Source organism: Acomys minous (genome assembly GCF_964271855.1).
Source record: "Acomys minous genome assembly, chromosome: 9".
In the NCBI taxonomy this organism is placed as follows: domain Eukaryota; kingdom Metazoa; phylum Chordata; class Mammalia; order Rodentia; family Muridae; genus Acomys; species Acomys minous.
The window spans coordinates 74,722,192-74,794,280 of record NC_140490.1 but is presented as its reverse complement, the minus strand read 5'-3'; the positions used below and the strand labels follow the sequence as shown (position 1 = coordinate 74,794,280).

Genomic DNA, 72,089 nt, shown 5'->3' with positions numbered 1-72,089 from the left:
GATCACTAGTTTTTAAAGGTTATCATTATTTTATTAAGTATAATACTCACTAAAATATTTAATATATGTACCCTTAATATCATTACATAGGTAGAGAAACTAAATTTAAAATTCCATTCTCTATGATGTGTCTCTAGAGCACACAATTATAGTAACAAAGAAAATATTTCATAATATTTTCATGTGACATATGAACATCAAAGTATTTTTCATATTTTCCATAAGACACTTCTTAAACACGCTATTTGAAACTGATGGCCTTTCTGATTTTATTTTAAAGCTGCGTTAGCAGAAATAAATGTATTTGTCAATTCTAAACAGAAGTATAAAATATCAGGATGAGAAGAATGTCATTTCATACGCCTGTCTCAGGGCTTGCCCCCAATGAGCTGAAAGGAAGTGATCCTTGCAGCATACCATGGTTAATACTTTATCAATGCAGTTGTAATAGCACTATCAACAGGACACTGCTTTCAGAGTTCCAGTTCCTTATGCAAGAAGTCACAGTACTTGCATAGAATCTGTAGAGCCTGTATAATGCCTTCAGAGAAGTTAAATCATGTCTGCCTATGATACCTGACAAAATATTAATATTACATAAAGCAATACTTTATTGTTTAGTAAATAATTGTAAGAAAGAAGCTTTACATATTCAGTACATATACATCTTTCCACAATTTTTTGATCTGAAGTTGGCAGAGTCCAAAGGAACAAAAACTGTAGATCAAGATAGTCCTTGTGATTGCTGTCACTCAGTGGGCCACTGTCACTGTGACAACTATGGCTCAAGTGGGGCACTGTCAGTGTAAAAAAAATACTGTGACTCACATGAGGACCTGGTCACTGTGGCAACTGTCTCACATGGGACACTGTCACTGCAACAACCATAGCTCACATGGGGCACTGTAACTATGACAACCATAGCTCATATGGGGCACTGTCACTGTGATAACCATAGCTCACATGGGGCACTGTCACTGTGACAACCATAGCTCACATGGGGCACTGTCACTGTGACAACCATAGCTCACATGAGGCATTGTCACTGTGACAACCATAGCTCACATGGGGCACTGTCACTGTAACAACCATAGCTCACATGGGGCACTGTCACTGTGACAACCATAGCTCACATGGGACACTGCTACTGTAAAAAAAAGCTGTGACTCACATGAGGCCCTGGTCACTGTGACAACTGTGTCTCAGATGGGACACTCACTGTAACAACCACAGCTAGTATGGGGCACTGCCACTATGACAATCATGGTTCATATGGGGTCCTGGACATTGTAACAACTGTAGCTCACGTGGGGCACTGTCAGTGTAAAAAATAACTGTGACTCACATGAGGCCCTTGTCACTGTGACAACTGTGTCTCACATGGGACATTATCACTGTGACAACCATAACTCACATGGGGCACTGTCACTGTGACAACCATAGCTCACATGGGGCACTGCCACTGTGACAACCATAGCTCATATGGGGCACTATCACTGTGACAACTGTAGCTCACATGGGGCACTGTAACTCTGACAACCATAGCTCACATGGGGCACTGTAACTGTGACGACCATTGCACACATGGGCACTGCCACTGTGGCAACCGTGGTTCATATGGGGCCCTGGTCACTGTGACAACTGTGACTCAGATAATTGAAGATTGCATCTTGACATTAATTGCTTTCAACATCAACCTAGCTGTGTGTTTAGTGAGATTCCATTGATGAAGGAATCCATTTCTCTGTCATACAGTTACACAGCAGTAGGCACATATTTTCTTAGTGTGGGAAAGAGCCTTCTCATCATCTTTATGTTGTTGTATTTGCTGTGTTGAAACCTAAAAGAATTGTTTAATGACTTAATCTAAAAACCTAAGGAAAATTGGTGGGAAAAATTCCTTAAACACAGTATTATGTATCTAGCTTAGTAACACATTGTATGGGGAAAATAAACCTCATATCCTTCATATATTATTTGTTGTTTTTTATAGGAGTAAAGGTTATCTGAAATAACCACCTTCTGGGTATATGTAAACATATGCCACCAAAAAGTGATATTATGCCAATTTGCAAAGAATTAAAACAATTCAATTATTCTTTATCTTTATAGTCACACTTTCCTTATGGGAATGAGATACCAATTGGCCTTTGTATTATTACTTTTTATTGTTATAATAAAACACCACGAGCAAGGAAACTTAAATGAGAAAGGATTTCTTTGAGCTTACAGTTCCAGAGAAAGAGTCAGTACTGGTGGGACAGACATGACCATGACTTTGCGGAACCAGGGCAGAAAGCTGAAGGATCACATATTTAAATATCTGAAGGCAGAAATGAAACTGAAAATGGGGAAAAGATGCAACATCTTCAAGTCCACCCATAGTGACATACTGCCTCCAGTTAACCTGTGCCTCTAAAGTTCCACAGTCTCCCAAAGAGTGCCAACACTTGGGGACCAAGTTCGCAAATACTTGCGCTAATGAGTGATACTCTTAATTAAACCACTACAGGCTTTAAAGCTTTTTCTTACTGAGTATATTTCCTTTTAAATGATTATACTCTTGGGGTTGTAAGATGCTTCACTTACTACCAAGCTTGTCAACCTGAATTTGATGACTGGGATCCATGTGGTAGAAGGGGAGAGCTGAGATATAGGAGCAATCATCCTCTGACCTCCAGACATGGATGCCAAACACACAGACACATACATATATACACACAGAAGCACAGGAGCATAGCTCACATAAGTGCCACATACATACATTCATATACACATGCACATACACACACATCAACGAATGTTCATAAAAAAATGAAATTATTATATTCTCATCCTCAAAAGATTATAAAGTGCAAAAAAGAAATACAAGTTGAGGCTTCATAAACAAAAACATTAACTTAAAATTTTGTTGAGTTATCTCAAATTAAATATCAGATTGCTTCAGTAGAAATGAAAGAATTCAGAAAATAAGAGAGAAGGTAAAGATTTATTTGTCTGGATGTATGGAGAATGCAAATAAGAAACGGACTTGAAACAAATTTGCATTTCTTATGGAAGTCAAGGACTAGGATTGTGATAGGCATATGATACCTCAGTTTTGTAGAAAGTAGATTTCTGCTCTCAGCAGTCACAGCACTCGTGGCGGACAGAGTAGGTCACACCTAATGTATGTTTTGGGTTGTCTTCTTTGATATAGTTAGTACAATGGCATTCACAAACTCATTTACCTTATTGCATCCTCACAGCAATAGTGTGAAATGGAACTCTGCATTCTATTCATTTTAGAGAAGTTATAAAGCCAGGCCTTCTAACCCTGGGGCTGGAGAGTACATGGGCTCCCTCACACTAGTGCTGAGGACAACAATCACGACGAAGCTAATGCACTGAATTCTTACTATATGGACAGGACACCATTCTGGGCACATTAACTTATTTAAAAATGTGATGTAATCCCCAGTACTGTCATTCAGTTTATAAATATGTAGCTCCCATTGGCATTGTGTGATTATCACCTTCACGGCTCTGGAATCCAGAGAATTTATGCTAGATTGTGAGAATGCTAGACACAAGCACGAAGAAGCAGATGGCCACCCTCAGGCTTAGAAAAGAGAAAATGGATTCCGACTCAGGAGAAAAATAACTATAATTTCAAGTAATAAAATGGCAAATATTTTTCCCTGACTTAAAACATTCCAAACAAAGTAAACCTAAAATTTCTTTAATCTTTTACAATTTGGTGCTAATGAAAAGTACACGTGTCTTTTTAGCTTTGATCTACCACATGCTCTTGTCATATTGTCTCACCTTAAACTATTGGGCTCAAGTGACCATGCATCAAACCTTTAAGAAAGTATGAGGCAAACCATCACCAAAGAATTCTCATTATAAAAGCTGATTCTGAGTATTTAGGGATTTGTTACAGCAAGGGAAAAATGACTTAAACAGTGTCGATCAAAATGGAATTCTGGGCTGGGATGTTTTCATTTATTACTTTGAAAGTCTTGAAAATACATATAAAAGTGATTCAAGGCAGTCAATAATAATTCCAAAATATAGTAGCACTTCAAGACATTTTTTATTGCTCTTAGGCCGACTCCACTGGAAATCAGACTGAAGTCTTAACTCTAAGAGCAACAGAGCAGAAAGGGAATTCAGCGTCCCTCCATAGTGTGTCACCTATACTCCACAAAGCTCGAGGAAGAAAGGGTGACACTGTAAGATGTAGCACGAAGCTCAGTGATTGGGGGAGCCTGGAAAGGTGGAAATGAATCCTACTGGAAGCACGAGGGTTGCAGAAGCAGCTGCCTTCTCCCCGCCAGAGAAGAAATGCTTGCTTCGTCCTCTACAAGGACCTTGGTGGGGAAGCTTCTTGTTATCCTCACAGCCACCTCCTGGTTCTTCCTGGTCCTCACGGGCTATCGCAAAGCTCTAACTGTACATGCACCCACGTGACTTTACAATCCAGCCCAGGCTCAGCAGCAGGGGACCTGTTGTAATGTTCCCGTCCCTGTTTATTTTTCTGTTCATCTCCATTTCTGTGGCATGAAGTAGTAGGTTCTTACTATAAACAACGAGATCTTGTTCTTCTAGATCTTAGATCTGTAGGCACCTTAATAAGAAGATAAATATGATGAAAGGAATATTATCTATGCTAAATCTAAACTTATTTCTAACCCTAATATCAATAGGAACCAGAATCAATTTGTTGAAAGAGTTCTGAATATTCCAAATTATCTTTGAAATGTACTGAAATTATAAATATCAACCCAGTAATCTTTATAAAAAGAGGCCTCAAAATACATGTGTATAAGTTTGTGTAAATACAGTATATACCATATATACCCATTGTACATTCTGTCTTTGTTTGGGTTCATATTGCTGTGATAAAACACTGACCAATCTGTGGAGGAAAGTGCTTGTTTCAACCTACAGATAAACATCACAGTCCATAACTGAGGGATGTCGAGGTAAAAAAATTAAACAGGGACCTGGAGGCAGAAACTAATTTTTTTTTAAATAGGCCATGGAGGAAAGCTGTTCATTGGGTCATTGCACATGTTCTACTCAGCCTGTTTTTTTATGTACCCCAGGACTATCTACAGTGGCCTGGGCCATCGAACATCATTCATTAAATCCCACAGATTTTTCACTTAGGCCAATCAGATTCAGATATATTCTCAATAGAGGTCTCCTCTTCCCAAGTGACTCTAACCTGTGTCAAATGGACAAAAAACTAGACAGTAATTTTATCCGTTGTTGACTTGATACACACTTATATCACTGTTAAACCATAACCTTATCTTTTCTCTTTATCCTCAAGATGCCATATTATATTAACTTTGCAACATAAATAATCAAATTTTTTTAAGTCCCACAGTTATTCGGGAGACAGAGGCAGTCAAATCACTGTGAGTTTGAGGCCAACCTGGTCTACAAAGTGAGTCCAAGGCAACCAAGATAACACAGAGAAACTCTATCTTGAAAGACTAAATAAAAAAATTAAAACACTGTAAGTTCAATCTCTTTCATTATTCAGAGTCTTTCAAAGTTCAAAGCATCTCTAAAATATCCAAAGTCTCTCCAAGGTCCTGAAATCTCTTTAAATTTCAAAGTTTCTTAATTTGTGCTCCTGTAAAATAACATATATATATATATATATATATATATATATATATATATATATTTGCATATATATATGTAATAAAATACTATGAGCCAAAGCAAGTCCGGAAGAAAAAGGTTTCCACCTACAGCTCTTCACCACAGGCCGTAAATCAGGACAGTAATTCATTCATTCAGGTTAGGAACCAGAGGCCATGGAGGAATGACGCTTACTGGCTCCATCTGCATGATTTGTTCAGCCTGCTTTCTTTTACACTTCCAGGATACCTACCCTGGTGGGGCAGTGCCCATGAAGGCCCGGGTTCTCCTACACCAACCACTAATCAAAACATGCCCCCCAGAGACTTGCCCAAGAGCCAAACTGGTGGGGGCGTTTTCTAAATCAATGCTCAATATCGTAAGGATGTGGCCTCCTTCTAGGAGTTACGCAATCAGCCTCTGTGGCGCTCAGTCCTGTGAACCACTCAGTACTCTCCATCCTTGGACTTCTCAGCACCCGTAATCACATCAGCCAATCCCCACGGCAGATGCTTTCATCACGTATTCATACACATTCTAATGGCTCATTTTCTCCAAAGAACTTTAAAACATATTCTCTAATTTAGTTTACTAAGAAAACTGTGAGCAGGATAGCTATTTGCCCAGTACAAATCCTCATCGTAGAGTAACCGTTAAGAGCTCAGCGTTACACTTCTGTAAGATTCCTGTTCTAATCAATTATTGATTACTCAACTGAGAACAATCTAAACAAAGACCGCTGAAGACTGCTTATTCCTCCTGCCCATCAATTGAGTCAATACAATTCTTAAGGCTAGGATTTTTTTTTTCACTTGTAAAAGAGAATCAGGAAAAAAATGCATATCAGAGGGTGATAAGAACTCCATACGTTGATTAATAGGCTAATGAAAGTAGTGTTTTATAAGGTAAAATAAATTGTTATTTCAGTCACATTGGGATGCTTTCTTGATTTAAAACAGCCGTAAGGGGAACGCCTCTACTCCCCCTAGCATGGCCACCGCCCAGTCCCACCAGTCCTCCCAGTGAATTCATGCTAGACCACCTCTGTGGCTCCTCGGACAGATCTCGCCTTCAACATGCCACTTTTGAAAGAAACTTCCATCATTGCCCACTAATTTAAAACTGAATTTTGAAAATAGCTTATGGTTAGAATTCACAGGAAGTCACATCCGTCACTCCGGGATTGCCAAGAAGAGTGCTGGAACTTTTCCTAATCTGTCTTCTGTTCCTCTGTGAGTGGGTGTTCACACTCGCATAGCCCGCATCGTGGCCGGGAAGGTTTACCTCTGGAGGGGAGGTTAGCCGGGAACGCAATGAAGCCATAGCTGGGAGCAGATGCCAGCGTGGAGGTGGCGTGATGGTCCTGCAGCATCACAGCTCCTGCTGACAGGGAGATGGCAGCGAGGGGGATGCTTTAATTGTCTCCAACACTGTAGTGCTCGTGGAGAACAGAAAACTATTATTTAAACAGATGGCAGGCCTGCCCATCCATAACCAGGCATTTAATGAGATAAAGCAGAACAAGCACGGTTGTAGGTGTGTGAGTCCGGGCCGTTTTGGAAGACGTCAACTTAATTGCATTTCTATTTTTGTGAAATCTGTTCCCAGATGCCCACCTTGCCCTCTATTCTGCTTTCCTTCTTTCCCTTTATTTTGGTCTGTCCCGTTTTTCTTGTTTGGGAGGTCATAACCAGGTGGACATTTTCTTCCGGGGTCTCAGTGCTATTTCCTCAAACGAGAAGAGAACTGGGGAAACAATGCCGTGGGAAGCTAAAACCAGAGGGGTTGAGGGGAAAATCTCTGTTAGCTCTCAGTGCACCTTTCTCCTTCCAGAAATTTGGAATTTCAGACTCTGTCATCACACTTTTTTTTTTTTTTTTGAAGTTTGGAAAATATAATGTATAAAAAAGACAAAGTCAAGCATAGAGTCTAACTCTGGTAGGTATTTCTTATGCCTTGGATCAGAAGTGTCTGCAAGTGTTCTCCAAGTGCCTGTTCCCTGGCTGCTAGTGCTATTGGGAAAGCCATGCAACCTTTCGCACTTGCAAACAAGAGGAAGTTCATCTCTGTAGTTGGACATCTGGTTGTTTTATCATGACTCGGGCCCTGCTGGTATTCCCTGCCTCCTGTCCCATACCGTGTAAACAAGCTGATCTCCACAATGCATTGTTTGCCATCATGGACTGAAATTCTAAAGTCTTGAGCTGAATTAAAGCTTGTCCACCTGAAGATTTTCTTCCAGGTGCCTTGACAACACAAACAGAAAGTCTCAAATACAGTCCTCCTCGATAATAGGATACAAACAAACAAACAAAAAGGCTGCTGTTTTACTATACTCAATGCTATTTACTTATTAGAGTTTTGAGGATTGATTAACAGCCTCCGAAATTCTAGGTCAGTGCTATACCATCAAGCTACTGTGCTGTTTTGAATGAGAATGGCAACCATAGGCTCCTATATTTGACTGTTTGGCTCTTCCTTGGTGAAACTGTTTGGGAAGGATTAGGAGGTGTAACTCTGGGAGAAGGTGTGTCACTGGGGGTGGGCTTGGAGCTTTCAAAAGTCCACACTATTCCTAGTACACCCTTCCTCTCCCCCCACTCCCACCCTCAACAATGCCTCATGGTTTTAGATCAGATGTAAGCTCTCAGCTACTGCTCCTGTGCCACGCCTGCCTGCCTGCTCCCTGCTTGCCTGCTGCCTGCTGCCTGCTGCCTGCCTGCCTCCCTGCCCTGCCCTGCCCTGCCCTGCCCTGCCCTGCCCTGCCCTGCCCTATCTGTCTACCTGCCTGCCTGCCTGCTGCCCTACTGCTTGCCTGCTCCCTGCCTGCTCCCCTCTTGCCTGCTGCCTGCCTGCCTGCCTCCCTGACCTGTCTGCCTGCATGCCTGCTGCCTGCTTGTTCCCTGCCTGCTGCCTGCCTATCTGCTGCCCTCCTGCCTGCCTGTTGCCTGCCTGCCTGTTGCCTGCCTGCCTCCCTGACCTGTCTGCCTGAATGCCTGCCTGCTGCTCTCCTGCTTGCCTGCTGCCTGCCTGTCTGCCTCCCTGACTTGTCTGCTCCCTGCCTGCCTGCCTGCTGCCATCCTCCCCACCATGAGGGCCAAGGACTCATCCTCTGAAATCGTAAGTCCCCATTCAAATGCTATCTTCTATAATGGTCCTGGTATCTCTTCACAGCAACAGAACAGTAGTTAAGACAGTTACATTTAAAATTTTTAACTTTTAAAAATCTCTAAGATAAGGTTTTGTTAAATTTTCCATGCTGGACTTTAACTCATTCTGTAGGCCCAAGTATGCCTTGATATTCTGATCTTATTGCCTCAACCTCTCATGTAGCTGGGATACAGGGCCATGCCATCACACCTAGCCCAGTTACTCTTAAATGCCAATTTTAGTATACCCTGTGTCATTCTTCTCAATTCATTGCAGGCTTTTGGTATACTGAATAGTTGAGGTTATTGCATAAGTTAATTGGATAATAGTCATACAATTGAGCAATGTCCATTGAGACATCTGAATTTCTGCTGCCATAAATAAAACCAATACCTCTATACCGCCACTAGCTGGTTCTTACTGATGAGTAAGTTCTGCTTGTTCAAATCAACACAATTAGGCTCAGTTCTATGATCACACATGCATGGAAGTAGCGTGCTACAGGTGTTGCGAGCAAAGCAGATGTTTTGGCACATTTCTGTTAGCACTACAGGGTTTTAACAGTGTGCTGCCATAGGCTCTGACAGGTGTGCCCTTGACGGTCTTTATTAGATGCTACTCACAAGAGGCATCCAGTCTAGAAAAGGCATATCCACTCATACATGCAACCTCTCATGTGAGATGGCTCGTGTGCTCTCTTTATCTAGCAAATCATAACACGTAGTGTCTGAATTGGAGATGATTTCATTTTGGCAACAGTGGGCACCACAGATGAAATCCTAAAGCACATGTTTATGGTTTATTGTTTTGTTTGTTTGCAGACATTCCAAGTATGGAACTCAGGTGTGCCAAACCTTCACTTCTCCTGCAAAATTTCTTCTCCTGGTTAGTTTCCTGTCATCTTGATGTAAGTTAGATTCACCTTTGAAAAAAGGCCCTTAATTGAGAAACTTTCCTCTGCCAGATTGGCCTATATGGAAACCCAGGGGTTATTTCCTTATTTAATGATTGGTATAGGAGACAATGCCACTGGGGATGCTGCTGCCCCTGGACAGGTGGTCCTGAGATACATCAGGAAGCAGACTGAGCAAGTCATAAGGAACAAGCCAGTAAGCAGTATTCCCCAAGGGCCCCTGCTTCAGTTCCTGCCCTGTCTTCCCTCAGTGATGGAATGTGACTTGGAAGTTGTAAGCTGACATAATTCCTTTCTTCCACAAGTTGCTTTTGATCATGATGTTTTATCATAGTGGTAAAAAAAGACCGTAATTAAGACACCTCCTAAGCACTGGGATTATAAGTGCCAACAACTATGCATGGCTAATTTACTCGGAGCTTAAAAATTCAAAGAACTACAGTTTTTAGCCTTTATATTTCTCCTTCGTATATTTGATGGCAAGGAAGACTTGTGTATGTATGTTCTTTTTCTAAATTCCAATCTAAACTATGTCACAAAAATTCTTTACTTTAATTAGCTGTATTTTAATCATAATATTTCTGAATTAATTTTGTGTTCTCTAAGAAATGTCATAGCTTTTGGGATAAAAGTAACTTGTAGGGTACCAAACTGCAAAGCAAATGACTTCAGGAACCAGACAGCAGCATAAATGCAGAGGTCGAGGCCTCAGGCATGGGCAGAGTTGATAGCTAAGCAGGGGCTTGCCAGCATCACCTTCTAAATGAGGTTCCTTTAGGTTTTATTTTTTTAATTTTTGAGATTATAATTACAACATTTCTTCCTTCACTTCCCTCCTTGAAAACCCTTCAATTTCCCTTTTCTTGCTCTCTTTCAAATTCATGGCCTTTAAAAAAAAATCAGTTGTCACTCCATGCATATATGTTTATACATATATATTCCTAAAGGCAAATTGCTCAGCCCACATAATGTTGCTAGTATGTACACTCTAAGACCCGACCATTTAGTACTAGATAACAAAGCAGTGTGCCCTTCCCTAGGGAAGATTATTTCTCCTGCCCCCAGCATTTCTCAGTTGTGTGTAGTTGTTTGTGGAGGGTTGAGTCCTCATAGGATTTTTTTTCCTGTTCAGTGTGGCATGTTCATTGGTGTACTCATTTAACATACTTTTGGGCAGCCATGTTTGTGAGACTTCATGGATGTAGCTTCTGACATTACTAGGAGACACAATCTCACAGCAAACTCCTAGATACTCTGGCTTTTACACTTTGCCCCCTCTTCTGCAATGGTCTGTGAGCCTTAGGTGTGGAACTGTTTTGTAGATATATCCATTGGTACTGAGCTCCACAACCCTGCATTTTCATTGGTTGTATTTTTCTGTAGTGGTCTGTGTCTATTGAAAAGAAAACTTTCTTTGATGAGGAGTGACAACTAGCATTAGCTATGGGTATAAGAACAAATGTTTAGATTGTTGTTTGGGATTATGTTTCTTTAATTAAGTAGTGATTATAGTATCTGTGACTTCACCATCACCACGTAGTTAGCTAGGTTTCCAATATGAACATTTTCCCCTCTAGTTAAGCAAGATTTTAAGTCCAATTAAAGAACTGTTGGTTATCACCAAGATATGTAGGCCACTAATACATCCTTAGGGTTGTGGTGCCATGTAGTAGATATACACATGTTTTTGTTTTGATCCCAAGTGTGGGATAGGGAACAGACTTGTGAGAGAACGGGTGATGTTTATCCATAGAAGACGAACCACCTCATGCAGGGGCTTGGTTTTTGCCAGCTGAATCACATCTTAGTACAGACTCGGGGAGGAGATACATATGTGAGCCCAAAACAGGAGGAAGGGGCTTTTTTGGTCTTGGTGTTGTTTGGATGTTCATCACTCCACTTCAAGATGCTCCTAGAGAGAACCGTTCCAGAGAACACTTCAGGGCTCCAGATTCCGGCTGTTGTTCTGGGTTGCAGTAGCAACTTTGGTTGAGTTGCTGGTCTGCTGAAATCCTGCCAACTACACCAGGGGAATGGCTTCCAGGAACTGAATCCAAAAAGGTCTACTTCTGCTCCCTTTAACCTCTTTTCTCTCCTATCTAGGGTAGGTGGGATGGAAGGCAGGTATAAGCATTAAAGAACCTCAAACAAAGCAGGTTTGGAAAAGGTCAAAGCCTACAGTGCTGTGCTGGTCATTGGGGTGATTCATAGGTTTCATAGTTAGGTTGACTGCCTCCCTACTTTGAAAACTTGCATATTGTCTCCTTAGGGAAGAGACTTTCTGGTCAGCTCCATCACTGTGGCTTCTGGACTATCTTTCTGAAATACACATAGTCTTCACCAATAAGGACTTACCTAACACCTCCAGCAGCTAACCAAGGGCAAAAATACGCTGTATATTTCGGGAAAAACCACTCCTGCCATCTGAGTTTTGTCTAAGGCTTTCATTTGCAAACCTTCCTCAAATAACTTAATCTAATACTATGGTCTCAATTTTTATTTCAAGTTAAGTTTTGTTTATAAAACACAGCTACTGGTTCCTTTACAAAGGTCTTACTTTGGTAATTTCTTCTGAATGTTCTTGAATTTGGTTACAATTTATTGAGTGGAGGCACTGTGTGCTTAGAAACATGTCATTGGTTATTAATGTTTGAATATTTGAAACTTATCTAGGAATGTGCAATACCAACATAGTAGTGACTGAACTCATTCATTACTTACCTGTATCTCTTTATTCACTGAACATTATTAACATGTCCATGTGGCGCCCACAGGATATGACCCTTAACTGGCTCTTAGTTTAAGTAGTACAGCATCATAAGGTCTATAGAGGAGATAACATTTGGGGTCTATAAAGGAGATATCATTTGGTATGATTAAGTGGTATTTTATCTGGCATTATTGAGAGAGACTGAATACTATGGATGACATAAAAGCCACTCTAAGAGAAAGACGTGTTTGCCAGGCTGGCAAGAGGGAAGAAAATGTATCCTGGGCATGTGCAAACATTAGCGCATTCCGGAATGTTAAAATAGGAAAGTTAAACTATGTGATGATTAATCTACATTGGAAACTTGAGTGGATTTAGAATTACCCAGAAAACACATCCCTTAGTATCCTTGAAGGCATCTTCAGAGGCTTAACTAAGGTGAAGACCTGCCATGACTGTGTGTGGCACCATCACAGGCTGAGATTCTAGACTGATTTAACCGTTTTGTTGGTGTGAGTGAGAATGGCCCCCAGAGGCTCCCATTCTAGAATACTTGGTGTTTGGGAGTGATTTGGAGCCTTTGCTGGAAAAAGTGTGTCACTTGGAGTGGCCTTTGGGGTTTTAAAAGGCTTCTACCATTCCCAGTGTTTCCTGTCTCTGCTTTGTGCTTGTAGATTGAGCTGTGAGCTCTAACTGTTGCTTCCACTATGTCCTTACCCTACCATCATGGACTGTAACCCTCTGAAACCATAAGTGCAATTAAACACTTTTATTTTATAAGTTGACTTGGCTATGGCATTTTGTCACAACAGTAGAAAGTTAACTAATATCAAGGGAAAAGCCAAAAGCAAGGGAGCACCAGAATTTATCACTCTTTTCTTCCCGACTTCAGACACATTCCACTCACTAAGCGTCCTGACCATGATGGAATGCAGCCCTCTGAATTATAATTCAAAGTAAATCTTTCCCTCTACCAGTTGAATTTGTCAGGACTCTTGTTATACTAATTAAGACAGAAATTAACATAATTTGCTCTTGGTTTCCACTGTCAGATTTGCACAAGTATATACTCTTATGCATAGGCAAGCCTTTAGAAGCTGAACCAGAAATATGGCCTCCATGTCCTCTGTTTCCCCTTGGCTCAATCATCAAGAGTTCTCAGGAGCATAACCTCTTAATAACAGCTTGGTTAGTAGTTTCCAAGATAGGATAGATTTGCTTAAAACAATTGGGACTTCTTTTGGAATGATAAGGCAACCTTCCAAACTTGGTACCCAGAACAGCAACTAACACATGGTCATAGTCAATAAATGTTTGCTAAATGCCTGGATGGATGGATTGTTGAAGGTTCCATGAAAGTATTGAAGTGAGGGGATCTGTCCTTTATTTTACACATAGAAGACTTAGGAACTGCACTAGACACATATCACAGCTTCTGATAAACTTGGCTCTGGTACATCAGAAGGGTTGGTATTATGTTTGTCACTGCACCTGATAACAGCTATAAATGCATAAAGTTTCAGAATGCTGCTGCTGTTTCTGTTGTGTGAATGATGGCAGCTTCAGTCATGAGCAATGATGGTGATGCTGTTTCATTCGTGTAGAACACTGTACCTGTTTCAGTGAGATGGGAGGAGAGAGCTGTTTTCACTTCCACGGAATAGTCATCATTTCCGCTGTGTACCGGTATTTGTTATTAGATTTATAATATGCAGATTTTAAAATGTATCGATCTCTCTGCCCCTCCCTATGTTTTTCATCCTTCCCTTCTCTTCTTTCCTGACTTCCTCTCTCCGTCCCTAATTCTCCTTCCTTTCCTTTGGTGAGGAGGTTTTTATTCTTCTATGGTACTGCCTATTTGGCCTGGAGTCCTGCACATGATAGGCATGTTCTCTACCACTTAGGTATATTTCCAGCCCAACTTCTTTTTTTTTTTAATGCATCTTTGATCACCAATACTAAACTCATAGTAGTAGTAGCAGCAATACAGGCATGTGGTAATAATCAAGTGCATTTGAAGCTTACACATACACAGTTGTGGAAGCTGGAGTTTCCGGAGTTACGTCAACTTCCAAGCAGCTTTCTCAAGCCCTCACCTTTTATTAATCCAGACACATCCTTGTTAATGATCTTTTTCATTTAGATATGACCCAGAGACCAAAGGTCAGAATTCTGTGCTCACCATGATGGCATTAATACTGAGACTTTTAAGAGGTTAAGACCAATGATACTGGATATACTGGCTTCTAAGGGACTAATTGGTTCCATGGTATCTGTGTTAGCTTTTGAGGACTATAAGAGACCGAGACCAGCCTTCTCTTAGGCTTCTTGTTTCATCATATGATTTCTCCACCCCATATGTGTTCTTGCCTTTGTTCTAGAATTTGTCATAAGACCCTCTCCAGAACTAAGATGAAATTTCTACATTTTTCATTCAACTAAATCTCTTTTCTTTTTAAACTGCCTAGCTTCAATTACTTTATTATAGGCAACGAATTAGCTGACTGCTATTACAGGCACGTCAAAGATAAAATACATTATGAGCAAGGAAGGTACCTCACCACAAATGTTTGGCAAGAGTAGAAGTTGTGTAGATCTTTGCAATTGGTTTGTGTTCTGGTTTTAATCCTGAAATCATGATGGCTATACTTTACTAGGAAGTAGCTTATCAAACACACTTATAGTTATGTAAAAAGTATGGGATAAAATAGAATTTAAGATTAGAAAAACCAAATGATCACCCAGTCCTCCCCTGGTGTTTACACTCACTCCTTCTGTCAGTTTTCTCCATTCAAAAGGCTTTCCTACTTTCACACCTGTTGATCCTTCTGGCTGAAGGCTGTTCCCTAAATAATCACAATCTTTCTCATCCAAATTAAGTCATTTTCTTACTTTTCCTTGGTGACTTGTTCCTTTTTTTTTTTTCTTGTACGGCATCTTCTATAGTGTTTTGTGTATTGAGTTTGTGTTTATTTGATTACTTTTATGCCTCTCGCAGAAGCATGAGCTACATCTGTTCACGATTTCTTCAGCTGGAGTTTCTTTAACAGAATATTACAGACTGAATGGCTCAGACAGCACACATTTATTGCTATGCTTTGAAATCTAGAGTGTCCAAGTTTATAGTACCAACATGGTAGGACTCTGGCTTTTCTCCCTACATTGTCATATGGCATAGAGAAATTTAACATGGTAAATAAATAATCTCACACAAGAAAAATCAAAAGAAGGGAAACATACACACACACACACACACAGACACACACACACACACACACACACACACACACACACACACACTCACATACCACCACCACCAATAACAAAATAAAATCGGACTCAACAATTCTTGGTCATTGATATATCTCAATATCTATGGTACCAATTCCCTAATAAAAAAGACATAGAATAACAGAATGCATGCACACACAAAAAGGATCCATCCTTCTGCTACATCCAAGAAACACACATCAACCTCAGGTATAGACATTACATCAGGCTTAAGGGTTAGAAAAATATATTCCAAGCAAATAGACCTAAGAAACAAACTGATTTAGTCATTTTAATTTCTAACAAAATAGACTTTAAACCAAAACTAATCAAAGGAGATAAGAAAAGACACTATATATTTGTCATTCACCATCTGCCTGGTGGTGGTGGTGGCATGTGGTCCACTTCCAGAGCACTGGTCCTGGTACTGCTCGCTTCTGGATGAGAACAGATGAACCTCAAGGTCAAATATCCTGTTTCTCACTCCAAGGGTGGCTTACTGCTCAGGGTGAGACCCATGCACTTGGCCAGGGTATGGACAGAGTTTCCCATGGAATGTTACACTTTAGTTCTTTTATAATGAAATTGGCAGTATCAGAAGGCAGCAGAAACTGAGGCATTACAAAGGCCTGTGATGATACCTCAATGATACTGAAGTTTTACATCTCTTTGGTTAAACTGCTGTGCTAAGTATGGCAGAGGATATGGGCAGATGCTCCAGAAAGCTAGTCTGGCGAGACACATTTGGCAGTGATTCTTCAGGACCCCTTCCTTCTCAGGAACAAATGATGAACCCCAGATTCATGGTGGAGTAAGAGAGCGAGCCATGGGCAATGGGGAGAGGTTTGAGAATGAGCGTGTCTGATTAGCTAGGGCTAGAGGTGCCAGGATACTTGATTTACATGCAGTGGTACAGTGCCTTGTTTACATGCAGTAACATGGGGCCCTATCACAAGAAGGAGAAAACAGTACAGGTTCAATCAGGAAAGGATGGGGCCTATAATCTTCCCTGCTGGCTGTGTGATACTCCTCAGAGTGTCTAGAGGTCAGAGACGGGACCCTGCTGAGAGAGCAAGTGCCATTGCTGTATGCTGAGCGCAGAGGCTATCTGGAAGTGGCAGACTTCAACCTCTCCAGCAGAGCGCCACACATATTCATCAAAGGGGAAATCCACCAAGATGGCATTTCAGTTCTTAACTTCTATACCTCAAATTCAAGGACACCCAAGTTTGTAAAAAAATAAATAAATAAAAGAGAGTAATATGGCTTAAATCACATGTTGATCCTCTCACACCGATAGGGGGACATTTTAATACTCTACTCTTACCAATGGACATGTTACCTAGACAAAAGCTGAACAGAGAAAATTCTGGTCTTAATAAACATCATAAATCAAACAGACCTAACATATATTTACAGACCATTTCACCCAAAGACAAAAGAATAACCTCTCTGCACCTCATGGAACTTTCTCTAAAACTGACCACATTTTTAGACATGAAGCAAGTCTCAGAATATACAATAAAATTGGAATAACTCCCTAGATCATATCAAGTGACATGGATTTAAGTTGGATATCAACAACAGAAAGCTTACAAATTTATTAAAACGGAACAACTCACTACTGAACAGAAAATGTGTCAAGACAAAAATAAAGAAAAAATTCAATGAAAATGAATACATAGCACATTCAAATTTATGGGATATAATAAGAGAGGTGCTAAGAGGAAAGTTCACAGTACTAAATGCCTTTTAAAAAATCAAACGATCTCATATCAGTAACCAAACAGCACATCTGAAAGCTCTAAAACAAAACAAGTCACATCCAAGAGGTATAGACAGCAAGAATATTTAAACTGAGGACTAAAGTAAACAAAATAGAAACAAATCTAACAATACAAAGATTACTGAGACAAGGAGTTGATTCTTTGAGCAAATCAACAAAATAGACAAACCCTTGTTCAAATTAATTAAAAGGCAGAGAAAGAATATCGAAGTTAACAAAATCAGAAAGAAAATGTGAGACATACCAACAGACACCAAGGAAATCCAGAAAATCATATGGACATACTTAAAAAACATATGCTTCATCAAATTGGAAAATCTGAAACAAATAGATAATTTTCTCAATAGGTATCACATATGAAAGTTAAAATAAAATTAGAAAAACCATTTAAATATATTTATAACTACTAGTAAAATAGAAACAGTCATTAAAAGTCTCCCAGCAAACAAAAGAAAACAAGATAACAACAAAAACCCAGGGTAAGATGCTTTTAGAACAGAATTCTAACAGAATTTCAATGAAAAGTTAACTCCAATACTCCTCAAATTATTCCAGAAAATAGAAATAGAAAAAATACTAACAAATTCATTTTGGGAAGCCAGCTACCCTCATAACCACACAAATACTCAACAAAGAAAGAGAATTACAGACCAATTTCCCTTATGAACATAGATGCAAAAACACTCAATAAGGTCTTGCAAACTCAATCTAAAAGCACAGCAAAAAATAATTCACTATTATCAAGTGAGCTTCATCCCAGAGAGAATGGATTGTAGTACAGAGCTATAGTAATAAAATTTGCATGGCATTACCATAAAAGCAGACACATTGATCAGTGGAATTCAATAGAAGACACAGACATAAATCTACAAACCAAAGAAACCAGAAATACACATTGGAAAAAAGAAAGCATCTTCAACAAATGGTCCTGGTCAAACTAGATGTCTGCATTCAGAGGAATGTAAGCAGATCCATATTCATCATCCTACGCAAAACTCAAGTCAAGTGGATCTAATACTCAACATAAAACCAGATGCACTCAACATAATAGAAGAAAAGTGCTGAAGAGCCTTGGACTCATTGTCAGACTTCCTGCACAGAACATTGATAGCACAAGCACTAAGATCAACAAATAATAACTGTGACCTCATAAAACTGAAAAGCTTCAGTAATGCAAAGGACCCAGCCAATTACACAAAGTGGCAGCCTACAAAATGGGAAAATATATTTTTAATCAACCCCACATCAGATATTGGACTAATATCCAAATATATATAAAAAGCTCAAGAAATTAGGTATCAAAAGACCAAATAATCCAATTAAAATGGGGTACAGATCTAAACAGAGATATCTTGATAGAGAAAATTCAAATGCCTGAGAAACAGAGAAATGCTCACCATCCTTAGCCATCAGGAAGATGCAAAGCAAAACTGCTTTGAGATTTCATCTACATCTATCACATTGGTTGAGATAGTAACACAAGTGGCAGCTCATGTTGACGGGGACATGGAGCAAGGATGATACTCTTTGGTGTTGTCTTATGAAGACATCCTGTCATGAGAAACCCAAGCTCATTATCGCATTTAAATCTATTCACTTCCGAGAGTCTCTTTTCCAAATCCATTATTGGAAGAAATGGTTTAGAGTAGAAGTTTTGGAGGGAACTAAGTATATTAAGAAAGGATAGCACAGATGAGTTCCTGATGGTTTTCGCTGCCTTATTTCAGGTTGAACAGAAAGTGTGCTTCCTTCCTGGGACAGTAAGAAACTCCACTCAGTCCTACACTCAATATATTTAGCTTTGTTCTAAGTTTGTGACAAAGTAATGTATCATAGATCCATTAGAGTTTTACATCCAAAGATCTCCTGAACGTGTAGCAAATGGGCAATAAGAAACTCTTCTGTGTGCTCCACTGTCCTCGTTAAAGTTATTTAAAAGCCAGAAGACAAGGCTTCATGAAAATCTAAAAACAAGACAATTCATCTTCTCCAGGCTTATCCAATAGGTTGCCCAGCCCCAGGTGGTTGGATTTGAACATATACACATACTGACAACACTAAAGGGATTCAAAAGTTGGTAGTTATAAATTATGTGCATCTATATATTAACAATAATTTAAAAATAAAAAGTTATGAATTTGAGAGCAAGGGAGCACACAGGAGGAGTTGGTAGGAAGGAGTGAGACATGATGAAAATGTAATACTTAGATATAAAAGTCTCAAAAAATAAAATAAACATATAAAACACACACGCGCACGTGCGCGCGCGTGCACACACACACACACACACACACACACACACACACACACACACCAAAAAGCACAAGTATAAAAGAAACAAAACACCAGAGGACCAAAGGTGAGACTGGCTGATGTGGGGAGGAGGAACAAAGGACAGATGGGGACCTGAAGTGGGGAGACCCCGCACTAACCTTTTTGCATGTTTTCCCTGTTTTTTCTTCCTTGTCTATTTCCCTATTGTCCTTGTGCGCTTCAGCGGAGTAGGGAAGCATTTTACACATCTCACACGATACACACTGTTGATAGGCAGCTTCACTGACTGCTGGAGCTGCCTTTGTTCCAATTTACTAGCTGAAGTCATGATGCAGTCGTGGCCATGGTGGAAAAGGCCAGTCCCTGAGAAAATGTACTGCTTCCTGTGACGCATGTACAAACCCACTTCCTTTGGAGTCCGTCATAGTCACTTGCATGTTTAAACTGGTGTTTGCAAATGCCACACGAATAAAGGCCTTCAATAAACTGTAGGATTAGCAGGCATCAAAACTGTCTTATGGGAACAACAACAGTGTACATAATTATTGATTCTAAATATAGAAGTATAATATGTTGAAAATATGCGATTTAAAAATTACTTGTACTCTAAATAATCATCATTGATAAGTGCTTCTCAACACACGCTAATACTTGTTTCACATCTATGAATATTAACAACCGCTCCATTTGTACAAATGTTATATAAGCAGAAATAGCATCATTATTTAAACATTATACTAAGACAGACTTCCCAAAAATTGAATTATACTATACTTTACATCCCATAAAAATGTAAGGTAGCATGTGCATGCTTGTTAAAGGTTCTTATAATAAGAAAGGCTGGGAAAAGTGGAGTCATATCTTATCAAAACAATCTAAGAAATCTTAAGAATGCTGCTTTTCTAGTAATACATAAATATACAAGAACATGAGCAAGAATCCAAGTAAAGACACAGTTCTTATTCATAGGATTGACAGTTTTATTATTACACCAGCCTGAAATAACATATAATGGTGTGTGAGTGTGCACTGAAGTTTCTAAAAGCAGCTTTTAAGATAGGCTTAATGTGAGAAGGGTTCAACTTGCTTCTTTGAATTCTGGAGGATGGGGTCTCCTGGGGACAAAGGGGAAAGGGGGAGATAAACTTTAATGCAATCAGTGTTCTTGCTATAATTTATTTATTTATTCAACAGTATTTGCTGTATAGTCACCATATGTCAAGCTCTCCGTGGACACACTGGAGGACCTTGACAAATACTCTGCAATAGTACAGGCAAGAAATAGTATTAGCAGAGGCCAACAGAGAAGCAAGAGATGTTTTGTGATAATTGGTGAGGAAACCAAGAACACAGAGCAGTGACTCTTCCAGAGAGAAGTGCATCAAAACTAAGAGCCTGTGGATAAAGACCAAAAAAAAGGAGAGTGGTGAATGCTGACGCTGAGGGAACCCTCAACACTTAATAGCCAGGCAGGAAGGCTTCATGTGTATAATGCTCAGAAGACTGGTTCTGTTAATAGAGACTTTGAGAACCTAATCCTTACTAGGTGTGGCATTATAAGGATGAGTTTGAACTCAGAATGTGGAGAATTCATGTTGTATCACACAGGTAATTCAGCTGGACATACTAAATGGAGAGCAGTAAGAATGACTGCTATGCCCAACGAGCCTCAGGCAAAGGGTGGACAATGACCTCCTTCAGGCTGTGCTTTCAGCCCCTGTTGTTTTTAAATCATCATTATTATCAGTAGGCCTGGCTATCAATCAGTTATGACACAGACACTTGTTACATATTTTAAAATAGCCTACCCTGAGGCAGGGCAGATATCAACCCTCCAAACTACCTCCCATAGGGGGGCAGGCATGGGATCCTTGTCTCAATTCCATGTCATCTGTTTCCAATAACTTCTGTCAAGCTACCTCCCATCCATAATCCCAAATACTTGTTAATGCTCTTCATCTGTGCTGAATTTTCCATCCACACCAGCCATGTGCTTCTCTTCCATCTAACCCATGGCAGCCTCCTCTCTCTTCTTGGGTCTTTCTTCTGGTCTTTCTTTCTTCTTCCCAAGATTCCTCTCTCTCCTTCTTGGGACCCTTAGCCACACCTCTATCTCCTCTGTCCTGCCCAGGTGGGATGGCCTTTTATTAATGAAAAGGTGGGTCACAGAGACAGCAAGCAATAATTAGCATCAAAATACATTAAACTATGCCCCAACAAGCCCCCTTGCTGGATAGGAAGATGGTGGTAAAGAAATCTTATAGGTTGAACCCAAATGAGTGTTTATTGACATACACATAAAGCAGGTAGCCTGAAACACATCTGTAAGTTACTTTTCTTTCTTTTTGTCCTCTGACAACACACATACACACACACACACACACACACACACACACACACACACACACACACACCACACACACACAATTTTAAAATGGGTCCTTACCACTAAAAGATATGAGACCGTATTTAGTGAATAGATATGAATATATTGTGCATACCACTCATTATGTTTCCCAAGATATCTTGTATTATATTTATTTTTTCATCATTTAGTAAAGATGTATCTTTCTATTTTAGCTTTCTTCTGGAATGCAACAAAGCCAAAACCTTGTCTTGCAGCCTTTGCCTTGTGGTCACTAAACAGACATGCCTTGCTCTGTAACAGTCTCTTGACTGAGGTCTATGTTGGCTTTCATACAGGAACGATAATTCTGGTGGATATGGAATTATAGGTTCAAAATATTTCCCTTTTCATGGAAAACTTCCGGATGGAATCCTTCTCTCCAATGTCATCTAATATTATTGGAATGTTTGACGCTGATCCAGTCTTCTCTTCCTTTGCTCAGTAACTCTACTGTTGTCCTCATGGGATCCTTACAGATAATACAGATTTCCGACTTAGCTATGTTTTTTTCCTTGTTAATTCCTCTTGTCTTTTATCTTTACTCCATCATTATTGTCTCATACTTTTTCTATGAGTAATGGAAAATTTTTGAGATTGGCTTTTTATGTCATTAATTTGTTTTCTGGAAATAACATACTCCTCCTTCCTTCTTCCATTACATTTACAGCTTACTTTTTTTTATTTTTTAATTTAACGGCAAGGTTTTAATATTTATTGGTGGTAGTAAGGGGTCAAAACACTTGGGCATTTTTTAGATGAATTTTCTAGGTGAGTTTAAATTTACTCTGAATTTCTCATTAGTGCTGAAGTGTAGGGCTAATGCATGTTTTTAAACAGCATACTTTTACATAGGACGTTCCCTCACCCTGGGCTGGGTGATCCAGGTTTATTTTCTTTTGTTACTTAAGACCACTTGTTCCAGAACATGTCCCTCTCTGTACACACTGAATATGTTACTAATAAACATAGGGGCTTCACTCATTTTCAACACTTTTTCCTTATTCTTTCCCATTTCCATTTGTCATTAGTACTGAGTGAACCACATAAAGATGCTGTCCCAGGTTTATGGTCAGGACCCAGAAATAGATTGGCATCACCCACTTCTCTACTCAATGTAACTTTCTTATTCAGTGCCCTATGCAGCAAATGAGAGACAAAACTGCCATGTTCACACATTTCAGCTAGATGAAGTGACAATCACTTATTTGTACTATTTTTTTTTATAGGATCTTCCTCCAACCATCAAGAACGTCCATTGAACAGAGTTCACATGTTCACCATCCTTGTTCTGTATTGCATAATCCAGACACAGGGTAGGGAGAAGTCCCTCAAGTCCACATATGGCCACTGTAAAGGGAGGCGTTCTCCCTCCTTCTCTGCCTTGCCTGCTGTGTGTTCTACCCTCTCACCTCTCTCATCCATAGAGTGTCTGTGAGCTTTTGTCTTTTCAAATCCCACACAGGATCTTCGCCTTTTCACAGAATTAAAATCTGTTTGGTGAATTTTCATCTGGATAGGGCATGTTAAACTACCCACAAATATCTCTTTTATGAATTCCAGTTACCCTTTTTGGTGGTATGTGTATGTGTGCATGTGTGTGCTCATGTGAGCATGCATGTGCGCATGTGTGTGTATGTGTGCATGTGCTCATGCATGCACATTCTCTTAATTTGATCTCTCTTTTGTTTTTCTGTGGATTTCATAATTTCAATTGAGATATTTTAAAAATATATTATATGTGTACATAGGACCTGAAGTCTCTATTTCTATATTAGTCTTTATATTCAAGTATCATTACCTTTAGACATGAATATTTTATTAATTGACTCTCAAAATGAAAAGAAATGAAGAATAAAAGAGAAGTAGGAAAAGGAAGTGCCCAGACCAAAAGGCTATGAAAATATTAAAATAACAAATTCATAATGCTCAACTTTTCCAAGTCATTAAAGTTTAATAAAAGTAGGTAAACCACATATGCAACATTCTAAAGGAAAAGTTACAGAAAAAGTAAATGTGCTGTGGTATGTGTGGTTTCATATTTAATATAAACTCTTCAATTCATCCAATTCACCTGCCAAATTCACAACAAATGGTAGGCAACCTATACATTTGAGCAACTTTGTCTTAAATTAATTGCAGGGAAACACCAAAATAACTTTCAAGTTTTTGTACTCTGTAACATATCGGCTTGTTAAAGTACTTCAGGGCACGCAGTATGCTTCACTTCCCAATATAATCTTTTTTATTAAAACGAATGCAGCAGTTCTAAGCACACTTACTCTGCCTTGTGTGGTTAGTATCAAAACAGCCCTTGGAAGACAGATTGGAGTCCTGTAGCAGTTCACTGTGCTGGACAGACTCAAGTACTCCCTTTGCTCTCACTCCAGCTGTCCTTTCTTCACACATGGCTGCCTGGCCTGGCCTCCAGAACTCAGCCTGCATTCTTGATCATCTGGTCTACCCTCTATCATTTGCCTCTTCAAGAATTCAATTTTATTTCACTTTATTTTTTAATTTTTATTTAAGTAATTTATTCCGATTACATCTCATTTGTCATACCCTTACTTGTATCTTCCCGTTCCCCCTCCCTCCCTCTTTCATCCTATTCCCCTCCCCTAGGTCTGTGACAGAAGGGGACCTTGTCCCCCACTATAGGATCACAGCTTATCAGTCTCTTCCTGGTAGCCTGCTTACTCTTCCTCTGAATGACACCAGGTCTCCCCACCAAAGGGAAGTGGTCAAGTAGGGGGCACCAGTGTTAATGTCCAAGTCAGTCCCTGCTCTCCACACAATTGTGGAGATTGTGGTGTCCATTGGCTAGATCAGGATAGGGGTTCTAGGTTTACTGCATGCATTGACCTTGGTCAGTCTGGGTCCAGATCATCCAGCCTTAATGGTCTTATTGTAGGTTTCTAGGACTCTCTGGATCCTTGTAGTTCCCCATCCTTCCTTACCTCTCTCACCTAGAGTCCCAGTAGGAAGTCCCAGTATCTATCCCAATCTCCAGATAAGTAGAGACTTTCAGGGGACATCTCTGTTGGGCTAGTGTCCAATTATACATGAGTATATGTCATGTGTATCTTTCTAGGTCTGGGTTAACTCACTCAGGATGATCATTTCTTGTCCCATTCATTTGCTTACAAATTACAGGATTTCCTTGTTTCTAATAGCTGAGTCGTATTTCATAGTGTAAATATACCACAGTTTCTTTTTATTCCATAAATTGTTTTTATTTTTAATTAATTTATTCAGATTACAACTCAATTGTTATCTCATCACTTGTATCCTCTCATTCTTCCCTCCTTCCCACTTTCACCCTATTCCCCTCCCCCTAGGTCTATGACCGAGTGGGGATCTCCTCCCCCACTTTATGGTATTAGGCTATCAAGTTTCATCTTGGTAGCCTGCTTATTCTTTATTTGAGTGCTACCAGGGCTCCCCGCCAAGGGGAGGTTATCAAATATGAGGCACCAGAGTTCATCAGAGTTAATCCCTGCTCTCCATCCAACTGTGGAGAATGTCCTTGGCTAGATCCAAGTAGGATCTACTTGTTCACTACTTGTAGTGTCTCTGGTTAGTGCAATAGACCCACCTGTTATGATGCTCTTCTTGTACATTCCTAAGATCCTCTAGAACCTTCTATATGCCCATCTCCTATATTTCTCTTACCAAGAGTCCCAGTGTAATGTTCTCCATCTACCCCAATCTTCTAGTAAGTGAAGACTTTCATGGGATATGCCTTTTGGGCTAGTGCCCAATTATAAGTGGTATACACCATGTGACTCTTTCTGCTTCTTGGTTAACTCAGTATGATCATATCTAGTGCCATATATTTGTCCACAGATTTCAGAATTTTCTTGTTTTTTATAGTTGAGTAGTATTCCATAGTGTAAATGTACCACAGTTTCTTTATCCATTCTTCAACTGAGGTACACCTAGGTTGTTTCCAGGTTCTGGTTATTACAAATAAGGCTGCTATGAACATGGTTGAGCATATGTCCTTGTTGGGTAGTAGAGCATTTTCTGGGTATATTCCGAAGAGTGGAATAGCTGGGTCTTGAGGTAGCCTTTTCCCAGAATTCTGAGAAACTCCCAGATGTATTTCCAAAGTGGTTGTACAAGTATGCACTCCCATGAACAATAAAGGAGTATTCCCATTTCTCCACAACCTCACCAGCATGTGGTGTCACTTGAGTTTTTGACCTTAGTGATTCTGATAGGTGTAAGATGGAATCTCAGAGTTGTTTTCATTTGCATTTCTCTGATGACTAAGGAGTTTGAGCATTTCTTTAAGTGTTTCTCAGCCATTCGGTATTCCTTTGTTGAGAATTCTCTGTTTAGTTCTGAGCCCCATTTCTCAATAGGGTTATTTAGTTTGGTAGTGTTTAATTTCTTGAGTTCTTTATATACTTTGGATTTTAGACCTTTGTCAGATGCAGGGTTGGTGAAGATCTTTCCCCAGTCTGTAGGTTTTGCTCTGTTGACAGTGTCTTCTGCATTACATAATCTTCTCAGCCTCATGAGGTCCCATTTATTAATTGTTGACTTTAGAGCCTGGCCTGTTGGAGTTCTGTTCAGGAAGTTGTCTCCTGCGCCAATATGCTCCAGGCTCTTTCTAACAGATTTCGTGTCTCTGCTTTTATGTTGAATTCTTTAATCCACTTGGACTTGAGTTTTGTGCACGGTGATAAATATGGGTCTACTTGCATCTTTCTACATGTAGACATCCAGTTAGACCAGCACCATTTTTTGAAGATACTATCCTTTTTCCATTGAATAGATTTGGCTTCTTTGTAAAAAATCAAGTGTACATATGTGTGTGGATTTATTTCTAGGTCTTTAATTCGATTCCATTGGCCAACCAGCTTGTTTCTATACCAGTACCATGTTGTTTTAATTACTGCTGCTCTATAGTATAGCTTGAGTTTGGGCAAGGAGATTCCTCTGGAGGCTCTTTTATTATACAGAATTGTTTTAGCTTGCTGTACATAGCCTTTATTATGTTTAGGTATGTGCCTTGTATCCCTGATCTCTCCAAAACTTTAAACATGAATGGGTCTTGGATTTTGTCAAATGCTTTTTATGCATCCAATGAGATGATCATGTGGGTTTTTTTTCTTTTGGTTTGATTATGTGGTGGATTACATTGATGGATTTCCTTATATTGAACCATCCCTGCATGCCTGGAATGAAGCCTACTTGGTCATGGTGAGTGATATCTTTGATATGTTCTTGGATTCTGTTTGTGAGCATTTTATTGAGTATTTTGCATCAATGTTCATAAGAGAAATTGGTCTGAAATTCTTTTTCTTTGTTAAGTCTTTGTGAGGTTTAGGTATCAAGGTCACTGTGGCCTTATAGAATGAATTTGGTAATGTTCCATCCATTTATATTTTGTTGAGTAGCTTGAAGAGTATCAGTATTAGCTTTTCTTTGAAGGTCTGATATAATTTTGTGACGAAACCATTTGTCCCTGAGCTTTTTTTTTTTTTTTTTTTTTTTTTGGTTGGGAGACTTTTAATGACAGCTTCTATTTCCGTAAGAGAAATAGTACTAGTTAATTTGTTTATCTGTTCTTAATTCAACTTTGGCAACTGGAAATGGTCAAGAAAACTGTTCATTTCCATTAGATTTTCAAATTTTGTGGCATATAAACCTTTGAAGTAGGACTTCATGATTCTTTGTATTTCTTCAGTCTCTGTTGTTGTGTCTCTTTTTATTTCTGATTTTGTTGATTTGGATACTGTCTCTCTGCCTTTTAGTTAATTTGGCTAATGGTTTCTCTACCTCGTTGGTTTTCTGAAAGACTGGCTCCTGGTTTTGTTGGTTCTTTGAATTGTTCTCCTTGTTTCTAATTTATTGATTCCAGTCCTGAGTTTGATTATTTCCAGAGTCTACTCCTCTTGGGTATTTCTGCTTCTTTTTTTTCTAGGGCTTCCAGATGTGTCATTAAATTGCCTATATGAGATATTTCCACTTTCTTTATGAAGGCTCTTATTGCTATGAATTTTCCTCTTAGCATTGCTTTCAATAAGTGCCATAAATTTGTATATGTGGTTCCTTCATTTTCATTGAATTTCAGGAAGTCCTTAAGTTTTTTCTTTATTTCTTCCCTGATCTAATTGTCATTAAGTAGAGAGTTGTTTTGTTTCCATGTGTGTGTAGGCTTCTGGTTATTTCTGTTGTTGTCAAAGTCCAGCGTTAATCCCTGGTGATCTGATAGGCTACAAGGTATTATTTCAATCTTCTTGTATCTGTTGAGGCTTGTTTTGTGACATACTATATGATCAGTTTTAGAGAAGGTTCTATGAGATACTGAGAAATTATAATCTTTTGTGTCTTGGTTCAAAGTTCTATAGATCCATTTGATTCCTGATGTGGGTTAGTGTCATTATTTCTCAGTTTAGTTTCTGTTTCATTGACCTATCCTTTGGTACAAATGGGGTGTTGAAATCTCCAACTATCAATGTGGGGGATCGATATGTGGTATAAGCTTTGTTAATATTTCTTTTATAAATATGGGTGCCCTTGTATTGGGTATGTAGATGTTCAAAATTGTGATGTTATCTTAGTTGACTTTACCTTTGATCAGTATGAAGTGTCCTTCCTCATCCTTTTTGATTAATTTTGTTGAAAGTCTATTTTATTAGATAATAAAATGGTTACACCAGCTTGTTTCTTTTGACCATTTGCTTGGAAAACCTTTTTCCAGCCTTTTACCCTGAGGTAATATCTATCCTTGTGGCTGAGATATGTTTCTTGAATGCAGAAGAATGTTGGGTCTTGTTTATGCATCCATTCTGTTAGTCTGTGTCTTTTTATTGGAGAATTGAGACCATTGATGTTGAGACTTATTAATGACCAGTAACTGTTAAGTCTCTTGATTTTGATGTTAAGTTGCCATAGAGTGTTTAAATGGTTATGTTTTTGTGACAGTGTAGTTATCTATTTCCTGAATAATTTTGGTTGTAGTTTGTCATTTTGAGTTGGAATTTTCCCTAATAGTAACTTCTGTAAGGCTGGATTTGTGGATAGGTACTGTGTGAATTTGTTTTTAATCATATAATATTTTATTTCCTCCATCAATGGTTATTGAAAGTTTTGCTGGACAGAGTAGTCTGGCCTGGAATCTGTGGTCTCTTAAGGTTTGCAGGATCTCTGTCCAGGCCCTTCTGGCTTTTATGGTCTCTGCTGAGAAGTTGGGTGTAATTCTGATAGATTTGCCATTATATGTTACTTGGCCCTTTTCCCTTGCTGCTTTTAATATTTTTCTTTGTTCTGTACATTTTGTGTTTTGATTATTATGTGGCAGGAGCATTTTCTTTTCTGGTCTATTCTATTTGGTGTTCTGTAGGCCTATTGTATCTTTATATGCATCTTCTTCCTTAAATTGGATAAATTTTCTTGTATAATTTTGTTGAAAATATTTTCTGTGTCTTAGAGCCAGGCATCTTCTCTTTTCTCAATGCATATTATCCTCAGGTTTCGTCTTTTCATGGTATCCTTGAATTCTTGGATGTTTTGTGTCAGAATTTTTTCAGATTTAGCATTTTCTTTGATGGCTGTTTCAAGTTCTACCATAGTATATTCTACTCCTAAGATTCATTCCTCCAACTTTTGAATTCTGTTAGAGAAGCTTACCTGAGTACTATTTGCTTTCTTCTCTAAGTCCTTTGATTCCTGGCTTTTTTTTTTTTCAGTCTGTGCTTTATCATTGCTTCTATTTCCATCTTCAGATCTTGAACTGTTTTATTGATTTACTTCATATGATTGTTTGTATTTTCCTGAATTTCTTCCAGTGCCTCTCTATAGGCCTCTTTAATGTCTTCAATCTGTTTGGCTGCATCTTCATGCATTTGCTTCCGGATTTTATTCGTTTCCTCCATTATTGTCATCATTACTAAGATCTGAGGTCATTTTCTTGCGTTTCAATTGTGTTTTAAGTTCTCAGGGTTGATTTGTTTGGGATAGTTGGGATCTCGGGATGTCATATTGTTTCTGTTTTTGTTGTTTGTGTTTTTACACTGGGCCTCTAGTCATCTTGCTGTCTCTGACTTTAGAAAGTAGTTTCTGGTGTTCTTCCCTGGATTAGGCAGGTGACATGGTTTCAGCTCCAGGGGACTTTACTCCACACCCTGGGCTCCCCACTGGGCCAACAGCGGCTGGTGCTGGTGCTCTGTAGCCAAGAATCAGTTTGAGTACTGTAGATAATGCCAGTTATCCTGCCTTTGGTTGAGTTTGAAAACCTTGCCCTAGGGCACTGGGGCTTTGGGAGCCTAGGCTTAGTCAGCCCTAGAATGCCAGAACCCGTACTGGCTTGGGGGGCGGTTCGCTAGGATTCTGCTGATCTGTCCAGGCTGTTTGGCCTAGGTTCAGTACTGCTTTGAGAGAGCAGATACTGCCCTCTAACTTGTGGGAGTTGCTGGGCTTCTGCCCTGATCCCTTCATGCCAGTTCAGTCTCATCTGAGCCTGTGCATACACTCCAGCTGGGTTGTGGCAGCTGGTTAGGCTCCATCAGAGCTTGCAGGGATGGCTCCCTGGGTTGGAGCGGGTGGCTAGTTTTCTGCCCAATCCCCTCCTGAAGGCTGGTTCAGGCCCTCTGGAGAGCGTGGGAGCTCCTGCTGAGCAGTGGTATCTATCTAGGCATCTGCCTGGTCCATTCAGGCCAGATTAGTTCCAACCAAGTGTGTGAGAACAGTCTGTTGTGGCTGGCATGGAGGTTTCTGCCCAATCTGTTCAGATGTTGGGGCCTTACATCAGTCAACCCGAGGCTGCAGCTTTGGAGCTGTGGCTGGAGGGCGTGTCCACAGCTGTTTGAGCCCCTGTGTAGGCCCTAGGTCTTTCTGTGGAATGGTGGGCCCAGATCCACACTCTCTGGTCCTCCTGGTCTAGCCAGACCACAGATCAGTGAGGGAGACAAAGAGTGCCCTGCTCGGCTGAGGCTACAATGGGCTTTGGACTTTGTGCCAGTGTGGTCCTCCACCCCTGGGACTTTCTCCGGACTCACAGGTAGGTCTGAGGTCAGAACCACCCATTTTCCTTCGTTTTTTCCAGGCCAGAAGCTCTAGGCTGGTGTTACACTGCCCACAGTTCAATCTCAGATACAGAGTCCCTGACATAGGGCACAACAGCAGCTGACTGGCGGGTTCGGGTCCAGACCCTGGCGACTGGGCACCCCGTCTTCCTTGGGCCATTTAGGTGGCCCAAGGCCAGATCTACCTCTGCTCTACATGTTGCAGACCATTCTCACTTAGGACTCTTCAGGATTTGTGGTCTGTAGCTCCCAGCCTGGTCCCTAGTATCAGTCCTGCAGATCAGATATCGTGTGTGTTTGGCGCCATCTTAGATGCCTCCTCTCGAATTCACATTTTAAACGGACAAAATGAATTAAAGCATCTCCAAGTTTACTTGTAAGCAACAATACCAACTATTAAAAGTTAAGTTCCAAATGATTTACAAAGTTATGTATCCTATCAAACAACCATTAAAATGTGTATGACAAAACATTCTGTAATATGTGAAGATAATATAAGTTATGCAAGTAACTATTACCCACTGAAGCACAGAGTTGTCCTGTATCAGCAAGGGATGATTTCCAGGATCATCTACAGATGCCAACATCCAAACATGCTGAATTCTCTAAATATGATGGTGTATGTCTTTGCATATAACCCACATTCTCACTTGTGCTTTAGGTCATTTCTGGATTATTTATAACACCAAATGAAATTAAATACCATTCAAGTAGCAGTCATAATGTGTTACTTAGGCAATAATTATAAGTAAATGCCATGCGTGCTCAGTATACTGCAGTTTTCAAAATATTTTCAACCCATGATTGATTGAACCCACAAATTAAGAGCCTGTGATACAATGGAGTAACTATTAAGTCAACACAATAAATACAAATATATTTTCAAAGAGTGAGAGAAGCTGAAATATTTCAGTGAGTAAAAGTGCATATCCCCAAGTGTGATGACCTGAACCCACATAACGAAAGAAAAGAATCACTCCTGAACGTTGTTCTTGGACTCACTCATGTATCCTGTGACATGCACACTCATGCACACAGACACACACACACACAGACACACACACACACTCACCCCATTTCTCAAAAGAGAAGGTGCAAAGATGCCATCAGTCACATCAGGACTGTGTATATAAAGACAACACTTGAAACCATTTTCAGAGCCCCATATTTTTGTGCCATCATTTTTATTTCTTACAAATCAGTTTTTAGTGACTTGAAACATTCAGTGGGTCACATCAGATTAGTAAATTATGGCACAGTCAGATTTCAACTAAAAACAAAGTATACACGAACGACCTGGTCCAAATTTAGGAAAACAAGATATCCTCCCTAGTGGGTAAGGAGTGTCTTCCATTTGCATTTATTTTTAAAATATGGCTTTAATTCCAGACAGTGTTAATTAGTTGCGTGCTAATTTTATATTAGAAAAAAATATTTATGGTAGAGGAGAAATAAACAAGGCATTGTATTTCTAATACTTGAAAGAAGCCAGAATGTTCCAAATACTATGACAAAAGTCTCAGAGAAATCTTGAGAAATGGAGGCTTTTCCATTTCAGTGATCTCAAAATGTACTTCATGTTCTTCATCCACAGAGGAAAATAGTTTCTCATAGTAATTCTAAAATCAATAATATTATGAACTTCTCTGCTTAGCACCTGTGCTAATTTTCCCTTTTCTCCTTTTGGAGTTGTGGTTAGGATTAGGGATGAAGGTATTGATTCTGAAGGGTAGACTTGGGAGTAAAAAACAGAAAGTCTCAGGTGACACCAGCAAGATCTGAAAACAGTTTTCACGTCCTTCTATCCAGCTGAGAATCATTGGTGGTAATCTCTCACGGCTTCTCCCTCTCTCTTCCCTTTCAGGAGGGGCCAAACCAACACGTTGGCCTTATCAACCTCCGCAGATGCTGCTCAGTGTCTCTTCCTGACAGTTTTGGCTCGGCATGGTGTCTCCCAGGCCCACTGACTGTCGGTTGCCATAACAACTTATGGCAAAAGAGGGGAGCCTGGCGAAGCAGTGGTTGGACCAGGTGGAGAGGAGGAGGTAGAACAGATAGCTGAGACACACAGTCCCTGGAAGGTTGGTGTGGAGGCAGGTGACCACAGGAAAGGTGGAGGAAGTTTGAGTCTGTGGTACAGATGAAGTTAAAGAGGAAATATGAAAGGAGAAAGAAAAAGGTTAGAAAAACGTTACAAAGAAGCATACGGGAAGTGAAAAACAAAAGAGACATTTCAGCAGCAGAAAAAAAAATGTCAACCTCAGATACTATGAACACAGTAAATCCATCACTCTCCTGGCCCTTTTCTACTTGCTCTAGCACCAGCTTTAGATTAAATTAGAATAAAATGGACAACCAGGGCACATTGATATGCCAGACTTGGTTACTATAGTCTACTGGGTCAGGCCTTATTTAAATTAGTGAACTGTGCTTAAAAATATCTAATTTGCCTTCTTCCCTGAATTGTTATAATGACTTCAATGAGTTGTTGAATATTCAAAAGCTTGGAAAGCACTAAGGCTGCCTACAAATGTTACAGCTCTTATCGTCCTGGTCTCATCATTATCAACGTTAACATGTTTCTCGTTCACTCTCCCAGTCTCCTTTGCACTATCTTTGGAATATCATTTTCTTTAATTTTTCATTAATTATACTTGGACTCATTTATTTTCCTGGTAGGAGTAATTGAGATTTACTCCTTGAGACTACAAATTAAGGCCAGATACTTTAGTTTGCCATAGTTACTGTCACTATGAATGAAACAAAATTGGAATCTAATTCAGCTCAAATATTCTGATCTATATTCTAATAAAATACTCTCTTTATGCTCTATGTCTTTGGAAGATTTCTTCTTTACTGAAGCAAGTGTGTGTGTGTGTGTGTGTGTGTGTGTGTGTGTGTGTGTGTGTATTATATACAATCACAGTGTTTGAGCTGAGAGTTAACTCAAGGCCAACTGTACAGTACTCTTTTTTTTTACTTATTTGGTTTTTTTGATGCAGGATTCCATTATGTACCTAGGCCAGGGTGACCTTTCCTTCTAAGCCTCCAAAGAACAGGAACCCAGGAAGGTGCGTCACAGTTTAGACAACTATGTTGTTTAAAGTTGATCTTCTTGCGTCCTCTTGTGATCTTGTGAAAATGTAGGTTCTGACTTTTAAAGTCTGGGGAAGGACCAGCCTCTCCAGGCTCACAGTGATGCTAGGGTTTAGGTCCATGATCCTCTAGGATTTGTCAGGGATATCCAAAGCTCTTGAGGCACAGAACACTTTCTATAAAGTTTGATAAGATGGTTGCACATACAGGCAAACACAGTGAAGTATTGGTATACTCCAACATGCCATAGGAGATTTTTTTTCCAACCCTTCCATGGAAAATCTTGAAGTCTGAGGAACACATGAAATGCACAAACTAATTCAAGCACTTTCTTTTACTCCTAAAAATACAGAAACTTTGAGGAGTTTAAAGAACAACAAACGTATTTGTAATGTTCCATATCCATACACATATGCCCAAACATATATATTTAAAGCATTCATGTAAGGACATTTGTATGCATCTATGATTATAAGCATTGCAAATCTGAGAATAAGTCTAAAGGAATCTGTTCCCTTTCCCCAACCCCTTACTCACTCACCTTGGCATGTAAACTAAGAAAAAAATAACTTAGCTCTACAAATTAAATGCTTATTACAGATACCACAGACCTAAATTATCATGGTTTGGGACCTATCATAGGTCAGCCATGAGACCTGTCTCCAAAGAAGTGACTGATTTTAGAACTGCAACACACACACACACACACACACACACACACACACACACACACACACACACACAAACCAAAAAACAAAAAACAAACAAAAAAACCAAACAACTTATCCAGTAAAAGGCATGCAAAAACAAGTGGAGCAAATAGAAAACAAACCAGAGGGGGTAAAGAATCATTTAAGAGAACTTGAGAACTTTTTCAAGTTGGCAAACTCGCTGGGATGCAGGATGCATCTGGGATGCAGAATAAAAAGCAGGTTTTATAGGCCTGAAATGACATCCTCCCACACTACTTTGGATAGTCCATAAATAAATTACTTAAAGAGCCTATTTTACCCCAGTTCCAGACAAATATAATTGATTGATTGATTGATTGATTGACTACACAATTGCATGCGCGAGTGTGTGTGTGTGTGTGTGTGTGTGTGTGTGTGTGTGTGTGTGTCTGCACGTGGCAGAGCATGTGAGTGAAGGTTAGAGACCACCTTGTGGGAATGGTTCTCTTCTTTCACCGTGGAGGTTCCATGATCTAACCAAGTCCTAGGGTTTGGTGGCAGGTGTCTTTACCCATTAAGCCATCTTTCTAGCAACTCTTTAATAAATGACAGCTGTATCTAAAAAACACATTTACCACCATTTGCTTTGTACTCTTAAGAAAGACATAGACCAGACCACTGGCAGCTGAAGGATCCTTGTGAATGTAAAGTTTCAAAAAGAATTAAAGCCAGGAAAATATTCCTACCACACTCACTGGCACTGGTAATAGAAAGGGTGAGGACACCAGAGTGGAGGACAGAGAAACAATGTACACACTGTTCCTTCAAGAAGCTTCTCAGGTAAAAGTAGAGACAGAGTATCAACTCTGAAACAAATGCAACAGCTGCTATGGAACTAAGGCATCAATAATTACATTTATCTTTGGTAAAGAGCTGGAGAGGAAGAAATTCCACCACATTTTAGTTTTGTTCATCTTCTTACAGTTTTTTTGTTTAAATAATTTTATTAAAATTCACTTTGTTTCCTTGCTTTTTAAATTGTATCTGTATCTGTTCAAAACTCCTCTCTATATAACCAAGTTTCTTGTAATTTGAAATTAAGTATCCTTTTTCCTTGCTAATGGTTAATTTACATTTAAAATATCTTTAGATATCTACTTAATTCTGTTTAAATATATCTTTATCCCTTCAAAAATCAAATACTTAAAATTGAGAATTCCCTACATATATAAAATTAGAGATTTTGCAAGCAACTATTCATACTTCAACCTTAAGATTTTTCTGGCATAATTTGTAATTTTATACTCAGAATACTATCATTTTTAAACATTTTAAGCTTCTTTTGGAAAACCAAACTTTAAATCTTCTATATTGATTTAAATGTCTTACTATTTTTAAGGCATTAATTTGGGGGCTGGAGAGAAACCTTAGCATTTAAGGGTGCTTACTGCTTTTCTAGAAGATTCCCAGATCTTGTGCTGGTGTTAGGAGAACATAAAAACCTCTAACTCAAGCTCTATACCCTCCTCTTGAGGCTCCCTTCTCTCTCTCCTCTCCTTTCTCACACACACAGTTTAAAAGTCCAAATATTTAATCTTTGACTGATCTTAAATATATATTACCTTTATTTTACAATGCCATCTAATATCAACTTGCTTTAATTATTCACCATACTTTGTAAAATTACACGTAATCAGGTGTCGGGCAGATGGCTCAAAGGTTTAATGGGTTTGCTGAGCAATCATGTAGATTGGGGTTGGGATCCTAACATCAATGTAGCAGGCATGGTGTCTCACAGATGGCTGTACCTCCAGCTCTGAGGTATCAGACACCATCTCCTGGCCCCTTCACCCGCTAACACCTGTGCAAATGTCTCACACAGGAACATACATAAGTAAATAAAACCTTTAAAAATCACACACGATTTTTATTATCTTTTTAATTTGATTTGTTTTTCAGTCAGCTGGAACACTTCAAAATTGTATTAAACTTTTTTGATAAGAAGAATCTCAGTAAACATATTCAAGTCCAGTTATCTATTACCGTTATTCTGTCTTTCTCAAATGGGTGTGACAGCCTGTCTAGCACATATTTGAGTTTCACTATATTTCTTTCAAAAATTGTTTTCATTTCTTTTCTGTATTTCTCCAATTGTGGAAAGCTTGGTATCAACTTGAATTCTTTTTCTGCTTGTAACAATTTTTCCTGCTATCATGATATTTCAGGGGCTTTGGGTCAAGACTGTCATCCTCATTCTCCTTTTACTATGGGATAGTTTCAACTGTGGATAGAGATGTGCCGATTAAATAGTGAGATTCACAAGGAGAAAGTGCAAGGTTAATAGTGTCCACTGGACCTACAATTGAGTCCTTTTCTCTCATCCTTATAATTGTGTTCTCCAAATATCAGAGGAAGAATGGCATCAGTGCCACACATCTCCTGGGAGTGGACGTTCCCATCACACCATGGACACTAGGACTATAGGTTCTCAGAGATGTCAACACTACGCATCTCCATGCATTTTCCATGGTTCAGCTCATCACCTATTGGATAATCCCTGAAGCCTGTGAGGGGTTGCTGTCATTAAACATCTTTTCCCCAGGCAAACTTTCCTTTCACATCTGTTACTGGTGAACTTGAGAGCTCTGGCTCTCTTAGACATAGTTGTGTGTCCCTTTAAGAATTTAACATGAACGTGTCATTCTTCCTTAAGACAGAAAAACAAATGAGATAGTTACATTAGGGACAGATATTTTTATCCTGAATTCCTTGCTTCTGTTATTCTTTTTCTTTTTTGTACCCCTTTGGAAGCATAATAATGAGATAATATTGGTTTAATTAAAGTTTGTTAGTATATTTCTGAAATCAATCAGAATCTAGAGTTTCCTAGACTACAACTTCTTTGCCCACAGTGTCAAACAACTGGATGTTGGTGTCACAAAATCATTGACATGACTAACATGGAGTCTGAATGCATAACTACAAAAGAGTAATTAATAATCAAGTATGTTGAATCTCAGGTGTTTCTGGAAATGTTCCTCTGTGTTGCATCACATGATTTCACTGATGCTTTGGTTTCAACATACAACATGTGTACTTTCCATAGTCCATGCCGTATGCCACCCAATGCCAGGGTATCCTTGTTGAAATAGGTCAGTTCATACCTCAGACCAGTTTCTTATTAACTGTGGTGTTTTAGTGTGTATGCAGTTTCCTGTTTCTCCTGGTAAATTCTGTCTGCATTCGTACACTAGATACCACATGCCACACACGGTTTTCAAACAACAGGAATTTACCCCTGAGCAGTTCTGGGTACTGGAAGCTGCATGGTGACAGTGCCATCAGGTTCATTGACTGGGAAAGGCCTCTGGTGCACAGAAGCATGCCTGTTTGCAGTGTGCTCACTTGGAAAAGCAGCGAGGGTGCCCTAGGTATTCGCATTAGCAAAGGCTTTAGCTCCTACCTTCAAATGCTGTGATGCTGTTGAATAAGTTTCAACCTTTGGATCTTGAATGTTTGTAAGTATTCCAGGCACAAAATGGCTCATCAGCCATCCTTTAACCTGTTACAAGCATTTTATTTGCTATGAAATCAAGATGAAGTTAAGAAGTCAATATATGAATTCTGTATGTGTACATTTTGAGCGTATAAGACTGTTTCCAGCAATTTTCGCAGATTTTAAAAAAAGTTTTGTTTTGCTATCACAGGTTTGTCTAAGCCAACTTGAAGTACATTCTCAAATGAGTTGAGAAATCAACAGTGGTGCAGTTAGACTCCATCACATTCATATTCTAAGTGAAAATGACATTTTTACAACCCTACTAGTAATTAGTTCAAATATCCATGTGTCTCTGAATATTAAGGTAGACAAGTGAGTAACAGGCTCACAGTTTCTTCTCTTCTGCAAAGAATGCCTTCTTTTGAAAATGCCTGCACCCTTTATTTGCCCTCAGTTATAGCCGCATTTATTCAGTCTTTTTCTTCATTTTAATATCATGAAAATAGATTTCTAAACTTGTGGGCAGGTCAATTTCATAATTCTATTTTATTTAATGAAATCTTCTTTCAAACTAAATGGAAAATTTTCTAGCAACCTCTGACTGGGTTGTTAATTACTATCCTGAGGCCAAGCCCTTCCTTGTTAGCATCAACAAGCATCAACAGAATGAATTTACCTGAAGCTTTTAAAATGTACTTATCAAAATTAAAACTAAGAAAAAAGCATCTCTCCAGGACTGGAAACTTGTTCCTATAATGCCAGCACTCAGGAAGCTAGGGTACAGTGCTTGTTATGAACTCGCATTTGAGGCCAGCATCTAAAATAGAAGTCACGTTGAGAATGCTGTTTGACCTTGTCTCCTACTGCTTGTAGGAGGGCCTGCAGGAATTTGCCAAATACTATGACCATTTTTGTCTGACAGAATTATTACAGCTTCTGTTCCAATTATTCTCCTTACTTAGACAAGGATGATATATATTGCTGAATTATAAAATCATTATCCCAAGAGACTAAAAACTACATGCAAAATTACATCATTTTCTCATCCTTGTGACCATGGGATATGCAAAAGAGGGATGGTTGGTTCCCCTTCCTGTATCTTATGAGCAAAAAGTTTAGGAGAGCCAGTCTTTGGACTTCTAGAGAAATGTAACTAACTACTAGACTACTTTGTTTCGTTTTAGGAAAAGAGAAAAAAAAAGTTGCAGATCTGTGCTCTGACAGCTCATTCAGTGAGTCTCCAGGGAATGAGGTATGTGTGGAGTGTGTGTGTGGGTGAAATGTGAAAATCTAAACTTCAAAGGAAAATAATAGGAGCATACCTCTATGCAATAAATAAGTAGCCCTAGTTTGCATGCCAATCCTCACGGCTATTATTAGATGCTCTGGGTTAATTAGACAAAAACATATTTGGCTAATTTCCCTTTAAATTCACCATCAATGTCAACACATTTGGAGAATCCTAAAAGGCTGGGAATTTACAAGTCATAAACATTTAACAAAATAGCTAAGCTTCTTAAAATACTTTCCCCATCTGTGTTAAACCACAGAGAATCGAAACAGAACAGCATTATATCCCCCAGCCTACATGAGTTGTTATTAGTGATAGCAAGTCTTTTAGGACTGTATGTTTTACATGTAGGGATAAAACATCACAGCATATACACAAGCATACACATACCAGATTGGCTATGAAAATAGCCCAGGGCCACTAGAAAGAAAGTAGGTATTAGCTTGAAGGTAAGCAGTGACACTACTTTTTCATTGGGTCAGTGTGTGTGTGTGTGTGTGTGTGTGTGTGTGTGTGTGTGTGTGTCAGAGAAAGAGAAAGATGTATATGAGACTGTGTCTATGTATATGTATGTCTGTAGGTTTGAGAGTGTTTGCCCCTGTGTGTGTATGTTTGCGTTTATCAGAGAGATAGAGATAGAGATAGAGAGATAGAGAAATAGAGAGAGAGGACTATGTGTATGTTCATATATATATAGATAGTGTGTGTGTGTGTGTGTGTGTGTGTGTGTGTGTGTGTGTGTATCAGAGAAAGAGAAAGATGTATATGAGACTGTGTCTATGTACATGTACGTCTATAGGTTTGAGAGTGTTTGCCTCTGTGTGTGTGTGTATGAGTGTATCAGAGAGATAGAGATAGAGACACACACACACACAGAGAGAGAGAGAGAGAGAGAGAGAGAGAGAGAGAGAGAGAGAGAGAGAGAGAGAGAGAGAGGAGACTATGTGTATGTTCACATACACACACACACACTATATATATGTATATATAGTGTGTGTGCCTCTTGAATCTTGCTTTCTAGAATCACGTCATTTCTCTCAATACTTCTGAGCTGAAGCTAGACCTTTCTCACAAGTGTTCCTTCTCGTTCAGAAGGACAAATAGAATAGACACTAGAAGCAGTTGAAGAGGAGGAACAGAACAAGAACTTACCATAGCTGTCCTCTGAATGACTCCACACAGCAGGATGTGGAAGCAGATGCTGAGCCTCACAGCCAGACTGTGTGCAGAGTGCAGGCACTCTTATGGAAGAGTAGAGGGGCTGAGGGACCTGGAGGGGTCCGGAGCTCCAAAAGGAGACCAATGGAGCCAACAAATCTGGGCAGAGGAGAGGGTGCTGCAGAGACTGGTGCACACACTCACACGTATGCATATATATTTGCATATATATTTCTTTTGCTGTGGTAAAGACACTTGCCATGAGATATATGCTCTTAATGAGTTTTTAGTTTTTCATTCAATGCCTATGCCCAGGTAATTAAAATCATCAATCTGTTTTCTTCCCCAGGGCTCACTAGCATGGCTCCTGGTATAGCATAGGTACATGGAGGCATGCCCATTTAATTCTCCAGCACTGGGCATGCAGAGTTAAGTATCAGGAACTTCAAGACCAGCTTGTTCTGTGTAGTGAGTTTGAGGCCAGCCAGGGTTACATAGTGAGGCACCATCAAACAATAAATTTAGTAGTTCTCCAGTAAAGATCTGTTTACTACATCAGTCTGTGAGAAACATGTGAAGAATAGAAGGAATGAATAGGTAAGTTTGTAACAGTTCTAATCTAAGTAGGCATAATTTGCCAATTGTTGGTCCCTGTGAAACCACACAGCAGAGATTTTCTATATAAAAAAATCTAACTTTATTATTATGATTTCTAGGAATTCTGATACTCTTTCATTTTAAATATGGTTTTTAAAGCCAGAAAAGCAAAAAGAATTCCAATGTGTAAGTAAATAGTTAACACTAACAAGGAAAAAAAATCACTCAGTCTTCATCTACAGTTGGGACCACATAAAATTGTACCCATCCATACCGGCATGTCAATTGATGTTGTCATTGCTTAGGTCTTATTTGGGCAGCTAAGTGTTGAATTTCATGGGTGTGGCTTCCCTGACACATCTGGAAAACACAGACATTTCATGTCTGAGAGAGAGAGAATTAGTCTTTCCTAGGGTTGAGCCTTCCAATTGGTCATGCAGTAGCAAGTGGTCTGCTCTAAAACACATGCATACAAACAAAGCTATATATTTAAAAAAAAATAATGGGCTATGAATTTGAGATGGAATAGGAGGAAAAAGACAGACAGTACTTTGGGGAAAGACATGGAGGGGAGAAACAATGTAACAATATCTTAAAATAAAAAAAATAAGTGTAGAAAAATAAAATAAAATAAAAAAATAATTTAAAATAAAAAAATAAAAATAAAAAATTTAAAATAAAAAAGAAATAAATAAAAATAAATAATTTAAAATAAAAAAATAAGTGTAGAAGGAAATTCTTGTATATTATATGGATGCAATACCTGTTGATTTAAAAAAAAAAAAAAAAGACTATGGCCAGCCGGACATGGTGGCTTATGCCTTTAATCTCAGTACTCAGGGAGGCAAAGGCAGGTTGATCTGTACGAGTTTTATGTCAGCCAGGTCTATAAAGCAAGTATAAGACAGTCAAGGCTACACAGAAATACCCTGTCTCAAGCAAACAAACAAACCTATGTCCTATGGCTGAGTCAGGAAACGGGTGTCATCTGGCAGACAGAAAGGATTCTGGCATAGAGCCAAGCCCATGGGTTTCAGAGGCCAAGATGTAAGGAAAATGGATGCCTGGTGCGTGTGCTCAGGTAACAAGCCATGTGACAAAACGAGGATTACTATAATGGGTTATTTTAAGTTAAGAGCTAGTCAGAGAAGAACCTAGCTAGATGGCCTAGGTATTTGTAAATAATTATCGTGAGTCTTGTGAGTCATTATTCAAGGAGCTTGAAGTATGGGAAGAAAAACGACCCACAATGTAACACTACCTACTATGTTAGGGACTGAACGATTGGTGAGTAAAAGAGCCATGATACTGAGGATTAAAGGACTGATGCATTTTTAAATTTTTCCTTTGAAATAAGGATCTGGTTTTACAATGCAGAAGATGCCGCACACCACAACTTGTATCAGACCACCCCAGGCATTCAACTGCCTGCTGCCAGAGACCTTAGCTTCCTAAACCTCACTGTGTGGTCACGTCAGGGTTCTGTCTAAACACTAACCATCTTCCAAGCAACAGCCAAGCACACTTTGCTCTCATTCCAACCAAATTCGATAGCAGATACTGACTTCTTCCCATTGGTGCCTCAACTTTTAGTCCCTTTCATTAAATTTCTTGAGGATAGTGCTGTTTTGTTTTTTTAAGAAATATTAGAAAAATGCATCTGTGAAACTATTGTCATTGCCTCCCTTCAAATCATCACGTGCCCGGTGGCCTAACATCCAATCCCACTATAAATGTTCACATTCCCCTACTTACTTGATGCACTGAATATCTGGGCTTTGCCCACAGGTCTGCTTTGTAAGTATTGGTGAACTTGGATTATCTCACAGTATTTAATTTCTAATCTATTTCTATTAGATTCTTCACATGTTATCGTCTTCCACAGCTCACCATTTCCTTCCTCAACCATCCCTGAGCCTGAATCACTGACTTCTTTCCTGCCTTTGCTATCATCAGGAATGACTTAAACAGGTAGGCTGACTCACCACGACTCATCCGCTCCACTTATGTGACCCTCAACAGCTCCAACAGCTGTCAGCCTCCCATGAGTACAGTCATATCCTGGACCTTTACCCAACACCTCCATGATCTCACTGGCTCTCACTTCTGCCATTTCCAGCAACTATAAGCCACCCAGAGGGGTGCTGGTAATCCAACGTTGGCCCTATGAAAGCAGCAAGAGCTCAACTGCTTATTATGGGCCATTCAACCCATGCCCTCTCTTTCTTTCTTTCTTTCTTTCTTTCTTTTGATTTACATAATTATTATTATTTACATATACATTTATGTTATTACACATATAAACTACCTACAACAAGAAGATCCATGAAACAATCAGGAGTTATATAAATGTTACAGTCATAGTGTTTTGGCTATTTGTATTTGGCAACCATGAAGAAAATATCTTTCCTATCTTGATGTGTCTAAAATTCTAACTGTAAATTATAATTTGGCTTTCAGTAAGCTTTCACCCTACTCATGTTTTTTGTATTTCACTTCTTTTCATTTTTATTTGCAAATAATAATTGTATATATTTGTGGGGATAATATGCTTCTGTGTGTGTGTGTGTGTTGCGGAATAATAAAATATGTCTAATAAAAACATCCATCATGTTAATTATTTGTCATGTTGTTGTCATGAGAACATTTAAAATATACTCTTTAGTGTATGTAAATGGTAACTAGCTATAGCCATTTTGTTGTATGAAAGAACAACAGTATTTACTCCCCCCCCACCATGTAACTTTATCTTGGACCAGGTGATATCAGAGAGGCATATACGCTTTCATCTCAGTGGGGCCCAAAAAGGCTGGAATCATCAGTGTAAAGAGAAGAATAGCAGGGGTTTTCCTGCTTGTTTGCTTGACTGGTTGGTTTTCTGTTTGTTCGTTTTGTTTTGTTTTTCAATGACCCTTGTCAGGAATGCCTTCTGTTGGATTTGGTTATTAATGTCATTGAAATATTGGACCAAGAACAGTCTCCTTTCAGGCCACCTTCGTTTCCCCAACTATGCATTGCTATGTCTCCTAAAGAATACCTCTGGATGGCTGTCTGAGGTGCTCCCTCCTAGTATAGTTTCAAAGCAAAGCTTCAAAGAAAATACCAAGATTCCCTTCTAATTCATATTTTACATCATCTTTGTTTGTCATCAAGTACTAACGTAACAGCACTTTGAGCCTAAAAGTATCACAGGTCTCCTGTGTGATCATTCTTATTAACACTATGTACCCACATTTCTTACCACTCAAACAAATTATATAAAAATTAACAATATCAGCTCTTAAATAAATAAGTTGCCAGCCTATGACTTGTCTGTAAAATGTCCACAAAATAGCTACCATGAGCCTCAAGGACCACACAGAATCTGTAGCTAGATAGTTGTGTGGAATTGCTATATTTCTGGACAATCCTCCCCATCCCCACTCCCTCACCCCTGCCCACCCCTTCTCTCCATCTTACATTTATTTTTTAGCTGTTTTATGATCTTTCTATTGCACTGGATATTTTCCATTGAGTAGTTGCTCTCTCAAATGTTCGCTTTTCCACCCTAAAGCTATAATTCACAAATAAACACATCTTTGCTTACCTTTTAGTTAGGGTGAGGCTAAAGACTTGTGTTTGGTATTCTATGTATGTGTCTGTGTGCCTGAGTACATGTATATTCAGTGCCTACAGAGGCTAGGAAAAGGCATCAGATCCCCTGCCTGAACTGGAGTTGCAGGCACCTATGAGCCATCCAGTATGAATTCTGGGAATCAAACCCTGCCCCTGTAAAAGAACAGCAAATGCTCGTGGCTACTGAGTCATCACTCCAGCCCCCTGACCCACCTTTTGAAAATGTTACTTAATATATGAGGAATGATGCCTGGAAATAGATGAATAATTTCAAGTGGGAGCCATGATACAACTGTCTTAGTCAGTATTCTATTGCTGTGAAGAGACACCATGACCAAGGCAACTCTCATAAAAAGAAAGGATTTAATTGGGGCTGGCTTAAAGTTTAAGAGGTTTAGATCATTTTCCTCACAGCAGGGATTATGATGGCATGCAGGCAGAAATGGTGCTGAAGAAATAGCACAGGGCTCTGATCCACAGACAGCAGGAAGAAATCCTCAAAGCCCATCACCAGTGGCACACTACTTCCACAAAGGCCACACCTACTCCAACAACAAAGCCATTCCCCTAATCCCTCCTAAGTAGTGTCACTCCCTGATGACTAAACTTTCTAACATATGAGTTTACGGGAGCAGTTCTTATTCAAACCATCACAACTACCTTGGCCTTACTCCTTAAGGCATCTGTTCAACTGCTAATCTCTCATCAAAAGCTGCTGTAGTAGGAAAGCCTTCTAGCTGTACTGGTCTCCTTACAGGACACCACAATAGCGCATGTCCCCAGAAGGTGCACTTTCAGTACTACCTCTGTCCCACATACAACCTGAGAGCCTAAGTCTGAGCCTATCATAGATCTTCCTTTGTATGACATAGTGTGATAACCGTATATTATCTGTTTCATTCTATTTAAGTTCACATTCCTTGCTTAAATGCTTATGAATTTACTAGAACTGTTAACATAATACTGAAACAGTAGCAATAAAATCATGCATTTGACAGACTTCTTAAAGCTCAATGGGGAAATGAGGAATATGTATATAAAAATATTTCAAAATATTTCTGGCTATACACAAAAATCAATAAACTGGATCAAATTAAGCTCTTAGAAAATACGATAGAAACATAAATCGGTATGTTAATTATATTTATTAGATTCCCCAAATCATAGAAAACAAGAGCAAAAATAGACATCAGATTATATCAAACTAAGAAGCTTCTGTTCAATAAAGTAATTAATCAGTAGTGAATAGGCAGCCAGAAGAATTAGAGAAGATATTTGCAAATGCCTCATCTGAGGAGGTACTAATAGTATCCAGAATTTGTCAGTGTTCTATATAAAATAGAACAGAAAAAGAACAATTCATTTGATTGAAAATGGGAAATGCTATAAATAGATACCCCTCAAAACATACATAGGTAGCCAACAAGAATATGAAAAGATGTTCAACATCTCTAACCATTACGGAAATGTGAATCCAAACAAATGGAGTATGTCACTGCAGTCAAAGATAAAATAACATATGCTGAGGAAGATGTGAAGCCAGAGGAGCACTTAGGTGGCTAGTGCGCCTGAAAGCCAGCATGGCCGCACCCCATCTCAAGGTGGACCTATCACTTAGCACAGCGATCCCATAATTAAGTATATACCCAAAGGAAGTGAAATCAGTATTTCAAAAACTTATCTCTATTTCTATATTTATTATACCCCCATTTACCAATAGTACAGATACAACTTATTGGTGTGTCCAAGGACAGGTGGATTGAAGAAAACACAGTGTGTACATATATATGTCTATATACATGCCATATTTCTTCCTGATTGCACAATTTTATTGTTTACAGCAGTGTGAATAGAACTAAACACTGTCTATCATGTTAGGTAAAGTAAACTAAACTGATGGCACATGTTTATAAGGGACAGAGAAGTTGTTTTCACAGTAGAGAGAAGAGCAGTCAACAGTGGTTAAGAAGAATAAGTGGCTCGATGGTGACAAGGAGAACAGGTCCAGAAATAGAATTACACAGGAGGAGTAAGTTCTGGTGCTCTGTGGCCACAGCTGTGACTAGAAGGCACCATGATTATTTGTATGGTTTGGCAAGTCCCTGCACGAATGTTCTGCATTTTCATCAAATCCACCTTCTTTTCCCTACCCTTCAGTTCTTCCTTATCCTTCCAAAACTTTTTGCTTCCAACTTTATGTTTTCTTTCTTTTAATACATTTTTTCCAGTTGTTTGAGAATTTCATAAAATGAAATTTTATTGTAGTTATCTCCAATTCTTCCCTGATTTGCCCTGAATTCTTTACCCAACATTGTGTCCTTTTCATTTTTTTTAACCCTTAAAAATGGATTTACGCTCTCTAAATAATATTGAATTTTTTCTTTCATGGGAGCATAGTCAACACACACACACATTAATAAAAATGTATTTAGAAGCATTCAGAATGTCAACAAAACGGTCACTTTTTTTTCCAATTATAGAGTGGTATTCAGTTAACAGAACAATAATTATCTCCATATAAGCTGCATCACAGAGAACTGAAGAAAAAAAAAAGAGGGAAAGAAAACAAAAAAGCTAAAAGATGTATTGTTCCCATAGATAACTAATTTGTGCTGTCCACCAACAAGAGCCTGCTTTAAATTTCCATGCCAATTTAAAGCTCCCACACTGTACCAAGCAATATTAGTGGCTATTAAAAATACCACCAGCATGGGGCTATCTAAAGACACATTCTGTAGTGTGTTAACAATACAAAAAACAAAACAAAAAAAACACAAAAAACAAAAAGACACTGTACAATTTAAAAACAAATTTTACACATCCTTACATTTCAGTTTTTTTCTCTGGAGTGAGAAGTGTGTGTATAGGGGTGGGGAAACAAATGTTCTATAGACAAGGGAAAAATTGTGCTAGAACCATCTTACTCGCCATCATCTTCTTCTTCCTCCTTTTCCTCCTCTTCCTCGTCCTCTTCATTCTCCTCCCCATCTTCCTCTTCCTGCTTTTTCATGCTCTTTCGAACCTTGACCATCCCTTTTTCGCTGCATCGGGCTCTCCTTTAGCTCTGCAGGCAGCAGCAGTTTCCTTTTCGTGCTTCTCCTTCAGCTTGGTAGCCTTCTTGTCACAGGGCTGCTTGTCATCCGCAGCGCTGTTGTTCCACATCTCTCCTAGTTTCTTTACAACATCAACAATGAGTAAGGCGGGATGTAGCTCTCCCTTTATTTGGGGGCGGTATTCAGAACAGAACAAAAAGGCAGAAGGAGGCCTCTTGGGTGCACTGGGGTCCTTGAACTTCTTTTGATCTTTTCTTTGTGGGGGATGTAGGTTTTCATTTCTCTTCATAACGAACTGTGTCATCCTTTGCTATGTCTTCAAATTTCCCCTTTTCTTTAGCAGACATGGGCTTCCACCTTTCTGAGCTCTGCTTGGAGAACTCGGAGAAGTTGACAGAAGCATCCGGGTGTTGCTTCTTGTACTTCTGGCAACTTTGCGTGAAGAATTCATATAAACACATTTTGCATCTTGCTTCTTAGGATTTCCTTCGCCCACGTGTAGTTGGTTTTCGTCCGCGAGGCACAGAGTTGCCCAGTAGCCGTCTGGCTTGTGCTCACGCCGCCGCTATCTCTACGCAGCTCAATGTATATACACTTTGTGTTGCCTGTACCTCCAAGGGTGTAAGAGCAGCAACTGGAGCGAGGGACTTCATCAACCCCTCCCCATCAAACGTGGCTTGGGCAGGCTTGATCTAGTGTAGGTTTTGTGAAAGCGAGATCATCATGTATAGATCATGTAGATGGTGTAGATCATGCCAGACACAGACATGTCTGACAAATATTATTTCACTATACGTGTTTCCTCCCTCCGGTCCCTCTGGCTCCACAGTCTTTCTGCCACATCATATGAGATTATCCCTGAGCTTTGGAAGGAAGTGGTGCTATATAGCTGCCCCCATTTAAAGCTGAGCACCCCATAGACTCTTAAGCCTCTGCATGCTGAAGAGGCATAGGTCTCCTCATTAACTGCCCTCTCACTGAAGAGGAAACTTCTCTGGTGGGAAATAGAGTTAATCTATGGGTTTAAAATAAGAGCTTGGGGAAGTTTATTACTGTTTCCAGTTAGTAAAAGAATATTATTATGGTCTCCCCAAGGGCCAGTGACCTAGCCAGGAATGCTTTTTGTCTTTTTGTTTTGTTTTATTTTGTTTTGGGGGTGTCAGTCAGCGGCACGAAGCATGGGTTCTATCTTGTAGAGCAGGCTTTAAAACTAAGCACAAAGTGGCTGGTCATTTCTGTGAGCTTCCTACTCCTATTGCGTACCTTGCCAGGCCAGGCATTACAGCTCACAGAGTTCACAGCTGGGGAAGGCCACTGGGTATGCTTTCCACTCTGGTCCTGTGCATAGCACTTTCTTGCAGTCTTAAAGCTAGCCAGTAGCTGTGAAACTTCCAAGTCAGTATCACCTGATTTCTCCATGTCCTATCACTAATATGTACTGCCTTCAGCAATAGCGTGTGTGTGTGTGTGTGTGTGTGTGTGTGTGTGTGTGTGGTGGTAGGGTGTCTATGGGATTTTATGGCTTATAGTATTAGAGAAAGTTGTTATTGTTGCCCCACAAATGGGTAAATCAGTTTAGATCTCTTTAACATACATATATATTTTGGGACAGTTCTCTAGCAGTAGGTTTCCATGTGACATTTTCAAATGTCTTTAGAGTTAATGATCCCTTCTCACACTTCTTTCTTTACTCTGCACTCCCATTCCCTCACTCCATTTAACCCTTTCTGTTCCATTATCCACCCCCCCTTTTACAACAATTTTTATAAACAAACAAAAAATTCAAGGTTTCCACCACAATCAGAATAATAAATTCTTAAATAGATAAAAAACAGGTACTCAAGTTTTATCATCACACATTGCATGGTATTATTAAACTGTCACATTGCACAATTGAGTATGTACATTAAACATACACTGAATGTTAAAACAGGAGGAGTGGGCTCACTCACAAGTGGAAGCATGCTCACCCTGCAAACAAGAGGACCCGAGTTTAAGCATCAGGACCCACATACAGTAGTACACACTTGTAGTTGCAGACAAGCAGACTCTTGGTGCTCACTAGTCATCCAGCCTAGGTACTTAGAAAGTCCTGAGCCAATGAAAGATCCTGTCTCAAACACACACAGACACACACACACACACACACACAGACACACACACACACACACACAGACACACACACACACGTAGACACATCTGAAGAATGACACCTGAAATTGTCCTCTGGTCTTCACACACAGATGGGAAGAGGCAAGTAACACATGTTTATCTATGCACATACAGACATACAAATTAATATCCACACAACACACACACATACACATTTAAAAAATGAAATAATGAGCAACTTTTTGTTGCTGATAATATTCTTCCTTGGGGGGGGGGGAGTTAACTTACAGGGCACTGAAGTTGTCCTTAGCAGAATGCTGCCAGGACCTGCCTACGTCAGACCAGCATGGGGAGTTCATCAAACTTTCAAATTCCTGAGAACCCTCAAAGCAATCAAATAGATGCTAGAAATCTTTGACCCTCATCCTCCGGTGGCTCCGGTGCTTATACAAGTCCGTGGGCAACATGCCAGCCTCAGGACACTAACCAGAATCACTTGGAGAACTTCTATGAACCATTTAAGTTCATCTCTGAGTTTAATCAAAACCTGATGATGGTGAAAAAGAACAAATGCAACTGCCGGTTTAGGAAGTTCCTCTGAAGACTGCTTTGTAATAGGGAATTCAGAGGAAAAGGTTGAGTGTCTTGCTCTCTTCAGTTTTCAGGAAGATTGAGCGATGAAAGGCTTGCATTGATTTGAAATTTCCCTTTCCCCTTAAAAAAAGCCTGGGCCAGCTCCACACTAGTTAATATACTATCACAGAGCATGATGTGCGTGTTCATATCCTTTTGATCTTCATAAATTCATCATATAGGTTCATTTTGACAATTTTAGTTCCATTACATTTTTTTTGAAAGAGTGAAGTATCTGATTTGTTTACACCAAGTCTGTACCCTACTATTAATGATCCAAGCTAGTATTCCTGCTGAGCAAGTGTGCTGATGAGAGACTATTGGGTCATGTAATTTCTCACAGTTAAGTGAACGTTGATTTACCAGGTTTCCTCCTCAACTGGCTGCATGGCTCACATACATATATCATCAAATGAGGTCATGCTCCCCTGACCGACCTGCTAGTTACTCAACATTTCCTACTATGAATTCAGGGGCATTTGAATGCATGCACTTCCCATCCTTTTAATTTCCTAAATCACTTTGTCTCCATAAAGTTGCTAATTTCATGAGTCAAAAACCGTATTTCTAATATACCACTTCTTTTTTCTTTGCCTGCAATAATTTTTTTTTTAGCAATTCTGCAGGCTATGTCACATACATCCCTTTATCTCCTTATTTTGTGTGTACTTGATGCCTTCAGTACTTTCTAAAAAAATCTACAAAGCCATTTATCTATAGCTTTTAGTACTATGATCTCTCTCCTGGAAGATGATGGTGGGCTTCCCGTTGATGACAAGCTTCCTGTTCTCAGCCTTGACTGTGCTGCAGAACTTGCCGTGGGTAGAGTCATATTGGAACATGTAGACCATGTAGTGGAGGTCAATGAAAGGGTCATTGATGGCAACAATCCCTGGTAGCCAGGGGCCCAATACGGACAAATCTGCTTACTCCGACCTTCATCAAAAACTGAGGCTGGCCCTGCACAAGAAGACACACTGTGTCTGGAACAGGGAGGAGAAGAGAGCCTTGAGTAAACTGTTTAACCCAAGAGATTAGTAAAATAATTTATTAACTTTAATGTTTAATAATATTTCAATTTTATAATGATTCTACATTGGGTTTTACCAAGTTGTTTCATAAAATTTTAAGATAATCACTTCCTTCATACTCCATTGGTGTCACAAATGACACTGAATGGTTTTCTCATGATCAACTGTACTTATCCCATTATGATGAGTTTGATAATGATTTATTATAGTATAATAAAAGATTTAATAAACCAATATTTACATAAGAATTGGAAACTATTTTAATGATGAAGTTCTGTTTACTAATATTAGTTTTCCTGCTGGTATCATATAAAGTAAGGTGGAAAATTTTTCCCTACTCCACCCCCACCCCATGCTGTAGTCTCAGACACACACTACCATGCAGCGTTTTACATGGATGCTAGTTATCCAAGCTCAGGTATTCATGCTTGTACAGTTAGCACTTTCCTAGCTGAGTCCGTTCTCCAACCCCTTCAGGCTGTATTCACTATAGATACTTCCTTCACTAAGCTATGGGGAATAATTCTTCTTTTTTTGAATCTCCTCTCTGTTTCTTTAAATTTTAATAAAAACTGCATACTTCACTTTTATAAAATGTATTAATAGACACAGACACAGTGAAATTATTTGTGTAGTCACACCAAAAGCATATCCATCCTTTGACACAGTGGGTCTTTTGTCTCTGCTTCTGTTTGTGTATCTCTATGTATTCATGGTATTACTTAACATTTATATTTAAGGCTTTTTATATGTGTTTATACATATAGAATAGTAGAAATATTTCACATTTTCTTAAGACTGAAGGGAAGAGGTGGCTGCTTTTTAGAAAGCCCTAATAATAATTAAATAATGTCAAGAATCAATAAAAAAGTATACATTTAGACTACATGAAAATTTCAATATCTAAACAATTACATGAAAATTTCAACAGCTAAATAATTTTGGCTTTCAAAAACAGAAAATTCATATGGTTTTATCCATATTAAGTTTAGAGTGAACAAGCCTTTCCTTTTGATCCAATCCAACTTGTTGGGAGTAAACATGAATATATTGTTAATTATACTAATTAAATAGGAAAGAACACTTTCAAATCTCTAGGATATAAATTTGGAGTTATATATAGGTGTGTACTCTAGAAGTAATTATTGAACAGTATTTAAAAGATAAAGGATTTCATTGTTCCCTAATCTGCAAGTTAAATGTTCTACACAAACAAGAGAGAGAGAAAAAGTTATTTCTGTCCCTTTACATCATTTGGACTTTCTTTTGAGGCAAGTGCACAAGAAAAGCAAAACAAAACGCAACATTGAACCAAGAACTGTGGGAAAGTCTTCTGGGATCACTTTCTGGGTGAGTGCTTCCTTGCTTGATCACCGGAACAGTAGAGCTTCCATGAGGCCAGAAAATTAAAAGTAGGAAAAAACAATGAGTCACAAAGTAGCTCACCCTCTTGCTAGGACGGAGATTAGATCAAGAATTTGGAAAATCACTACAATGCATGTGTATTGTGCAGTTATCTTGCTGCATTGTATTTCTTAAATTAAGCGTGCACTGTAATTATTTTTGTGAGGCTATGATATTCTTCTTAAATTACCACTCATATTCTGTTAATGTTGCATAAAGCTTTTTTTCCTTATAAATTAAACCATATAACAGAAATTGTAGGCTTTGGGACGGCATAACTGGCTGAGGAGTTAGAGGAGTGCTTGTTTTGGCAGCATCAAGACCTGAAGATGGATGTTCAAATCTACACAATATCCAAGCACAATGGCCTGTGTTTATAATCCTATCCTTGAAGGGGTGAAGTCAGAAGGGTCTGAAACTAGGCAACTAGCCAGCCTAGCTGAATCAAGGAGCATCAGGTTGAAAGAAAGAGTACGTCTCAAAGCTGAAGTGAAGAGCAGTAGAGACTTACACTCAGTGTTGACGCCAGCCTCCATATGCACCTGTGTATACATGTGCATACCCACACAAAGATGCAGACACCCCGCGGAAGCACGTACCCATACACACAGACTCAAAAGAAATTTCATGGTTTCTAAAAGTGAAATGCCTTTATATAAATTTCCATAGGGCTTATGAATGGCACATTGCTTTGTTTTTTATAGAAGACTGCATTATTTTTTCATTTATCATTATATTCATTCGTTTACTGTTTGTGCAACTTCTCAAGTTATTAGAGATAAGTTTGCTTTAGGACCTTGCCTTCAGTTGCCTCAGTTCTTATTTGTGACTGTGAAGCTTCCTGTCCCTCCAAAACTGAGGCCTATGATGGCCTGGGTGTCTTTCTTGATCTGATTTAAAGTACTCTCTTAAAGAAGTCTCTCTCCTAAATCTTCCCAAATACACTTCTTCTTACACTCACAACTATGTTAAGAGGTTTGGCATTATTCCTAGGAAGAAAACCCTATTCTCTTTAGCATGTAATCTCTTCCTCAAGCCTACACATTTTCATCACTGAACAGCCATCTTGAATATTACACAGTATGTTACCCTCTTCTTGAAAAACCAATTTAGGGTTTGAATGTGAAATACCCACTAAGATAATATGTTTGAATAGTTAGTACCCAGATAGTGATTCCGTTTATGGAAGTTATGCAACTTTAGAAAGTGGAATCTCACTGGAAAAAGTAGGTAACTGAAGATAGTCTTTGAGATTTTTCATTAATAGCCTAATCCTGAAACCTGTCCACCTCAGCTTCTTACCCCCTAAAAATGTGAGAACACAGGGACCCCCAGCTGCAGGCTCTCAACACCAGGGAGCTACCATGCACCATGCTTCCCTGCTGTGACTGTAACTCTTCAAACTGTGAGTCAGTAAAAATATTTCTTTCTTTAAGTTCTCTCTTGTCAGGTATTTGGTTACGGAAATGTGAAAAGTAAATAACACAACTTTTAAAGCTACAACTACCTAGAGATAACCTAAGACTAGATCTTCAGCAATTTAGACCTGTAGCAATTTAAACTATTTTATCTTGGAAGCAAGCTGTCAACAGAGTACTAGTAACCCCCCAAAAAAATGACTAGAAGAAGGAAGGAAGGGGTGCAAAAACAAGGCACGAGGCTAGATCATCATCTTTCCTCTGCATTTCCATAATTAGGTTATAACCATATGTTGCTTTAGCATGGCCTTTTTAGCCAAACTGCTTAGGTTAAATTCCATGCTCTAACATTTGCTACATTCCTGACTTTGGGAAATGGTTTCATGTTTCTATACCTCAGTCTCATCATTTCCAGAATGAAGTTGTACAAATAAAATGAAGTCTCACTCCCAGACTATTAGAACAACTTATGACCAACACTACCTCCCTTTGGCCTTGCTGTAGTCAGTATCCTTAGCTCTAAAAAAGCACGCGCCTGATGTAACAAATGACTCACAGCTGAAATGTTTGTTTTCTTCTCTCTGTGTTTATCCTAACAATCACACATTCATTCACGAGCAGGGCAACTATTCCTTAGTGCACCCATACAGTTCAGACACATGTTTCCTAAGGGTGAAGGTGACAGAGAAACTTGAGAACAAAAACCACTTCAGTTGTCTCCATATCCCCAGTGCTTTACATGGCATCAGGGAAATGGTACCCCTGGGAGATATTAGATGGACTGAAAATGTATTATTAATTATGATCATAAGAGTAAAAGTTTGTGTTTAAATTGATATCTTAGACTTGTGATACTGTCTCCCTCTGTTGAAACAAAAACATCCTATAAATTCTGTCAGTGTCTTATTGTACATGTTTCATAAAGTTTTAATTGGGAAACTATTCCCACTTAGGGCACAAAAGATATTTATTAGATACTTCTATGAGCCAGGCAGAATGCCCAGTGTTGTGGCAATTAGATAAAAGGAAAGACCTAGTTATCATTCTCCATCCCCGCCTCCTCTCTCAAGAGCATCTGAGGCTCCTCAACTATAGAGTTCTTCCTTCTCCCCTCTCTCTCATCTATAGCATCACTCTTGTTCTTCATTTTATTCTTATGCATACTAAGAACAATTCAGTTGTGTCTTTTTTTTTTTTACTTAGGATAGCAACAGCCTCTTAATGATTATATAATCTTCTCTAAATAATAGGGCTGTGAGCACACCATCCACTTCCTTATTCCAAACAAATGTACAAAGTACTTATTTATTTATTTGCTTATTTATTTATTTGGTTGTGCTTAATTGTATAAACACAAGTTTATACTGAGCTTTTCCTGGCATCAGCCTTAGAACTACACAACACTCTTCAGCTTTCTTCTCTGTTTGGATAGAACCTCTTCTCTCTCTCTCTCTCTCTCTCTCTCTCTCTCTCTCTCTCTCTCTCTCCTCTCTCGTGTGTGTGTGTGTGTGTGTGTGTGTGTGTGTGTGTGTGCATGTGTGCTTGTGTTATGAAAATCTCCACTTGCAGAAATTTCACACTCTCAATAGTCTTTCTGTATTCTTTCTGAGGAAATGACATAAGTTTGGATTTTTCAAGAAATTTTCTTTTTCTCAATACCAGTCACTGAAGGACTGCATAAGATCCAACAAAGCAAAAACTCTGATGTCCATTTCCATTGTTTCTCCCTGCATTAATATTTTATAGTCTATGAGACAGTTACTACTTTTTCTGAGCCTTTACATTTCTCATATGAAAAAAATAGTGATAATAATTGTATTTAAATTTTTTAAAATTACTCAATGAGTACGTGGCTAGAGACTATCTGGGGCAGTATGACAAATGTTAGTTCTTCATCCCATTTTATTGACTAGAGTTGAGGCCAAAGTAAGCCATTACCTTTTGGATTCTTTTGCTTTCGAATAATAAGTAATCCTTGTAGGTAAATGAAGAGAATACCAAGTATTCAGGACTTAAAAGACAATACTAAGAACAAAGTAATTTTGATGATAATTCATCCTGAAATTGAAGGGGTATTAAAATATGAACCCAATAAGCTTTGGAGCAGTAAGCATAAGTACCTTCCATTCCCCAGCCCATCTCTGGTGCCTCATTGTAACATTGTCTGTCTCCCATTTGTCATCATCTTTTCTTATATAGCTTATCAATGCACTTTCGTTGTATAATCCAGTGTGTATACTGTATATTCTTCTTTTAGAACAGATCTTGTTTAATTTTCCATTTTTTTTTGTCATAAGTACAACCCATCCTATCAAATCTTAGTAGTGTCTGGATATAAACTTTACTTGTATAAAATAGAATATATTAGTGAAGTGCTGGAGGTTGACTTGTTCCTTTGAGAACCCAAAATGACCACTTACCTTCTAGGGAGTTAAGCAAAGTTATACAGTTATATGGTACTGCAATAAATGAGGCAAAAATGTATTTAAGGAGCATGAAATATATATCATAGATCAAGATACTGAAATTAGTGGGTCTACAGTTTGAATGTATCCACAAATTCATGTTATAGAAACAAATTTCCAATGCAACACTCGATAGGTGAAACCTTTAATGTTGATTAGGTCATGTGACCTCTGCCCCTACCAGTGGGTAAATGTCATTATTGTGAGAGTAGGTTTATATGACTGGAGTCTATTACTCATTAAAAGTTTGGTTTTTGTTATTTTCTCTCATCCAAATTTTCTGCTGACCTTCTGTCTACCAGCATTGATGATGCAGTGCAAGGATTCCTGTTCCAGGGGTTCACAAACTCCAGATAATGAGAAGAGAGAGAGAGAGAGAGAGAGAGAGAGAGAGAGAGAGAGAGAGAGAGACAGAAGACAGACAGACAGACAGACAGAGACAGACAGAGAGAGAAAGGGAGGGAGAATTCTATCGTTTGCAGTTGCACCTCTATGGGTCTATTATCATAGGAGATAAAGACAAGTGGAGAATGTAGATAGGAGACTATGGAATACATGTTTAAATATAAATAGAAGAGTAAACAACTAAATTAACCCTGCTAAAAAGAGGAAATGGGCATGGATGGGTATTATCCTCAGAGTCTGGAGATGCAGAGCCTCTGAAATCAGGAACAGAAAAAGCAAAACAAGCCATGAGTACTAAACAAATCAGAGGTTTTCTGAGGCAGCCACCCAACTGTTCCTCCCAGATCAGCCTGGTGTTTGTAGCACAGCCTCGTTCCAGTGTGACCAAAATGATGGATACCACTCTGGAGCTATTTCTCCCCTCACCACTTCTGTGCACTGCCCTACAATATCTCATTCTACATCCCAGGTTATAATTCAACTTCCTTCACTGATTTCCAATTTATTACTCACTTGGTCAGTCTGGGAAACCCCCAGCCACACGTAGCTCATTTCTTTCTAGTTGATGTGAGTCGGCGATGTGGCACAGTTGTTAAGAAGCTGAACACAACGACAGTTACTTCTTGTAGTAACATAAATTTATTGCCCAGGTAATAGAACTGGAACTCACAGTTCTTATTCTCATCTCAAGTATTTTGTAAAATTCTGTATTTCTTTCATAAAATCTGTAAGGAAGTGAGAAATATCCGAGTGGTAAATGATCTTAAGATTACTTTTCAACTGAAATGCACTCTGGACCACGCATAAATTTTATCAGATAACTAAAAGAAGAAATGCTAAATAACCTTCATCCTTGCTATTCTCTTGCTAAGAAGATAGATTTTTTTCCTGTGATACATGAAAAAGGAAAGCGGAGGGAAAAAAAATGAATGTGTGTTGAGAGAGTTACACATCGCCTGTAGAGGTGTCTGCTCTTTCCAAAGAAGTCTAACGTCCTGCAAGATTTCCTGTCCAGTTCAGTATCATTGCCTGCGCCTTCCGAGACCTTCAAGACAGGGAGGATGCCACATGAAGAAGTCATTTGATTCCCAGTGCCCTGTCACTGGCCACCTTTCTCTCTGTTTTCTATTATAGTCCTTGCATTGCTATTCATAGCAGATACAGACTGTTTGTCTCTCTTCCCACGGAGGAAAAAGCAACCATTTTATATAATACATTATAGGATAACCCCCTTCCCACTTATAACGGTGAGGGCAGCTTTCTTGGTACGCATAATGGGAAATTAGGTCTCGTGAACTGGTAGTTTGTTCATGTCTGGGCAAGACGGACTATTTCTGTCTGTGGTGGTTGAAGAAAAGCAAGGTTTGCTCTTTCCTTTAGTCCAGATAAGGAATAAGTAGCTTTGAGGTATTACACTAACTTCTGTGGCACCACGAACGTCAAAGCTCTGAGTTACAAGCGGATCTGAAGAGGACAGGATCTGAGAAAAACACCAGTGGGTAGAGCCAGGCCAGATGCCCAAAGGCAGAGAAAGATCAGTTTCGGTTTTCAACCTATAAGAAGACTATTGTTTTCCACGTCCAATTCCACACGCAGGGATCATTTGCTTACCTACAGGACCATGGCATGAGCCCATGAGGCGAAATACCCTACAAGGCTAAGCGGGCAAGCACTTCCGTCTGCTAAGGAATCAGAAGCCGGAAGTGCTGGGAAACACCCAGCAACTCCTGTAGAATGAGGAGAGCCGAAAGCAGGGGCTAGCTTGCAAGTGGTGAGAGGAGCTCCTGGGCCAGCCACAGCTCTCCTGTCTCCACGCGCCCGAAAAGCTGGGAGCAGCCAGGGTTCAGCCAGGCCAAGTCTTCTGCGATTCTGGGAGAAAATTCTTGGCTTCTGATGATACTGTGAGAACAGTTGAACCATTAAGGCTCTAGACAAATGTCGCTCGCTAGCTGAGGTCTCATTGGGAAGACACATGGTGGGTCTCACCTGCCTGGAACATGCATTCGCTGATCCCTCTTGGGGATGGCTGTGGGAACTCTGACAGCAAATGCCGAATACAAACAGCCCTGAGCCCTAGAACAGGCACTGGTCCCTACCCTATTGCTGTTCTTGTCCAAGAGGATGTAAGGAAATAATTTTCTCTATTTCTGGTTGCTTCAGGAAATTCTTCCATAGTCCGAGATTCAAAAGGTGGGCAAAATGTACCATGGAAGTCATGGGTAAGACCACCTAACAGATGAACTCAGCATCTGCCGTTCTACTGAGATCTGTTTTCCTCCTTGAAAGCACTTTCAAAGCTCAAAAATATCATTGAGTGAGGAGGACTCAGCGCTTCCTGGTCAAAGCTCGCACACACACAATGAGAGATATTCAAGAATACTTGATGCTACAGTGACTGAAAGGCTAAACTACACAGCAAGTTGGACATGTCTGCGTGGCCAAAATAAACAGTAGAATTAATTCCAGAAACAAATCGTTCAAAGAAAAGAACCTCTCCCAGTTTCCTCTGAAATTCTTCACTTAGGATCCAAAACTGCTAGTGTCTGTGTGGAGTCAGGTTATCACATATTACACTCTTTGTACAGCTGTTTATATGGATTTAGCCTCCTGTGTGTACTAAGGAAGGAGAGGCAGTGTTGCAGAGCTCTCTTACGTTCTGTTTTCTCTGTGTCCTGTTTTGTTTTGTTTGCTTATGTGTGACCAAGAGGGATACACATGTGTCTGTACATATCTGAATGATTCACCGCTTAGAGATGCTAGAATTACAACTTTAAGGGACCATTTGCTGCGATTAGGCCTTGGCTTTAGTCAGGTGTTGAGAAACTAGATAAATATTCCAGCAAAGCCGGTATTTTGAAATTCTGCTCCTGGGATTAGAAAGAAAGCTTTGTTCACGCCGATAGAAACTTTAAAATGCATAGGAGCCTGTAACATGCCTGCCTCTGCCTGTCTGCTCACTTTTCATGATTCTTCCAGTGTCAGAGGAACTCAAATGAGTCTTCCTGCTCACTAGTTTACTTGACCTCGTCCAAGAGCATGGGAGCACAGAGAAAAACATTGCGATCCTTTAAAGATGCAGAGATTGTTTGGTAACAGTCAATACCTCGTGTGGTTCTGTGAAGACAAATTTGAAAAGGAATCTCTGATCCTGACCTGTTCTTCACTTTAAGATTTCTCAGTGTCATCATCTATGTTATTTATACTTCTTCACCTCAAAGGTCTCAGCTGGATTATAAGACGAATAATAGGTATGGTAAGTAGGAATTCGCAGGGAAAAAAAAAACCTTTGTATTTTTCACAGATGAAAAACTCCACTATGTTTAGATGTATTCAGTAATTTAAAAAACACACCCCACTGGTTGAAAAAAAAATAATTTAAATGATGGCCCCAAGCATGTTCAGACACTGCTCGGACATGAAGCAAGTTTTAGGATTTCGAAACAGCTCTTAAATTTTTATTTTTGTTTTTTACAAGATTTTTGTTTTGTTTTATTAAATACTCCCTGTCCTTTACCCCATCGCACCCCAGTTTTAGAATGCTCTCTTCTAGTGACAGCGGTACAGTTACATATGGCCGAAGGGCTCACAAGATATTCCGCTGAGGCCTTCAGGAGCTCAATTTGTGGCATAAATCTCTGTTCTCAGTCCTCTGCTCTCAGACCCCAAAGGCTGTCAAGCCATGCTGGAGGGCAGTGGACTGAGCTGGAACTTAGCTTTTATAGCAGTTCACATGACTCTAAGACAATTGTTTCCACTGCAATTCAGATGAAGCTGTTAGTTCTTCATGAGACCCCATCTGTGTTTCCATTAATCTTGGTAATAGGCTCAAATCCTTTCACACTCAGAGGCTTTGTCTGCAACTGTAACAGAGGGATGGGGGATGGAACAAATTACTAGCTTATTGTTTTCTGGTATCCTCGCTCATATTACAAAATCTTGTGGTACCTTGTGGGTGGGATTTGTAAAAAGGGCAAACCAGGAATTGCTCAAAGACATTTAAACATCAACGTTCAGTTTTCTATTAAAATATACTTTTCTAGAAATAACAGTTGCATCTCTCTCTCTCTCTCTCTCTCTCTCTCTCTCTCTCTCTCTCTCTCTCTCTCTCCTTCTTTCTGTGTATGTGTGCATTAGAAAGAATTCTTGAAGTAAACATATATGAAGAAATCACTTTTTAAAAGTCATACCCTGCTGTATGTTTTAAAATGTGTCCCTTACATAAACCAAAATCTATCCTTTTTATAGCATGGCACTTGATTTTAAAAACTCTCATGCAGTCACCGTAAATTAAGATACAGAATATTTGTATCACTCTACAGTGTTTCCTACATTCCACAGGAGGAGCCAATCCTCTTCTCTCACCCCAGCCACTAGTAACTACTGACCCAATTTCTGCCCCATGGTTTTTGCCTTTTCTAAGCCATATAAATGGAGAGTGCCGCACATAGCCTGTTTTGTTTGCTTTCTGCCATTTTGCACGATGGTTCTGAGGTCCACCCCTGCCGATGCATCATTCTCTCATTACTGTGCAGTGTCGACCTAAAACATAGATGTTCTACCCAGTTCGTGTAGCTTCAGGTTGATGGCTTTAGAACACTGCTTTAAGTGTTCCTATACAGATGCACCCAATTGAAGTGTCTCCATTTACCTATGAAAAATGTTTAGAAATGAAATTCTGGCTGTGTACTTATGTTTAACATCAGCATAAACTGCCAAACTCTTCTAACGGCCAAGCCACTGTTGAGTTCCCAACAGCAAGGTCTAAGTATGCCTTTCACTCTAATTCTTCATCCATAGTCCTCTTGTGCTTGGTCACAGCTCATTGCGACTTAAATTACACTTATTCTAATGACTTGTGAAGCTTTATTTATATGTTTGTATGTATAGTGACCCATTTTTATGTATTTAAGACAAATGTTACAGTGCAAATACTGCCTCATTAAATGGGGAAATGCAAGTCCATCGTGGAGGACTAAGCTAGTCCTCTAGAACAAGGCAGATGAACTCTGACCTGTATGCATTTGTGCATTGACTATTAGGTATGATAATAATTGCCACCCCATACATTATGTCAGAGACTTGCATAAAACACCTAACGTAGGTACCCAAATTCTACAGTTCCTTTTTCATCCAAGGCATTGCTATTTTTGGCATAGATAAACCTAAAGAAATATCCAACTCTTCTGAATAGGCTGGTTGATCAATGGAATCTAATCAAATACCCAGAAATAAAGCCACAAATCAATGGATACTTGATTTTTGACAAAAAAGCACAATGGAAAAAGGATATCATCTTCAACAAATGGTGCTGGTATAACTGGATGTCTACATGTAGAAAATACAAATAGATACATATTTATCACCCTGCACAAAACTCAAGTCCAAGTGGATTAAAACCCTCAACATAAAGCCAGACATACTAAATCTTTCAGATGAAAAGTGGGAAAGAGCTTTCAACTCCTTGGCACAAGAGACAGTTTCCTGAAAAGAATACCAACAGCTCAGGCTCTAAGATCAACAATTGATAAATGAGACCTCATGAAACTGAAAAGCTTCTGTAAGGCAAAGGACACTGTCAACAGAACAAAGCAACAGTCCACAGACTAGGAAAATATCTTCACCAACTCTACATCTGACAAAGGGCTAATATCCAAAATATACAAAGAACTCAAGAAATTAAACACCAACCAATCAAATTATCCAATTTAAAATGGAGTACAAAGCTAAACAGACAATTATCAACATAAGAACATGTAATTGACCAAGAAACACTTAAAGAAATGCTGAATGTCTTCAGTTATCAGGGAAATACAAACTAAAAGGACTCTGAGATTCCATCTTACTTCTACTAGAGTGGCTAAGATCAAAAACTCAAGTGACAGCATATGCTGGCGAGTATGTGGAGAAAAGGGAGCACTCCTCCATTGTTGGTGGGAGTATAAACTTGTACTATACTTGTGAAACCAATCTGGCACTTTCTCAGAAAATAATGCTACCTCAAGATGCAGCCATACCACTCCTGGGCATATACCCAAAAGATGCTTGACCACACAGCAAGGACATTTGCTCAATTGTGTTCATAGCAGCTTTATTCATAATAGCCAGAAACTAGAAAGAACATAAATGTCCTTCAACTGAAGAACTGATAAAGAAACTGTGCTACATTTACACAATGGAATACTACTCAGCTATTAAAAACAAGGACAAATAGAAATTCGCATGCAAATGGATGGAACTAGAAAAGATCATCCTGACTGGGGTAACCCAGACACAGAATGATATATATCATATATACTTACTTATAAGTGGATATTAGCCCAACATAGATGTCCTCTGAGAGACTCCACTCAGCAGGGGATCAGGGCAGATGCTAGGACTCACTGCTGGACTCTGGGCAGGGCTCGGAGAGTGGTAAGGAAATGTGGGGACCCAGAGGACCCAGAGGACTCGAGGAGCCTACAAGGAGACCATCAAGGCTGGCGGATCTGAACCCAGGGGGCCCTGCACAAACTGTTGCACCAACCAAGGACAGTGCACGAAGTGAACCTATACCCTGTTCAGATATAGCAAAAAGACAGCTCAGTCTCCAAGATTGTGATAGGGGAGCAGGGATTGCTTCTGACAAGTACTCTGGTGCTCCTCAATTTGATTGTTTTCTTTTGGTGGGAAAGCCCAGCAGGCACACAGAGGAACGGGAGGCAGACTCTCTGGATAAGACCTGATAGGCTGAGGTCATATGATGGGAGAGGAAGCCCCTTCTGTCAGAGGACTGGGGGAGGGGAATAGGTCAGAAGAAGGAGGGAGAGAGGGTGGAAAAGGAAAGGTACAAGGGGGGGGATAAAATCTGGGGATGTAATCTGAATAAATTATAATAAATAAAACAAATTTAAATTCATTATATGACACTTTGATGTAAAATTCTGAACTCAAAAAGTTATAATAGCACTATAAAACTCTCACTGACATAAAACAATTTCTTAGCACTTTCTATTATTAAAATAAAAATATAATTGAAGCTGAAAAGTGTATTAAATAAATAAATAAATACTCAACTCTACAGATTCATGGTGTCTTCAGTTTCAGATGTCAAGAATGTCATATCTTGACTCAAGGTATGTAAACTTAAATTCATGATTTTAACACAGAGCCAAATATAAGTAATTGTTACAGATGTACTCAATGCATATAATCCCCGTATTCTTCAAACTCAGTTTAGCATCCTGCTGTGTTATGTTGGCCTCTATTTCCAGAAGATGCTAAAGGCACAAGCAAAGTCTACTGAGACCACACCCACTTTCTTATAATGACATCTACACTCCTCTCTTTGTTCTGACCCTTCCCGTGCATCAATTTTCATTTCTGTCAATTTCATCTCTTCTTATAACTCCTACTTCATATTATTTGATTATCATCAGATCTCTTCTAAAGTTGAGGTACAGGCCTAGGCTCTTGGACTTGGGGGGTGACTCACAACCCTTGTTTGCAAATTAATTATATTTGTTGATAATGGTGCCTCTCAACCATCTTAACTGAGGTGTATCTTTTCTTGGTCTGAAGAGGTTTTTTTTTTTTAATGTAATAGAAAAAGCTGATTTAAAACTCTCAGGCATATATCCAATTTACTTCAGTTTGTGAGAGCAAGGCTAACATTTTTTATTTATTTATTTATTTATTTATTTATTTTATTTATTTTTTTTTTATTTTTCAGAAATGGAAATGTTTCTTTTATTTTTTTTATTTTTTTAATACATTTTTATTAATTTATACATATTACATCTCAGTTGTTAGCCCATCCCATGTATCCTCCCATCCCTCCCTTCCTCCCACTTCCCCCCCCTACTCCCCTCCCCTATGTCTGTGTCTGAGGGGGATCTCCTCCCCCTGAATATGCTCATACGGTATCAAGTCTCTCCTTGGTGACCTATTATCTTTCCTCTGAGTGCCACCAGGCATCTCCATCCAAGGGACATGATCAAATATGGGGCACCAGAGTTTGTGTGAGAGTTAGATCTTCTTCTCCACCAGAGAACTCCTACAGCTGATAAACACCTTCAGCAAATTGGCAGGATACAAAATAAACTCAAAAAAGTCAGTAGCTTTCCTATATACAAATGACAAACAGGCAGAGGAAGAAATTAGAAAAATTACTCCCTTCACGATAGCCACAAGCAATATAAAATATCTAGGAATAACCCTAACCAAGCAAGTGAAGGATTTATTTGAAAAAAACTTTAAACCTCTGAAGAAAGAGATTGAAAATGACATCAGAAGATGGCGGGATCTACCATGTTCGTGGATTGGAAGAATCAACATAGTAAAAATGGCCATCTTACCAAAAGCAATTTAAGGCTAACATTTTTTAATGCATTGGAATTGTTCCCTATGGGTGTCAACGTCAAAATATCTCAAATCAAATTTATTATTTTTGTTATCTTATCTTCTTACAGTGATCCTCTAAGGATTAGTTAATTTTTGCATACCAATGAGAAAAATAATACACACATTCTCTCTCTCTCTCTCTCTCTCTCTCTCTCTCTCTCTCTCTCTCTCTCTCTCTCTCTCTCTCTCACACACACACACACACACACACACACACACACACACACACATCTTAACAGTGAGATTAAAATTCAGGGTGTGCTTTCTAATGACCCAGTGACAAATAGCTGTGGAAACTGAAGAGAATCCTATCATTTGTAATTTCAATTTGAAATGTATATCATTGATTGAAAGTGATGCATAATTTGTTAATTAATGTGCAATCTAAGCTAAAGCAGCACTTGAGAGGCCTTTCTAAATTGAATATGAGAGCTAAGTTTTTTATGCATTGATTTGTATGCAGGTATAATACTATGAATTTTATATCTAGATAAATGGTATCCATATCTATGCCATTTTAACAAGAGCTGGTTACTAGAGAAAGGTGGGTATAAACTTAAATAAGAACCAAGAGATGTTGTAAATATAAATGGATTGAAATTATCCCTACCTCTGTTTAGAATTTCTATGTCCCTGGGTATTTTATAGAGGATTTTGGATGATCAATACCCAATTCAAGAGAAAGAAATAAAATCAACACTTTGTGTGTGCCACAGCCCTTTCCAACAGAAAGAATGACAAATAAGAACCTTATTATGAAAAAAGAGCAATGTGTAATTGTTCACCAATCCTTGGGCTAATGCCCATGGGTGGTCTGGTTCTTGGAAGAGCAGGACTGGAAAACTGGTGAAAAAAACACCTGGGAAAGAAGTATGTGGATAGAGTTTTCCAAATGCACAAAAGATGTGAAGACACTTGTGTCCCATGTAGATGCCCATCAAACAGTAACTTCCACAGAGGAAAAGTTTAATAATAAAGTATACTGGATGACCTGTTCTCTGGATAGTAAGTCTCTTTACCCAGTCATCCCTGTCATATCCATAGGTCCATGAAAAAGTGACCATGATGACAGACAGAGAGGTTATAAATGGGCTGGATAACATGGACTGTCATTCACCAATGCTGACCTGATATAACTGCTGCCGAGTGTCATGTCAGCCAATGGCAGAGACCAACAGTGAGCCCAGATATAACACCATTCCCTGGAGTAACCAGCTAGGGATCTGGTGGCAAGTTGACTATATTGGACCACTTCTTCCATGGAAATGCAAACTTCCTGATGGGAATAGATACTTAATTTGGTTATGGATTTCCCTTTCCTGCATGCAATGCTTATGCCTAAACCACCACAATAGGTATGTGATGATAATTTTTTATGCATGATCAATCAACAGAAACACATTTGTGAGGCCTATTACAAACATATACAAGTATTGACTGTTGCTCATACTGATGTGCATTTAAGCAAATTACATTGCATAAAGTTCAAAGACAAGGTGAGGACACTGGAGAGACACTGAGATGTAAGATTGACAGTGGTCATAACACCACTGCAGCTTCTCACAAGTATTTTTATATTGTACCAATGCAGCGTTTTCCCCTTAGGATTGATACTAACCTTTATAACACAAATGAACAGTCATTAAGATAGTAAAATATTGATTTGTAAATTAAAAATTGTTTTTCCTCAAGATGTGAAAAACATGCATGCAAAGCACCTTTGGTCTCTCACTGAATTATACAGCTGGTAGTATCCTTCCACACACCAAGTATTTATTTGTTCCTTTATATGGATCATCAAATCATTTAAATTTATGTATATAAGCACGATAGCCATGTTTTCTATCACTGTCCTTTTTAGTAGTCTTGGAGAGAACACCAAAGATTATATGAATTTGAACTCCAGCTGCCTGTAGTCTTAGTAATTTTACACTCTGAAGGATGATTTTTATTATAATTATTGTGTGTGTGTGTGTGTGTGTGTGTGTGTGTGTGTGTGTGTGTGTTTGTCTGTGGACTTTGGGGTTAGGTATAAAGATGTTTCTAGGCATTTACAACTAATTTGTTAGGGCTGATTTAAGATGGATTACAAGAGTCACACTGATTTCTTTTCTTAGAATTCTTATGTGATTTGGATCAGGGATGATACTCATTTGGTAGCGTGCCTGTCTAACAGGCATTGAATCCTGGATTGGATCACCAGTACCCATGATACTGTCATTCCTATAATCCCAGGACTCACCAACGACCAGGAACTCAAGGCAATGCTCCTCTACAAAGGGAGCAAGTGACAAACCTGGGACCCATGGCTCATGTCTTGGGTTGGGATTGCCTATCTGTGAAATCCACATTTGATTGTAATTTTAATGTCTTCACAACAGCACAAGCTGCCAGACTGCAAGTTAGCTTTGTGCCGTGAGGTCACTGATATAGTTCCATTAACACAAATCTTGGACAAATTGGTATAGATGACATTTGACTTAGACATTTGTAACTTCTTTTCCTGTCTTGAGACTCGGTACAGCTGGCACGCCTTCTGGCCAGGAGAACACCTGTGAATTCCACCCCCTCCCCTTTACTGTCCCATACATACTTGCAGCCTTAGGAAATGTCTGATTTAAGTTTTCATCTTGTATGCATTTAGGTCTAGCTGTTACTCATATTGTGGAGGCAAAATTGATTGATTGGTCTCCTACTTAAAGTATTTCAGGCATCACTGAAGGTGGGAGAGGGGGCAGAGGGCTTTCCCAGTGACCTAAGGGTGAGGTCAGCTTGGATGACAGAAGCTCATGTAGTCCAAGGTGAGGGACGAGTCTGAACCAAACTATCAAACAGTAATGTGTTCAGGAGACTAGACATTTTAATAGGATATTTTGGCATCACAATTGGTAAGCTGCAAGTCAGTTTGTATTTATCTCCTAACTTGAGCAAGGCAAAGTGTGTTTTCAAATTACCTGGCATTTATAAAATTTCAAAGTGAATTTTCTCCTCATTTCCACCCTCCCACTGTTGGGATTTACAACTGAGCTAAGGGTATGATCAAGGAGTGACTTTTTACTGCATGTGTGTGAGCCAGGAGATCATGGGAGAAACTAAAGTTTAGTAGAGAAAAGGCAATAACCATCCCAAGGAGCATGTTGATCAAATTACCCATATAATTTCAAAGTAGGCAACCAAATTACATTTTGGGGTTTTTTTAATTTTATCCCCAAACATACACAAGAATATAATTGTTTGATACATGGAAAAATTATGTCTAATCATATTATAATCCTATTATTCTTATAATTATTATAGCATAAGTTTGAAAATTTGAAAATTTCCTAAACTAAACTTAGCTTCCATCTCTAGACACATGATGTAGAGCTACAGATTTATTTGAAGCTCCAGCCTCCTACCTGATCTGGAATGACAAGGCAGCCTGGTCACATGGGAAGCTCCCAGGTAAGCAGGGCACATCTGAAGGAAAGGCGACCACCACTCATCTCCCTGAAGCTGCAGAACTTCCTCAGGAAGGCAGACAGCGGCCATGGGAGGCGAGCTAGAACAAAGGTTAATGGCAGAAATGCGTAGGAATGCCTAAATGAGTTCCATTCCTGTGTCTGCACACTTGAAATTAGTAAAGTAGATGCTCAAGAAAATGTTAACACTGTACATGGTAAGAAACTTTAAAATACTGTTTATAAACACCAAAGTTTGGACTCAAATACTCAGTGCTAGTCTATAAAAGGAAGCCAAACCAGTAAAAGAATTTGTTCTTTTGTAAGATCATGTCCACCTTTATTGCAAGTTTTGCACAAAATGTTTTCTGCTACTCCTTATGGACATCGGGAGATAAGAGATCCGAGGATCACCTCACAAACTACACCAGAACACTCAGGCAAGAGCTTGCCTCATGAGCTATTCACACTTGAAACTCTTGCTTCATTGTACCGTCCTGTGCATAGTAACACTGAGTCCAAATCAAAGTTTTCTCTGAGGTTTTTTTTTTGTTTGTTTCTTGGTTTACTTTTCTTGATTGTATCCGACCCTAAGTTCCAGGGCAAATTCTTCTTTAGTTATGCTCTATCCTTAGGTTAGGAGGCTGGGCTCAAACATAAGCCCGTCGCTTATTAATCCGAACACTGTTGGAATGGTCCAACTCAGTGGAAAAGAATTAACACACACCTTTCAGATGGGATGTTTGATGGCTCGTTCTAAAGGCACTAAGCTTATAGTCTGTCATAGGAGCCCAGATTCTAGCCATCTCCTTTCTGTTTTGCAGCATGTGAATGTGTCTCTGCACACACTACACACAACATGAAGCTATGTTCTTTGAGGGCTTAACCCTTTACCCTCTCCTACTTTCACAGCTGGAATTCTTTATCCATCAACACTAATCTGTCTCATTTCCATAACTGGACATACTGACATTTGACCATGAAATCCCCCTCCTGAAAATATAGGTAAGTTTATATAACCCATTTTATCACTAGACCAAAGCAACAGCAAGTGGACAAGCATGCTCATTGACCGACCACCAATTCTCTCTATAGGACATCTCCAGAGTCTGTGTAATTGACACTAGCCTATGGGACCAGGTAAAGGTGCTTTAAGGTAACATGATGAGCTATGAGGGACTTGGTACTGTGTGTTTATTATTAACAGACAGGAAAAAGTCAGGGAACTCTTCAACATAACTAATTAACGCTGTTGTGATTCCACCTACAAATGTCACTGGCATAACATTTGTAGTCATCTTAAGAAAATGTAGTCATTCCAAGCGTAGAGAAACAAAATAAAGTACTTGTGAAATAAGTAGCAAGGAATTCTGTGGGGTAAGATTTACTGAAAAAAAAATATCGTTGCATAGGCTGTCGTGATTTCAAACAGTTGTGGATTTATTGAGTGCCAAGACTGTTGTGGGGGCATCTTTCTGAACTGTTCATCCATAGGGCTCCTCAAGATGGATCACTTTCTGTCATTTGCTGAGTGTGCTTGAGACCACGGACCCTGCAGCTTCCTCCAGGAAATGGGCACGAGGCAGTGAGTCACACCTTCACATTCCTGAGTAACAACTGATGGGGCTCTGCACAGCCTGCCACCGAAAATAGCAGGGAGAGGTGAACGGTCGCACGAATGGAAAGGAAAGGTGCCCATGGAAAAGGCTGAAGTTGGGCGCACCTATTACTTGCATGAGTTCTGAGTGTGCTTGCCAAACATTAGGGAGTAGATCTGACTCACATATGGGAGTCTTGCTGCCCACTGATAAGACTCCTCACTGTCCCCAGGGATGTGAACATATTCCAGGAAGCTCAGGCCTTGTGTGTCTAATGACATAAAACTACTATTACACGCAAAACTTGAAATGCTTCCTGCCGGGGGCTCTCGCTCTCGTTTGCAAGCCTGACCTCTGCATGTCTCACGACAGCCCTGGCAGCTTTTGTCTTTTGTGGATCATAGGCTGCTTGAGAAACGGAGGAGCTCCACGGAAACGTGCACATAACTCATATGTGACTGTGCTGACAGTTACAGGAAGTGAGAAGACCCCTTGATGCCATCATAGATGGCTCAGTCACCTCTTACCACTGACATTACATAAAGGAGCAAATCCAGCCTGACACAAGGCTTCGAGTTTTCTTTTTCTTTTCCTTTCCTTCCCATATTTTTAGAAACAGCACTGCCAAGAGCAGGGACTTTCACATATACAGTAAAAAAAAAATGTACAGTATCATCAATGCAAAGTTGGACAAGTGCCAGCACCCTCCCCCTCCCTCCCCTGAAGCATCTTCATTTGAATTTAAAGGGGTGGATGAGTGACAGCAAGGCTCTGTTCTCCTTCTGACAGGGCTTTGGCAGATCATTGGTTGTCATCAAACCTATTCCATATCTTGCTCCCTGCCAGGAATTCCACCTACATGCCTGATGGCAATTAGTCCCTTGTAGGTGCTAATGAATAAAGCGCAGCACGTTGACTTCACGAGGATGAAAAAGCCCACGATCCAGATCCAGAGAGTCACTCCAAGAATCTCCCCCCACCCCAATCTCCTGTCAGTAGAGCTCTCACTTTGTCCAGCTACAAGCTGGAGCCCCTG

General features: G+C 39.3%; 1 pseudogene across 1 annotated transcript; it reads right to left on the bottom strand.

Annotated features, from left to right (window-relative positions):
• Window positions 1–21,751: 21,751 nt before the first annotated feature.
• On the bottom strand, window positions 21,752–48,634 carry LOC311605891 (high mobility group protein B1-like; annotated as a pseudogene). The gene is made up of 2 exons (XR_014783662.1): window positions 48,040–48,634; window positions 21,752–21,887 (listed from the first exon to the last, which is right to left on the bottom strand). The product of XR_014783662.1 is annotated as a high mobility group protein B1-like (transcript).
• Window positions 48,635–72,089: the final 23,455 nt, after the last annotated feature.